General features: G+C 49.4%; 1 protein-coding gene across 1 annotated transcript; it reads left to right on the top strand.

Moving 5' to 3' along the window:
• Positions 1–9654: 9654 nt before the first annotated feature.
• LOC119969421 (troponin C, skeletal muscle-like) lies at positions 9655–26502 on the top strand. The gene is made up of 6 exons (XM_038803044.1): positions 9655–9773; positions 14284–14341; positions 16407–16550; positions 16663–16777; positions 25821–25957; positions 26052–26502. Exons 2-6 carry the CDS (start codon positions 14287–14289, stop codon positions 26081–26083), a joined length of 483 nt encoding a protein of 160 aa, XP_038658972.1. The 5' UTR covers positions 9655–9773; positions 14284–14286; the 3' UTR covers positions 26084–26502.
• Positions 26503–72089: the final 45587 nt, after the last annotated feature.

A 72089-nucleotide genomic window follows, 5' to 3' on the forward strand; every position in this document is an offset into this window, starting at 1 on the left:
AGTTTATTCCTTTGCTTAAAATTATTGTAGCTGTTAACTGTAAAGCTATTTCTCTGTTGTTAATGCAATTAATTCTGTTTTTAAATTAAAGTTTGCTTTAATATAAAAATACATTTAGAAGAGTGCTATCATTCTGTGGTGCAGTAACCTTTCCTCACAGTTTTACAAATTGCAAATAGTTGGGTTACAATGTGTTTGGAGCATTTTGAAGGAAAAATTGTGAGGTAGGAGCATGTAGCAATAACTTATTGTAAATGAGGAAAGTAATTTAAATAATGAGGGGAAAATGAACCAGGCTTAAAGTTTAAAAAGGGACCCCACAACAGACACCATGATCAATTTAGATAGGTGGTAGCAGTTGGTAAATTTGCAAAAATCCGGGCTATTCACAGTAATTTCATTGAAGCCTACTTGTGACAATAAGTGATTATTTTATTATAAGTTTGCTATGGAAAACTAATGCCCCATGGTATTCCTAATCAGAGACTAACCTACAAGTCAGCCCTGTGGTTATGTTGCAGTAAAGCAGTAATCACTTTTTTAGATATAATTGATAGCATAGGAACATTGGACTTAGAAGCAGGAGTAGTCCAGTTGGTCCTTCAAACATGTTCCACAATTCAATGAGATAATAAAATCATGGCTGATCTTAACTCCACTTTGCAGTCTGTCCCCAGAACCCCTGATTCCTTTGCCAAAAAAATTGTCTAATTCTGCCTTGAATAAATTAAATGACCCAGACTATGCTGCTCTCCAGGGGGGAGAATTACACCGACTAATTGCCCTCTGACAGAAAAACCTTCTCCTCACCTTAGTCTTAAAAGGTCTCCCCCACAGATGGAAACATCCTGGTATGCAACCTGCCAGGTCCCTTCTGGATCTTAAATGTTTCAGTAAGATCACCTCTCATTCTCCCAAATTTCAATGGGTATAAGCCCAACTCATTCAGCCTTTCTTCATGAGATAAGTGCTTCATTCCAGGGATCCACTTGAAAGTGCAGTTTAATGTCTTATCCAAAAAACAACACCTCTGAAATTGCAGCATTCCTTCAGTGCTGTACTGAAGTGCCAGTCCTGATTTTCGTGTTGGAGTTGGAGTTAAATCTACAACCCATTCTGTCTTCCAGTCATACCTTGGGTGATCTGCTTCAACACCATTTTCCTGCACTATTCCCGTATGTTTTTAATATGTAGAAATCTATCAATTATTTAGTCTTGAATATACTCCAGGACACGCTCTTCACAGGTCTATGGGACAGAGAATTCCAAAGATTCACCAGCCTCTGAGTGAAAAGAATTCCTGCTTTTTTCAGCCCTAAATGACTGGAACCTGATCATGTGATGGTGTCCCCTTATTCTAGACTCTCCAACATCCTTCTTGCATCTACCCTGTTGAACCCTGTAAGAATTGTGCATGTTTGAATGCGATCACCTCGCATTCTTCTAAACCCCAGAGGATAAAGGCCCAGTCTATTTCATCTTTCCTCATAGGATAAGCCCTCCACCCTAGGAATTTGTTTGGTGAATCTTCATTGCACTCCCTCTGTGACAAGTATATCTTTCCTTGGGTCAAGAAACCAAAACTGTGCATAATACTCCAAGTTCGGTCTTGCCAAGGCTTTGCATAATTACGGAAATACATTTTTACTCCGATGCTCAAATCCTCTTGTAATAAAGCTTACCGTGCCATTTGCCTTCTTAATTGCTTGCCGGACCTGCGTGATAGTTAATCGGTTATTTTGTAATGTTCCAGGTTAAATTAACAACACCTCTGACTCTGCAGCAACCTGAATATATATAAGGGGTAAGTAAGTACAGTTGTTCAAAGCCAAAATGTCTCTTTTCCTTCAAACTGTCCGGTAAGATATTGAAAGATGTTTTCGCTTGGGCTAACAATTGCTGGCCGGTGATGATTAATACGGTGACATGTTACTAATATTAATATTTGCACAATAAAGCAGCAGAAGCAGTCGGGTAAAACGAGGAATGAGGCTTTTCTCTAAAGTCAGAGAGGAACATTTTACATTGTACATAGAGAGTGGACTTTGTTTTTTGTCTAACTTCCTGCTTTATCTTTTATGTTCACGTTTTGGGTATACACTAATAGTGAAAAGCAATTATGTATACATCACCCGCTGTCGGAGAGGTTAATGAACTCGCGTGTAGTATTTTCTTAACGCGGATATTAAAACCGATAGTTTGTTGGGACGATGTGACCATTTCTTGTCTCTTGCACAGAGCTTGAGTAGGCTCAAGGTGATGGCGCTGACACCAACATGAGAGAAATAGGAGCCTCTCCTCTCGGGAGATGGATCGGATTTCATCCAGGGGCCAATTAGTGGAGAGACTGTTCATCTTAGTTGTAAAGTGTTCACTCTTGTAGCCCAGGCCGGCAGACATGAGTTCATGGAAGTGTTTGGAGGAAATACTGTTGAAGAATTAGCAGTGATGATGAAGTAATGGAAGGACATTTTGAGAAAGGGTGTTAGATCTTTTAACCACAGCCGTTTAAAAGAACTCTGCCTTCCCCCAGTTCAGTGAGGAGTCGGCGAGCAAACACTTTACATTCTCATCAGGTTTGGGGACCAATAAAATCTTCAAGCTATTAGACAGGACTTTGTGTCTAAATCTTCAAATATTACTACATGTTGAAAAACAGGCCTAGGTAACTAATAGTGACCACCCCCCCCCCCCCCCCCCCCCCCCCCCGAACCATACACCCACCCGCCTACACACAAGAGCTCCATTTCAGAGAAGTGAGATGAAATGTCTTTCACACCAAGGCAGCATTGGACTGAATGTGGCATCGAGGAGCCTTACTGAAGTAAATGGGAATCAGGGGGAAAAAACTCTCCACTGGCTGGTTGTTGGAGCATTTCAGCTGAATGACGTTGTCCTGATAAACTGCAGCAGTGTCCGAGGCCCAGTCATCTTCAGCTGCTTTATCAGTGACCTTGCCACTAACAGAAGGTCAGACGTTCACGGATAGGGACACACTAATAGGTACCAATCACAATTATTGTTGGTGCTCCTATGGAATAAGACCAGAATAACGTTCAAGCTTGAGCCAGAGATGACAAGTAACATTTGCATCACATAAATCTGAGGCAAGGACCATCTTAACAAAAGTGTATTTAACCACCATTCTTGACATTAAATGGCATTGCCTTTACTGAATTCCCCACCATCAACATTCTGGGGGTTACCATTGACCAGAAACGTAACAAGCACATCCATATAAATGCTATTGCTACAAAAGCGGATCAGAGGCTGGGAATTCTGTGGAAGTAACTCAACCTCTAGCTCTCCAGAGACTTTCCACCACTTAGAACGGTTGGAATGGTGACGGTATGTTCTCTGCTTGCCAGGATTTCTAACAGCATTCAAGAAGCTTGGCACCATCCAAGACAAAGCAGTCTATTTAATTAGAAGCCCATCCCTCGCCATAAACATTCACTCCCTCCATCATTGGTACACAGTGGCAGCAGTGGGTACCACCCACAACATACACTGCAGCGGCCCCCTGAGACTCCTCCGGCAGCACCTTCCAAATCCGCAACCTCTACCACCTAGCTGGACAACGCCAGCCCTTAGGAATGCAGCCTTGTTCCCCTCCAAGTTACACACTGGCCTAACATCTCAATATTTTGTTGTTCCTTGTTTAAAATACTGGAACGTCCTCGCTAACTACTGTGGGGTGGAGAGGGGGGTATCTAAACCACCTGGACAGCAGCAATTCAAGAAAGTAGCTCACCACCACCTTCTCACAGGCAATTAGAGATGGATAACAAAAGATGACCTTGCCATCAATGTTTACACCCCATGAACGATTAAAATATGCAGACTGACCAGTGGGCTATGTTTTATACTAAGTGGCAAGCACATTTTCTTGCCTTTGGATGCGCGCAGAAAATCCAATGCATTTATCTGACTCCTCCCACACATACAGTGAGTGTGGCTGTGGAAAGCAGCCATCGATCTCCTGCTGTGTTTGTGCCCAAGCTGTCATCAGCCATCAGGCTGTCAGCGGGGCAGATTCCCTTTCACTCACCGCCTGTCCTGTCAAACATTCCGCACTTATCTCTTTTGAAAAGTATCCCTAAAATTCATGCCAGCTGCTTGTAACAAGAACCTCAGCTTTAAAATGTGGTTCCCCACAACTTGTTCATACATGAAAGTAATAAATCAATGAATACACAGGTGGCATTCAGTTTTATATTAAAATAAAGACAATTTTTCCTGTCTCAAGATAAAAGCCTTTTTGTTTTCTGATGTGTCTTTCCTGTGCTAAGTGGAGAGTTATGTCAGTTTTCTCCGCCAGCACTATTTGATATGCTTTCCAAAAATGCCTGAGTTGACAATGACAGGGAGAGGGAGAGAGCAAGACTTGAGTGTGAATAACTTGATTATGGTCGAACCAGGACGAATTTGTAGTTCCACCTGGAACAAATAAATGCGGGTACACATACCATAGACAAATACAGTTATACCCTTAACAGGCAAATAGAGGTACACACAAAAATACAGGTACACCTGCAATAGTCAAACACAGGTATATCTATCACAAACAAATACCTGCTGCAGAGAAATACAGGCACATGCATCATTGACATATACAGGTACATCAGTTGTAGACAAATACAGGTACACCCCTCACAGGTATATACAAGTCTACACTTAACAGGCAAATATAGGTGTACCCATCTAAGACAAATACAAATATATGTGCAATAGATAAACACAAGTGCACCCGTCAAAGAAAAAAAACAAGTGCACCCAGTAAATACAAATACCGATACACATACAATGCATATACCTTTCACAGAGAGACCACAGGTGATCTCTTCTTGTGGCCTCGGAAATGTTAAACAAAGAATGTGAAAAATGACAATTATCTGGCATGTCTTCTGATGTTTCAATCAATAAACCTTTCAAAAAAGCATGGTTAAACCTTGTATATGTGTTTGAAACTACTTGAACTGCTGGTGGATATGAAATACAGGACTAAAATCTTAACTCCACTTCCTCCATATGGTTAATGCCTATTGAATTCAAATAGTTAAAGCAGAGAATGAGTGAAGAGTGTGGTGTCCTGTGCAACACACAATGGAACAAACAAAATCCCACAAACTGCAACATTAAATCTACATCAAAATGAAAGCAAAATGTCATATTGTTTAATCAGTTCTTTCAATGGTGTAATTCAATCCACCCATGTTTTGATATTTTTATGCATTCGTCCATAATTATATCTTTACTGAAATTCAGTTTTTAACGTGCTTGTAAACAAAAAGTGATGTAATATGAGGAGATCCAACAAGACTTTGTTCCGCTCGGAAAAGATAGTCTCTAACGTATTAGCACAAGTAACATTTTTACAGTTTATATGAAGGATGTGACAACCCCTTCCTGCTACCCAGGCCGTCCAATTTACCCACCCCAATCCCCATCCATTTGGATAATTCAGTTCTGATCTATTAATCATCTAATTTCTATCCTTCTAGAGTTTGCTTCAGTGTTAGCTGTGTTTCGGTTGGTAGCACGTTCACAAAGAACAAAGATAAATTCAATAGGTTGTGGGTTCAACTTTCCCTCCTGAGAGCAAAATTCACACTGACCCTGTCCAGCGCAATATCCGGGCAGGGCCGCCCCATCTTTCGGATGAAATGCCCCGTCTTCTCTCTCTAGTGGATGTAAAATAGCCCATTGCTTTATTGTATCCTGGCTAATATTCATATCTTAATCAACATCACAAAAGCAGAACAGATTATCTGTTCATTATTGCATTGCTGATTGAGGGAGTTAACTGCATGTATGTTTCCTACATTACAGCAGTATCTATGCTTCAAAGGTACTTTATTGGCTGTAAAGCAATTTAGGAAATCAGGGGTCAAGAAAGGTACTATATAAATGCGTTTATTCTTCTTCTTTAATCTGTGTGAGAGGTAATCGGAGAAGTATACCAAATGATTATTTCACCTCAACCCTTCACGATATCTTTCTAGTTCCAAGAATGCCAATTGTGTAAGAGCAAGACCTGAAACATTAACTCAGTTTATTTCTCCACGGATACTGCCAGACCTGCTGAGCGTTTCCAACATTTTCTGGGGTATCCCTCTCACCCTACCTCCCAACCCCCACCCCCCCCCCCCACCACCACCACCACCACCCCACAGACTGCCGCACAGCTGAATATGTGTGAATGGGCAAATACGAATTGTCTGTTAAAGTTTAAACCCGCACAACTTCCCCAGAAAAAATGTTGCTTCTTCTCAAAATTATAAAAAATGGTTTTCGGGGTAAAAGATTTGAACGGGTGGTATGGTGGCACATTGGTTAGCACCTCACTGCCTCAGGAACCCGGGTTCAATTCCGACCTTGGGTGACTGTGTGGAGTCTGCGTGGGTTTCCTCCCACAGTCCAAAAATGTGCCGATTAGGTGGATTGACCATGCTAAATTGCTCCTTGATGTCTAACGATGCGCAGTTTAGGTGGGGTTATGGGAATAGGGTGGGGTGGGCCTAGGTAGGGTGCTCTTTCAGAGGGTCAGACTCGATGGGCCGAATGGCCTCCTTCTGCACTTTCGGATTCTATGGAAGCATTATCCTGGCCTTTCCTTTTCAAACGCTCCATTCTTGGATTTCAATCCCGATTTCCAGGATTTAATTCCTGATTTCCGGTTTTTGGCATATTTTATTTTTCTCTGGCTCCGACCTAATCTCCAGTGCGGAATGGTTGCTGATATAAGGCAGCCTGACACTTGAGACAACGGTGGAAAAGAAAAGTTCAATTCTGAGTCTGTGTCCTTGTCTTGGTACATGACCAAGAACACACTGAGTCATTTTATGACGGGTAGAGAGATTTGTGTTCGCATCACTGTTTGTAGCTATTATCACAAAACATTTTTGGTTAAATGACGTTAGATAGTTAATGAATAAACTGGATCCGTAGCAGACAGTCACATACCTGAGGCGTCTAGGAATTTGACCGGAATTGGACACTTTATATAGCTTGTTTCGGTCGGAGACCTCCCTCTGAAGGTTGTAAAAAGCGGACACGTGTCCAAGTCGCATTCTCACTATTGGCTTTACTACAAGCAAGGTCATGGATGCTACAATCTCACTGGATATTCGGCTAATTAAAGAAAGAGGGCATGTTAAAAGCTGAACACCAAAAAAAAGAGACTAGCTATCTAGTAGGAGTTGTGGAGGAGAAGCGTTTCAATTTACCCCGAGTTTCTGTGCCGCCCTAATAAGCCAGGACAATGGTAAGCATGCACATTAAATTCATCTTTCCAATGTGTTCTTTCATTCATTTCAGCACCATGCTGATCTCATCCAGCTTGTATGAAATCGCTCCTGTAGTGTATGCAATAATAATCGAGTGGGATTGTTCTGTTAAATCGGTGAAAACTGCTTGACTCTGCGCATAATTCGAAATGTCCAAATAATACTTTAAAAAATATCGTGCTGCAAGTTCAGCCGCTACTTTACAATAAAAGATAACCAAGAAGAAGGAAATTGTGTTAAATACATTATCAGACAATTAAACCATGCAAGCAAATGAAAAGGGAGATAGCGGCGCACTGCGCCCTCGGCGCTTAACCACAACACCAATAAATCCATGTTACCTGCAGCGAGGCTGGACAGAACCATCATATGGCGCACAACAGAAAGTCGACAGCCAATTTCAACCAAGCAGTCTGGATTTTGTTGGGCAAAAAAGCAACAATGCTTTGAAATTGCAGATAGGCAGGATGTTTGCAAAGGTGCATTTCATTTTTTTAAAACAAAACAAGAAAATTAAACTTCAAAGATTCAACCGATGGGTCTCGAAAGGGACATTTATTGAAATTAATGCTTTTGCCCACAGAGCTACAGGTGAAAGCGCTAGGTGGTACCAGATTAAACACAAATCTCCAGATTCAGAGAGGCAGAAAATCCCAGCGGCTACTTTCAACACCCTAAACAAAACAATGCAGACAAACAATAAACAAACACAGGTTTGAAATAGTCACAGGTTGCTTCCCGCTTTCTTTTTTTCTGTAAATTTTCCTGTGATTCGAGTACGGTTCTTCAAGAGCTCGCACCGACCCGCTGTATGTACAAGAGCGAACGAAACAGATAAAAGGTGGAAGATTCGCTTTATAAATAGAGTGAAATGAAGGACTCCTTCACTTACGAGGCACATTCCTCTGGCTAAAGTTTCTGGATTATGCAAGTGGCACATCGGGGAGCTTCGACTTTTCCGCCTTCTCGACCTTTAATGGGCTGGCTGATTTCGACATGTTGGTAGGAAAAAAAAGCTCGTGGAAGAAACGAGGCTCCTCGCGGACATTTTTTTTTAAAATCTATGTATTTGAAGGATACATGTGCAGTGCCACCTGGAGTCACTTCACCCAGCACTCTCGAACTGAACTGAAATAACGTCGAATAGCTTGTCACTGAGTGTAGATTACAATGTGCGTGTAAAACTCTTACCAAAATTATTGACCATTGCTTTTATTTGATTGAGAGCGACAGAGAGAAAATGAATGCGCATTGAAATGATAATGTACACCGCTGATTGCAAAAAATAGAAGTTAGAATCTGGGCTGATTATGTTTAATGGAGACTGATCTAGTCAAACATTTATTTCACTCAGAGCGATGGAGTATCAAGTGAAACTACAAGTACAGCCAACCTTCCTCAACTTGCTGATTACTTCAACCCTTAGGCTCTCTCCCGACTAATTTAAACCTCTGAAGGAGGAGTCTCCTTGCGAGTCCGATTGCCCTATTTTGGAATCTTCAATCTTCCAGTTAAAAATATCTCATCTTCTCTTCCATCACAAGATCCCTCTGATATGCCAAACACTTGCCTGGCGGCTGCCGCCCAGTGATGTCTGACTGGAGCCATTCAGAGTTCAGCCTATTCGCCTCAATACTGTATTATCATAACAATTGTAATTGTAAATAATTACCCTTTCATTTTCACTTCCATTCAAACTAAAGGCGGACATTCGTTCAGATACATACATGCAATAGAGGTTATTTAAGATGATCAGTTGAAGTACACTGCCAATTTAAATTACTTCAGGACAGCTAAATCTGCACCACCCGCAACAGTTGGTTATGTTCAAATAGGCTTAGTGTAAAAACCGGGCGGCATGGACAAGTTGGGCTGAAGGGCCTGTTTTCATGCTGTAAACCTCTATGACTATCTAAGACATGAAAAAAAACTTGATCAGTGGGGGACAATCGACCAATGAAACCTCTTTGTGTTGTTGAGGCGACCCGCTGAGGTAATTTTAACCCAACTCGCCGGTGGGCGGAAAACTCGTGCGATCGAGTGGGACGCGGGCTTTTACATCCCGCCCAAGATTACTCTCCATTGATATCAATGGCGTGCAATTGGGCATTGTGGAAAATCGGCGTTACGCTCGAACTGGTCAGTTTGTCAAGGAGCAGGATAGGTTAACTTTGCCCCGGAATCGATACCCCCCCCCCCCCCCCCCCCCCCCACACACACACACACACCCCCCCACCCCGTATTTGAGATTGTGTGATCCGGATGTTCTCCGTTTCACCCTCTGCTTCCTGGCGAGTGTGGGGTTCTCTTTTATTTTGCCCACTCAGCAAAGTATTTTTTTTCTCCTCTTCGTCCCGTGATCTGATTTGCTGCTGGAGAAAGCCGACGTCGGCTGGATTGCTGAGGTAAATTTGCAGACCAAGTGACATTCATACTGTCGCCACTGCCGAAGTCAGGAGTGGAGGTTGTCAAAACAAAACCGAGGTAAGGAAATATTGTGCACGCTTCTTTCAACTAAATTTACACGGGAGCCAACCTCAGGTGGATAGGAATAAAACAGCAGCAGCATAAAAGCAAAATACTGCGGATGCTGGAAATCTGAAATAAAAGCAGAACATGCTGGATAAACGCAGCAGGTCTGGCAGCATCTGTGGAGAGAGAAACAAGAGTTCACGTTTCGGATCTAAACGACCCTTCAGCAGATAGCATGGCATCGCTTTATAACAATTGATGACATTTGCGCTTACATTTCTGCCTTTGCTTGCAACCCGCTTCCCCACACAGAGAACATTATTCTCTTTCAGGCAAATTGCATCTCCCTCGCGTGTTTTGCTTACTTAAAACCGTAGTAATCCGATTAGTGCAAAGCTTTGCAAGGTCCTACTAGGATTTATGTCGTGGATCCTCGGTGGTGAATGTGCTCATTGTGTGGCGTAAAGTGAGCGGGGAAGTATATGGGTGCCTGACTGCTGAGATGGGTTGGGGTTCATTGCCCGTTTGAGCCATCCCACGCTCTCAATTCTTTTTAAACAGAAACATTTAAATCTATTTCAATTAGAGGACCAACTTGAACTTAACGTTCAAGGAAGCCGATGTGTGGCAGAATGATCTTGCTCTGTTCATTAGAATGGGAGATTGGAGATTAGGATAACATTCGTTAGCAATGTGAAGATACCATTTTATATTCAAACAGCGGATGTTCCGACGCATCCAGGTGTAGTTTATTCATCTCTCTGTCACTAATCTATTTGTTTTCCCATTATATATTTCACTTCTTTACCAACGAATCTGTTGCTAACATTTTCGAAGTTTCCCAGAGTGCGATCGATAGATTTTCTCAGTTAAAGGTGTCAAAGGAGATCGGGCTAAAACAAGTAAATTGAGTTGAGATGCAGAGTAACCCTCATCTCTAATTCAATGTAGGAGCAGGGGCTTATTGGCGTCCTCCTGTCCCCATATCCCAATTCTACAACTCTGAATCTGCCTTATCGCTATTACTGAACGGACAGTGGATGCACTTGCAGTTCTCGGTTGTGTTAAACCCTGGTTGGCGTTTCCCCTTTAGAGTGGTAGAGTTGTTTTTTTTTTGTCTATGAGGATCTCACATTGCGCATGAACTGGAGGTTTAGTGGCTTCATCGGTCAGACATTACTGCTATAGGGGCCAGTGTCGCTGCCAATGTTGGAAGAGAGAATTTCCGAGACTGAAGGGGAAGCAGCGTTTTGGGGAGCCTGATACGTTTCAACAACCACCCAAACAGCCAGGTTTGGGGAGGCAGCAGTATTGTCACTGGATTAGTAATCCAGAGACCCGGGGCAATGCTCTGGGGACACAGGTTAGAATACCACTATAACAGATAAAAATCTGGAACTAAAAGTGTAAAGATGCCCATGAAACCATTATCGATTGTCGCAAAAACCCATCTAGTTCACTAATGCCATTTAGGGAAGGAAATCCTTGCCTGGTCTGGCCTACTTGGGACTCCACAGCAATGTGTTGACTCTTAAATGCCCCCTCAAGGACAATAAATGCTGGCCCAGCCAACCACACACGTCGGATGAAAGGATTTAAAAAGGTTAGAAAGGGGGTAGTGAGGGATCAAGTACCCTAAATAATAACTAATAAATGATAACTAAGCTGAGTTGCGGCCTGAATGGGGAGTTTGCTACTTGCACGGATGAACATTATGAGGGGGATGGGCACTGTTTTCTAGAAGCTCAACTGGACCAGCCTGATCAATCCCTGCAACGAGTGACCGACCTCAAGTCTCCACACAGGCTCTCCGCCGCTTAAAAGGCACAAATCGGGAGCGTGATGGAATATTCTGCTATTGCTTGGATGGCAGCATCCGTAAACTTGGTTTATCTCTTTGATCGGGCATCTGACCTGAAATTCAGCAAGAGTCGGAACACCTCGGTCCATGCTTGGAATAAAGCCAGACAATAATGGAATGAGTAACAGCTGAATGTATCTTGAGAGTGCCTAAAGGAGAGAAGAGTGGCAGAGGGGGATCTTTAAAAGGTTACAAGACGTAACGCAATGCCCTGTGCTAAATTTAGGAGCAACATTTTAAGATTGTGCAGCTGGAACAACCATTTATAGGAATAGAGGTCTCTTTGGCTAAAGTTATATAGCACATGGCCGGGCTGGGGTGGAACGGCTGAGAGTGGAGTTGTGGTCTGATGCACCGGCATTATTATTGCTACTGAGCTCTTATAACATTCGCTTAGCAACTTGAAATCTGGTTCTAGGCCCCAGATTGAATGCGAGTCATGTTGCCATTATGGTGCAGCCACGCACACCTCGCCCTGTATATGTCACGCCACTGAAGTTAGGAACCTGTTTGAATTTACGGAGAAAGGAGTGAATTTGTTTTTGAAGTAAAACAGCTGTGAAGACAAACTGTAAAATATCTCAGGAACACAAGACCCAATGGAGCGCTGTGCAGACAGGTGTAAATCTCAATACAAGAGGGGTTTCACTCTCCCTGATTCACAGCAGTTACATATAACTGCCTGACCCGACCCGAGTTATAATTTCGCTTTCATATCACTGCACATAACCACCTTGATGGAAATTCTCTTTGCATAACCATATCCTTCTACAGAATCATCTCTACTTGTTCTTTAAACACTGTATTCCTGGCTGTACCTGATTTGTGTGAGATGTTCTGTCAGTCAGGTTTTGTGACGTGTTGCATATCTATGTGCGAATTTAAATGCAGAAGTTACCTTCTGGGGACGGGTAATGAGCATTGGTATAGCCCCATTCGTACTTTTAATGTATTAATTTCGTGAAGTACGCCTCAGTATAATATAAAAATAATTACAATATAGAAATCATTGCAGTACATAAATCATTACATTACAGAAATCATTACAATACAGAAATCATTGCAATGCAGAAATAATTGCGATATAGAAATCATCACAACACAGAAATCTTGCAAGACAGAAATTGCAATACAGAAATCATCGCAACACAGAAATCTTGCAATACAGAAATCATTACAATACAGAAATCTTTATAATGCATAAATCTTCGTAATATAGAAATCGTCACAACACAGAAATCTTGCAGTACAGAAATCATTACAAGAAAAAAATCGTTACAATACAGAAATAATTACAATGCAGAAAGAATCTTCCGGCACGGGGGAAAGTGGCTTCCTTCTGTTTCAGTAATTGTATGTTTCTATGCTTCTATTTTGCTAATCGTATAACTGCTGGCAAAAAAAACTAACTTTAAAAAACTAACTTTAAAAAGCGTCCCAAGGCCCAACGATGGCTGCTGTCCAGTTGGCTTGTGTTGAGCTCCCTCAGCGGAGACAGAATTCCCTTATTAGACATTCCAAATATCACTCCAAAGGCAATAATCAACCGAATAGGCTGTATCTTCGAGCGTAATGGTTAAAGTTATAAGTAAATGAAAAGTAAACGAAGAGAACGCCACATTGGCTTGACAATAGGAGAGTAAGGGGTGGTACCCCTGTATAGTCTGCAAACACCCAATGGTATCTGGGAACATTGCCTCAGTGATACGGAAAGTTGGACAATTATCGGAGTGAGCCGGGCGTCTCTGTTGGCCTGAGCAATCCAATGATTCCAGGGTTCAAAATGACCCAAAACACAGAGGACCGGGCAGACAGAAAGGAATTAGGGATATTGTTGAAATGCTCTCCTAAAGACCTTCCTATGGTGAATTCTCCCAGAACGATGCAGTGAAATAACCGCTCAGAGAATGGTGGAGACGGACTGACAATGCACTGGGCACATTCTGAAGCAGAAATTGCTGTTTCTGTAAAAATGAAATCCATATGGAGTTAAGATACGTTTTGATCGAGTGAAAGGGTGATACACGCGGGAGGGTCTGAATGGTCTATTCCTGATCTTTTGGGAAATCTATTATATATATAAAAGCGTGGAACTAATCAGCAGGCCTCTTCCGCAACTTCAAGACACGGGTGAATATTTCGGGTCTCGATCAGAAGATGAACTTAATCCGTTTACTGGTGTGGGGCTGCTTGTGCGATGTAAAATGGTCATGAGAGCTAATGATACAGGGGTGATTTAAAATAGATACGTGGCTCTCCTGCCCTAACATTGCATTGTTAGATCTGACTGTGCAGCTGGCAATTTGATACCGGCAGCGCAACAAAGCCAACATTGAAGTGTTATCAGAGTCGCCTCGATCAAAGATGCAATTGAGAGGACACCGTCCATGTATACATGGGCAGACCCATCCCCGCTGATGATTTGTATATTCCGCTGATCCCTGCAACCTTTCTGAAAACAGTGAGATGCCTTCAGTCAGCAAGTAAAGATTGAACTGGGGCGCGGGTCTTGATTTCTGTTGGGGAGCATATCCCACTGTTTAACCTTGCTCGATAACTCACTCTTTATTTCCAGCAGAGGAAAGTCTGAATCATATTGCTTCTTCACCTCAACTTACCTCCCTTTTGACCACTTACTCAACCAGTTCTCTTCTGTTTCAGCCAATGACAGAACAACAAGCAGACGCGAGGTCTTACCTCAGCGAGGAAATGATCGCTGGTGAGTGCAAGATTCTAGTTGATGCCGTAGTGTAGCACTCCAGGGTAAAGGGAAGCAGTTTATTATCATGTTGGCGTGGGACAGCACTGAGGCACAGTGGTTAGTACTGCTGCCTCACAGCGCCAGGGACCCGGGTTCGATTCTGGCCGTGGGTGAATGCCTGTGCGGAGTTTGCACGTTCTCCCTGTGACTGCCTGGCTTTCCTCCGGGTTTCCTCCAAAGACGGGCAAGTTAAGTGGATTGGCCATGATCAATGCAGGGATAACGGAAAGGGTGGGGGAGTGGACCGAGGTAGGGTGCTCTTTCAGAGGGTCGTGCAGACTCGCTGGGCTGAATGGCCTCCTCCCGCACTTTCAGGATTCTATTGGTATATTTCAGGACATCAGCTTTGTTGGAATTAATGCACAACTCTGGTGCCCTCATTGCTTCTGGCTGTCAGCAGTGGCTGAGTGGTAGAACTTTCTCCTTCCACTCAGAAGGTTGTTGCCTGAAGTCCCACTCCAGGAACCTGAGCAAATAACCCAGGCTGACAAAATGGCACTGTTTAAAGAAGAGAAGAGGTAGACTCCTCAGTGTCCTTATTGATTTCATAGTATCCCTGTAGTGCAGAAGGAGGCCATTCAGCCTATCAAGTCTGTACCAACCCTCTGACAGAGCACCAACACTGTCAACATCTCTAAATGAGATTATTGGATTGTTATCTCATTATTATTTGTAGGGCCCTGCTTTGATCAAACTGACAGCTACACCTTAAAGAAGTATTGATTTGGCTGTAAAGCACTTTGGGATTCACTGAGGCCATGGGAGGCACTGTATCAATGCAAGTATTTCTATGTGAATAGGCCTTCCCATTTATTTTACATGCAAATTTAAAAGGTAGTGCTTATATTTGGTATTTGCATATTAGCCAAAAAAAACTGTGCAATGTGTACAATCAGGAAGGAAACACAAATCCCACGTCATTGTTGGCTGTCCTTCAGTTTGAGGATGATGTTGACTCAGGGTCCTAGGTTTCTTCCATGTGTCTTCATGTGACTGAACAAGCTGATACTCAACCCAACGATCTTTGAGCATATGAGGCATGATATCCCACGGGGGAATGGGATCCAGCGTGTTGTGTGTGTAATGCAGACTATGTACATTTGTTTTCTGATGTTATTTCTTCAACTAGCCCCTGGGTAGCAGCCAAGACAAGAACTGTGGATGAAGCAGCCAAGCAGAGGGTTAAAAATTGGTTACAGGAATGAAGAATCAATCATTTTCAAAATGGGACATTGAGGAGATTATCTCTTTGGGTCAGCTTAGTGGTTTGGTGTTTGGTGCTTATAACTGTGTTGGGTCTCAGGTTAGGGGTGAATTGGGGTTGGGGGGCACTTGAGTGGAAAACATAGGAATAAATGAACAAAAGAGAATGGTTGACTTACATAAGTAGGACATTAATTATTTGAAATTGTACAATGCTGGTTAATTAGAAAACATTTCAGGATAATGTACAAATTAGCAATCTTGGCAACTCAAACACTTCTTTTGTAATCAGTACAGAACAGTACACAACACTACACTGTGATTGATATCTTGGTTTCCCATCGTGTATTCAAATCTCAGATGGCAACAGTCCTCAGTAACAATGGTGTAAAACATAAACTAACTCCAACATTGACCTTTTGGGGTGGCTGGCCTGTTTCTCAGCTGTAAATACCATGTACTCTGTAACGGAAGACCAGCACTACCTTCAATTAAACTACATATTAATGGCTAGGCAAAGATGTGCATACATTGACTGATCCAATGCTTACACTTCTCTGAGACAGAGTAAATCCTTTTTAAAAATAAATTTTAAGTACCAAATACATTTTATTTTCCAATTAAGGGGCAATTTAGCATGGTCAATCCGCCTATACTGCATATCTTTGGGTTGTGGGGGTGAGACCCAGGCAGACATGGGGAGAATGTGCAAACTCCATACGAATAGTGACTCAGTGCCGGGATCGAACCCGGGTCCTTGACGGAAATAGAATAAATCTAATAATAAGATAACACTAATTACTTGCATTTCTTTTCATAGAGTTTAAGGCTGCGTTTGACATGTTTGATGCTGATGGCGGTGGTGACATCAGCACCAGGGAGTTGGGCCAAGTGATGAAAATCCTGGGTCAGAATCCCACCAGAGAAGAGTTGGATGCCATCATTGAGGAAGTGGATGAAGATGGTAAGAATGTATTTGTCAAAAACATTTAGCAATTTGGCCTTTCACGAACTTCTCTCAAATATTCATGGTTGACAATGGCCAGATTTCATACTTCACTGTCCTCTTGCCTTAGGAAGCGGAACCATTGACTTTGAAGAGTTCTTGGTGATGATGGTGAGACAGATGAAAGAGGAGGCGAAAGGAAAGTCTGAAGAAGAGTTGGCAGAATTCTTCCGCGTATTTGATCAGTGAGTTGGATCTTATACTGCATTGACAGAACGATAGCCATTCAGAAACTCCATTGAGGGAGCAGTTTCTACAATGAAGATGATAGAATGAAAGAATAGTTTTCTTTTCAGAAAATATTTTATTGAGGCATTTATTATTTTTACACTTTTAAACATCAAATTTCAATAAAAACAAAACCACAATAATATACCCAACAAACCCCCAGACACAAACGCCAGTCAACATGGCTTACACAAACAGTGCCACCATCCCCAACCACCTCCCATGCCTCCCCATCCCCCCTCCCCCCACCCGCTCCCTGCTGACAGCTTAATTTTTCTCAAAGAAATTGATGAATGGCTGCCACCTCTGAGCAAACCTTTGCAACAAACTCCTCAAGGCAAATTTAATTTTTTTGAGTCTGAGAAAGTCCGCCATGTCGCTAACCCACACCCCCGACTTCGGGGGCTCCGAGTTCCTCCACCCTAGTAAGATCCGTCTCCATGCTACCAGGGTGGTAAAGGCCAGGACATTGGCTTGTCACGCCCCCTGGGCTCACGGGTCTTCCGACACACCGAAGATCGCCACCTCTGGACCCGGCACCGATGAAAGGATACAATTAAAGACCAGTAAAGTAAATGGAGCACTGTATCTACTTGAAGCTAAAATTATTTAACTAACCCATTACAGCAATGAAGTAAATCTATTATGAAATGCAACTTTGAATATTATTAATTAATTTGGTAGAGACAATGCTTGAGACATATTCTTGGCTCTTGACATGAATTTTAAATGTGCCATTCTGCTCAATTTTCCTGTGTGCATTTTCAAATAATCTAGAGAAGAAATAACAGAAGCTTTGCCATAAATAGGACGTCACTTATTACTTGGAAGGTGAAGGTCTTGTTGGGTAGAAGAACAATCTCGGAGTACAGGGTAGTTATTCAGAGTGACACAAGGTGTGAAGCGGTGTACCATAAGGGTCAGTGCTTGAAATACTGCTGTTCACAATTTAATACTTCATTAGAAAAAGGTGGTGTAGCATCAGAGGACTGATTAAATGCTAATGTAATTCATATATTTAAGAAAGGATGTTCTGGTCCTGTCTCAAACTAGGCTTCTAGGTTTCATTCTTTGACACCATGTTGGAGATACTCCATGTAAGTTTAGATCCATGATGGCTGGTGGCCATATTCGGGGTGTAGGATTCACTGGTGATACAGTCTAGAATGAAGGCAGATATCTTTCCTTTGCCTCGTTGACAGTCTGGAGGCAGATTTTGCTTGGGTGGAGGTCTCCCACCCCGCCTAGTGCCTCCACTTGGCTGGGTGACTTTATATAATTTCTGCATTTGGAAGGGAAGCACGGTGGCGCCGAGGTCCCAGGTTTGATCCGAGCTCTGGGTCACTGTCCGTATGGAGTTTGCACATTCTCACCGTGTTTGTGTGGGTTTTGCCCCCACACCCAAAGATGTGTAGGCTCGGTGGATTGGCCACGCTAAATTGCCCCTTATTTGGAAAAATTGAACTGGGTACTCTAAAAAAAAAAATGTAATTTAAAAAAATTTCTGCATTTGGAGAAGGTCAAGTTCACCATCAGGGGGTCAGTGAAGAGGTTCTAAGATGACAACCATTTATTTCCTTTTTTAAAGAGTTATGCACTGTCAGTTGTTAGGGGGTTTAGGTCAGTTTTGTTTGTAAGCTAGTTAGGTGCTGTGTGTTGTTTTCCCTTTTTGATTGTGATGGCAGCAGGGTAGCATGGTGGTTAGCATAAATGCTTCACAGCTCCAGGGTCCCAGGTTCGATTCCCGGCTGGGTCACTGTCTGTGTGGAGTCTGCACGTCCTCCCCCTATTTGCGTGGGTTTCCTCCGGGTGCTCCGGTTTCCTCCCACAGTCCAAAGATGTGCGGGTTAGGTGGATTGGCCATGCTAAATTGCCCGTAGTGTCCTAATAAAAGTAAGGTTAAGGGGGGGTTGTTGGGTGGATACGTGGGTTTGAGTAGGGTGATCATGGCTCGGCACAACATTGAGGGCCGAAGGGCCTGTACTGTTCTATGTTCTATGTTTTGCTTTTTTTTCTCTTTGATGGTTTTGGGTTGCATTAATTATTATGAAAAATTACTTAATAAAGATATTTTTTAGCAAAGGAGGCAGAACATGACCAATCAGCTTAATATCACTGGTGGAAAAATAATGGAATCCTTCTCAAAGGAGAGAATAGATAATAATAATTGCTTATTGTCACAAGTAGGCTTCAATTAAGTTACTGTGAAAAGCCCCTAGTCGCCACATTCCAGTGCCTGTTCGGGGGTGCTGGTATGGAAACTGAACCCGCGCTGCTGCCTTACATGATGAGGAGATGCCGGCGTTGGACTGGGGTGAGCACAGTAAGAAGTCTTACAACACCAGGTTAAAGTCCAACAGGTTTGTTTCAAACACGAGCTTTCGGAGCACTGCTCCATCCTCAGGTGAATGGAGAGGTATATCACTCCATTCACCTGAGGAAGGAGCAGTGCTCCGAAAGCTTGTGTTTGAAACAAACCTGTTGGACTTTAACCTGGTGTTGTAAGACTTCTTACTCTGTATTACACGGCAGCGATTTAGCCCAGTGTGCTAAAACAGCCCCTACTGGTGAACATACAAAAGGAGATGAACATACAAAAGGAAAAATTAAATAATTTGTATGCATTTCAAAATGAAAAATAATGCTTGACCAACTTACCGAATCTTAGAGAAGAGAGGGCGCGATTCTCCGGACTCACGACGGTTCGGAGAATAGCGGGCGTCGGAAATTTTTACGGCGACGCTGTTCCGACGCCCTCCCGCTATTCTCCAAACCCCGCAAATTGTCGGAGTCGCGTTTCCCGACAGACGCCTCCTTCCCGCCCCTGACACGACCAGAATCGCCACTGAGAGCCCCCCCGCTATTCACCGGCCCGGATGGGCCGAAGTCCCGACGTCATGGCGCCCTGTTTGGACGTCGTGAAACACACCTGCTTTTTAAATTCGTCAACCAGTCGGCCTGGCTGACGACTGCTTGGAGGAGGTCAGGGCACCACTCTGCGCACCACTCAGCGCACCGTTCAGCGCACCGCTCGAGTCTGGCCACAACGGGGAAGGCATCCCTGGGAACGGGAGGGGGTCCAGAACGGGGGCAGTGGGGGGGAGACGGGGGGGGCAGTGGGGGAGACGGGGGGGGCAGTGGGGGCGACGGGGGAGGGAGTGGGGGCGACGGGGGAGGCAGTGGGGGAGACGGAGGGGGCAGTGGGGGGGAGACGGGGGAGGCAGTGGGGGCGACGGGGGAGGCAGTGGGGGAGACGGAGGGGGCAGTGGGGGGAGACAGAGGGGGCAGTGGGGGGCGACGGAGGGGGCAGTGGGGGGCGACGGAGGGGGGGGGGTTAGGTAGAGAGTGAGCCGTCCAAGCCCGTAACAAAATGTCTGCCACCATGCCATGGTGTGCAGGTGACGAGGACACGGCCGCTGGTTCCCCTGTGGCTTCCGGACACAGGCCACTGACGCACCCGTGAGGAGGCCATAGTTTACTGGCCGTTGGATGCAGAAAGTGACCAGGGGTTAGGCTGACCGCGTGTCAGCAGCGCGACCAGGCCACCCGGACACACTGGTATCCCATTGCTGGCGGCTGCCGAGGTGTCGACTAACGTCCGTCTAACATGTCCCGTTTCTCTGCCTCCTACCACCCTTCTGTAGGTTAGCACGATGCATGGGAACAGAACGGCTATGTTCTGCGCAGTGGTTGGGGCCGCTCTACTGGATTTGGAGATGCAGCAGCATCCACACCCACAACCCGCAGTGGCTGCAGGGCCAGCTGCAGCAGCAGAGGGAAGGGCCGAGGAGTTGCCAGTCGTCGAGCAGCATGGGGGGGGGGGGGGGGGAGGAGGAGGAGGAGGAGGAGGAGGAGGAAGAGGAAGAGGAGAGAGTGAGGGTGCAGCCACGGCGTCAGAGGCGACGACCAAAGCCGAGGGTGTACTGTGTCCGGGTCTCTTTCCTAACAATGCCGGACATCATCTGCAGGAGGAGACTCCGGCTGAGTAGGCAGACGGTGATACATATCTGCGAACTACTGTCGCACCTCGCCCCACGTGGAACGGGGGGAGGACACGCGATCCCGGTAGCCATCAAGGTGACGGTCGCTCTGAACTTCTATGCTACCGGCTCCTTCCAGTCTCCGAGAGGGGACGTCTCTGGGATCTCCCAGTCATCGGTGCACAGGTGCATCCGGGATGTGACCGACGCCCTCTATGCCATCGCCGATCGCTACATCACCTTTCCCGAGGACCGAGCAAGTCAAGACTCACGAGCCCGTGGATTTGCCAGTGTGGCCGGGATACCGAGGGTTCAGGGGTCAATCGACTGTGTTCACGTCCCCATGCGCCCGCCTGCTGTGGGCAGGGACGTGTTCACAAACAGAAGGGGGACATACTCCATTAATGTCCAGGTGGTATGCGACCCCCACATGAGGTTCATGAACGTCTGTGCAAGGTTCCCAGGGAGTGTGCATGACTCCTACATACTAGCGCAGTCGTTCATCCCTGCGATGTTTGAGGGACGTCCCCCCCGGCTGAGGGGCTGGTTGCTAGGTGACAGGGGTTATCCGCTGAGGTCTTGGCTGATGACGCCTATACGGAGGCCTCAGACCAATGCGGAAACACGATACAACGAGGCCCATGCAGCAACCAGGGGTGTGGTGGAGCGCTGCCTTGGCCTCCTGAAGATGAGATTCAGGTGCCTGGACCGCTCCGGAGGGGCCCTGCAGTACCAGGCCGACAGGGTCGCTCGCATTGTAGTGGTCTGCTGTGCGCTGCACAACATCACGATGCAGAGGGGAGATGACCTGTTGTAGGAGGCGGAGGGAGAAGCTAGTGGCAGTGGTGCCAGCACAGAGGAGGAGGAGGAGGAGGAGGAGGAGGAGGAGGACGCTGGCGGAGTGGCGGGCGCAGCACGCAGACACGACCCAGGTGCTGGTGATGTCCAGGAGGCGGCACGACGGACCCGGCAAGGACGGCGGGCACGCGACGCCCTGGTGGCAGCACAGTTCACGCATCGCATGTGACGTCCCCGATGAACACCAAACCACCACCTGCATCGCTAGTCATGCAGAGGGTCACCACACAACTGCCACCACCACAACCCCCCCCCCCCCCCCCCCTCAGTGTACACTGCTCCACTTCGACATGACGCTTATCACTGGGTACAGACGGAATGGCACAACATTGATGGCTGTGTCAGCGGGTGTGATCAGTGCCATGTGGAATGATGACAGCCCGCTCTGCGCAGAGCTGTGAGCTCAGAATCGTTAGAGAGAGTCTGACCCATGGCAATAGCTGAACCATCCACCCTGGTGGCCGCTGAGTTCGTCACTGACACTCCATCACGTGCCCGCGTGGGCTAGCTGTGGGAGGGGGGTAGGGGCAGGGACTGCACACCCGGCACCGAGGTTTCACCACCCGTCACCCCCAGCGACACTCGGTCACCATCACGATTCCTGTGGCTGTGGAACAATCACACGGTATTACAAGTAAGGTGGAACAGTGCGTTTAATATTAACAATTATTTACAGGTGCCCTAGCCCCTACAACTAAACTGTGCCCTTCACCCGTGCCAACTTACTCAGTGTCTATCTTAGTTGCCTTACGGGCCCTACCACTACGTCTAAGTGAATGCCCAGATGATACAGCAGGAGTGGAGGAGGATTGCTGCGAATCGCCCCCCTCGACTCGTTTCTCCTTGGCCAAGCGTTTCCTGGGGCGACCCGGCCTTGATGGGCCAGGCTGCTCTGCGGGCGTCTCGGGTGACATTGTGCCACCCTGCTCTGCCTGCTGCCCACCCGATGCACCAGGGATGGGACGGGGGGAGGCCGAGAATTCCGGGACGTCCCGTGATGGAGTTAATGGGACGGGCCCCGAAACCTCCTCCTCCCTCGGGGAGCCCGGTGGCCCCCGGGCCTCACTTTGGGACAGAGGTGCGAGCGGGGAGGTTCCCCGTCGCACCACCGACACCTGGCGCTGCCAGTCCTGGAGGCCTGCAACGGTATCCACCAGGATCCGAAGGTTTGCAGAGACGGAGTCCAGGGAGTTAGACATTCCCGCCAGGGACTGTGCGATCTCAACCTGTGTGTGCACGACGCCATCCAGCACATGTGTCAGGCGGTTGATGGTCTCCGCGACTGACAGCTGGGACTGTGCCAGCGACTGCTGGGACTGTGCTATCGACTGCTGGGACTGTGCCATGGCGTGCTGCGACTGGCCAATGACCTGCTGAGACTCGGCCATGGCCCGCAGGGCGCCGGCAATGTCGTTTTGGCTCTGGCACATTGCTGCCTGTGAGAGGGCAACCCTGTCCAGGGCCGAGGATGACGCGTGCACATTAACCCCAACGTCTTGCATAACCTGACCCATTGCCTCCACCGCGGATGCCACCCGTGCGGTGTCGGCCTGGGTCTCTGCCATGAGCGGCACCACTCCCTGCTCTTGGACGCGGTTCGACTCCTCTAACAGCGTCTGCAGAGTCTGGAAGGAAGCCCTCATCCCGTCATTGTTTCCCTGGGTTTCCTGAGGCATCGGCTGTGCGGGTGGGTTGATAAACTCCAGGAAATCCGAAAACGTCTGGGAGCCAGCTGCATCCTGGGCCTGGTCTGGCCTCCGCGAGTCCGGGCCCTCTGTTGCTCCGACCTCCACCTGCTGTACCTGCTCATCTGTGATGTGCCAACCAGACTGTGCCCCAGGAGACTCATCACTAAATAGGCCCGCCGGGGTGTGTATCTCTGGGATGATGGATGTGGTGGGAGAAAGCAGTGCCGCAAGCCCGACGCTCTCAATGCTTAGGTCCTCGTCCATGGTGTGGGGCTGCTCAGCGACAGGAGGGTTGTCCCTGGCCATTTCTGGTGGTGGTGGTGGACTTCGAACCCTCTGTGCGTCCTGGTCCGCAGATTGGGTTGGGGCGGATAGGGCTGCCCGCTGATCGGGCACCCTCTGTTGTGAGGCCCCGGGTGAGGTGGCGGCAGATTCCTGTCTCCGTCTGCAGCCAGACGGCCCTGGTCGTTCGGCATCACGTCCTAGGGAAGAGAATGAGACGGGTTATTTCGATTTGCTCGGCAGGCCGCTGGACGGTCCCAGTGGGCAGGGTGTGTGAAGGGACAGAGGATGGGGGAGGTGTCCCAGTGGGCAGGGTGTGTGAAGGGACAGAGGATGGGGGAGGTGTCCCAGTGGGCAGGGTGTGTGAAGGGACAGAGGATGGGGGAGGGGGGTTGTTTGTCAGGGAGGGTTGTCTCACTTGCTGCAGTTCCGCCAACCTCGCATTGCGCGATATCGCGGCTGGCAGACCCCCCAACAAGGTCCAGTGCCCTCTGTTCAAAGGTGCTGAGGGGGTGCATGTTGGGCGAACCCCCTCCAGTCTTGTGCCGCTCACGGTGGTTATGACCGGCCTTGGCCTGTTGGGGGAGGGAACATAGGTAGATCATTACAAAACGGTAGGTATCAGCAGTCTGTTCAGATACTGGCACAGTTTGGGGGGGGGCAAGTTGTCATCAGATGATTGCATCTCTCCTCGGGGCCAGAGCGCTGGGTCTGTGACAACTTTGTGAACCACCCTCAAATAACTCTGCACCAATCCCTCCCCCCCCCCCCCCCCCCCCCGGGCAGTTAAGGGGGAGGGATGGTTGTGACTAGGGGGCACCCTCATGGCACTTACCCTGGCAGACCTGGTGAGGTCGTGTAGCTTCTTTCGACATTGCTCTGCTGAGCGAGGGGTCTGCCCCACAGCACTGACGGCAGCAGCCACGTCACGCCAGGCCTGGCGTACCGTGCTGGCAGGTTGGCGATGCCCTCTCCGCGGGCGGATGATGCCCCTCCTCTGCTCCACGGCATCGAGCAGCGCCTCGACGTCTGCATCTATAAAGCGAGGAGCAGCTCGCCTAGGCTCTGACATCCTGCCCGACAGATTCCGTGGTCGCCCGCGCCTTTTTACGGCGTCGGGCGGCGTCACATGGGCGGGTTCGTGTCGTCGTCGCGTTCCGTCGTCATCACGCACGTAATTGACGCGGCCGCGCTACTAGCCCATTTCCAGGAAGTGAATCTGTCGGGAAATGAAGCCTTCGCGACCGTCGTAAAACGGTCCCGATTTTTACGACGGTTTGCCGACTTTCCGCGGGTGCGGAGAATTTCGCCCAGAGTCTTTGAACAGATGACTTTGGACAAATGGGTGCCAAAGTTCTGCACTGGGACTTACTTGCACCATGTATGGATCTTTGCAGACCAATTGGTAGAGATTGATCATTTTTTTAAAATTTAGAATACCCAATTGTTTATTTTTTCAATTAAGAGGCAATTTAGCATGGCCAATCTACCTAACCTGCACATCTTTGGGTTGTGGGGGTGAAACCCACGCAGTAATGGGGAGAATGAGCAAACTCCACACGGACAGTGACCCAGGGCCGGGATTGGAACCCGGGTCCTCAGCGCCGCAGCCCCAGTGCTATCCACTGCGCCACATGCCGCCCTGAGATTGATTGTTATGTGGGGTGGCACAACGCCAAGGACCCGGGTTTGATCCCGGCCCCAGGTCACTGTCTGTGTGGAGTTTGCACATTCTCCCCATGACTGCATGAGTCTCACCCCCACAACCCAAAGATGTGAAGGTTAGGTAGATTGGCCGTGCTAAATTGCCTCTTAATTGAAAAATAAACAATTGGGTACTCTAACTTTAAAAGAAAAGAAAAAATTCAATTTTTTTTAAAAAGGAAAAAGAGATTGGTTAGGTTGTATCATGTAAACTACGAGATTGGCGGAAAGTAAAACAATATAGACCTAGATCCTTTCGCGTTTCTTATGAATAATAAAAATAACTTATTGTCACAAGAAGGCTTCAATGAAGTTACTGTGAAAAGCCCCTCGTCGCCACATTCTGGAGCCTGTTCGGGGAGGCCGGTACGGAATTGAACCCGTGCTGCTGCCTTGTTCTGCATTACAAGCCCACTGTGCTAAACCAGCCTCTATGTTCCTCGGGCAGTTAACATTATGGAGATTCATACTTTGCATGTTGATTCTAGGAATGCTGATGGTTTTATCGATCGTGATGAGCTGAAAGAAATCATCGTGCTTGGTGGGGAGAATGTTACAGATGAGGAAATTGATGAACTCATGAAGGAGGGGGACAAGAACAATGACGGAAAACTTGACTTTGATGGTATGCAAACAAATAATGTGAATAAAGTTCAAGTTTTTCTGTTCGTCATGTCAAATGAGTAATTTTTCAATCAAATCTCCTCTTTCCTTTACAGAATGGTTGAAGATGATGGAAAATGTCCAGTAAAGACCAACATTCCTCAGCAACGCATTACTGTCTCATTTCTTAAGGAATCTTTGAATTGTCAACTTCCACCCCTCCTAAACAAAAGCAATTGCTCCTTTTGACATATGGCTCGGCCCTACTTCCAAGATCACCAAACATAAAAAAGTTCACAATTTAATGAGTCGTGTATTGTTGCCTTTCTGTAGCTAACTGACCAGACATCTGAAATGTATACGATGGCTGCAAAGAATGCAAAACCTCTGAGACAGGACTGGTGCTACACATAAAATGTGCTAGCCTTGCTGCTACAGTTCACTCATAAAGGGGAAGGAACAACCTCCTATGTATGAAACTCTGAATGATTTTGCTACCAGCATAGAACACAGTGCCGTATATTCAAAACCCTTTCCTAATAAAGTTAATATCATCTTTTTCAGCCAGTGGCTGTTGAATTTCATTTGGTGAATGACATGCTTAGTTGTCTGAATTTTTATTCTCCATTTTCAGAGGGAGACGAAGTTCAATTGCATCCTTCCAGTGAATTTTCATCTTGGTTAAAAAAAAAACTTAATTGGCGCAGCACACCTTCCATGACCACAGTATGCCCCAAATAACTTACAACCAGTGAAGTGCTTTCAAGGTGTAGTTAGTGTTGTTTGCAGGAAATATAGAATCCAATCTGCATGTAGCAAACTCCCACATATAGCAATGTGATAATGACTGGACAATCTGCTTCTGTGATGGTGAGTGAGGAATAAACATTGGCTCAGACACCAGAGCCAACTCACCTTCTCTTCAAAATAGTGCCATGGGATCCACGTTTAACATCTCACTCAAAATACAACCAGCGGAATTCTTCATCGGCAGGATCATCGGTCTGCCGACAGCACACCCATGCCTGCGGGTTTTCCAACAGAGTAGGGTGGTCACAATGGGAAACCCCATTGATCAGCTGCAGGAATCCCGCTGCCAGCGGAGGCGCGCCGCACCGGGCAACACGGCTGCTAGACCGTAGAATCCCACCCAACACCTCTGACAGTGCAATACTCTTTCAGATCTATATAGTGTTAGCCTTGATTGTTAGGTGCGCATCCTGGAGAGGGACCTGACCCCACAGCATTTAGATTCACAGATGAGAGTGCTTGCAGCCAAGCCACAGGACAAGTTGGTATTATTTGTGAAAATTCACTCAAATGTTTATTATAAATAAACTATTGTTTAGTTCTTTTTAATTAAAAGCTGTAGGCTAAAATATGAAATCATCAAATGAGAATTATAAATAAAAATATATCCCCATAGTTATCTGATGGTTCCAGGGCTAAATTGGGCTCCAACTCAGCAGAAACATAACCCCCAAACTCCATGATGTCTGGGTTAACTAATGAGCATAAGAACATAACAAGTAAGAGGTGTTGACCATATACTATCGCATCTAGAACTTGGTCAGCCATTCAACATGATAATGATCCATTTTCTGCCTCAACTCAACTTTCTCCCATATCCTTAGATTCCCTCCGGGATCAAAAATCTATTGCAGCACAAACTATATTCAATGATGGAACATTCAGAACCATCTGATATAGACAATTCCAGAGATGCACAACCCTCTGAGTGAAAATATTTCCCTTTATCTCATTCGTAAATGATTTGCTCCTTAACCTGAGACTGTGCCCCCATGCTTCAGATTCCCAAGCCATGCAAAATAACCTTTGTGTCAACTATGTCGAGTCCCTCCACAATCTTGTACATTTCAATAAGATAGGCCCAATTGACTCAGCTTCTCATAATAGGACATCCCTCTCATCCCAGGAACCAATATAATGAACCTTTTCTTTACCAATTCCAATACAAGTATATTCTTCCTTAAATGTAGAGATCAAAACTGTACTCCATGTGTGGTTTCACCAAAGCCAATTGTAGCAAGATTTCTTTGTTCTCGTCCTCCAGACCCCTTGTAATAAAAATCAATATGCCATTTGCCTGCCTATTTGCTTGCTGTATCTGCATGCTTGTCTTCTGTGTTCCTTGTAAGAGTACAACCAAATCTTTATGACATTTGGAAGTTCAAGAATTTTTAAAATATTCTGCTTTTCTACTCTTATGTCCAAAATGAATGAGCTTACATTTCTCCATATTATGCTTCATCTGCCATTACATTGTCCATTCACTTAACCTGACAATATCTCTTTGCAGCCTCTTTGTGCCTTCCTCAGCACTTTTATTCTCACCTTGCTTTGTGTCATCAGACAAAATTCGGATATGTTATCATTGGTCTCTTTGTCTAAGTCATTTGCCCTGTAAAAGCAATTAGGAGTTGTTTTTATATTCCTGGCTAGTTCACTCTCATATTCTGTTCTTTCCCCCCTCTGTATCAACTTTTTGGTGGTTTCCAGAACAATCCCAAAGTTCGGGCTTATCGTGATTCTTTACAACATTATAAACATCTTCATTTAATCTAATCGTAATTTAACTTACCTAGTAAATCAGGGATAGGTGTTTCTCACTGAGATTTGTTTTTGAATGGGATGTATTTTTGTTAAACATGTTGAATTGTTTCTTTAAATGTTTTCCACTTTTTATTTGCCACAATACCTTTTAGCCTATTTCTCGATCAACATTAGCCAGCTCACATCTCATTCCAATGTAAATGTTTTTGTTTAAGTTTAATATTCTTGCTTGAGACTGAAATGTGTCATTCCGAAACTTAACATGATGTTCAGGAGGACATGATCACATTTTCCCAGAGGATCTTCTCCCATGAGATTACTAACTAAATTGCCTTATTGCACAATAGTAGATCTAAAGTGGCTTGATCCCAAATTGGTTCCACAACAAATTCTTCCAGAAAATTGCCATGAAGGCATGTTTCAAACTCGTACTCCAAACTACCTGTACCAATTTCATTTGTCCAGTTTAAGTGAAGAACAAAGTCTCCCACTGTTATTATATTGCCTTTATTACAAACTCCATTTTCTCGCTTAATGCTTTGTCCAATAATATTTGTGCTGTTGGGTGGCCTATGAGCTATTTGTACTAATGTTTTTTGACTCTTATTATTCCTAATCTCCACTCACACTGATCTGAGTTCCTGATCTTCTCAACCCAGGTCTCACTGTCCTTATATAATCCATTATTATCAGGGCTACTCTTTCTTTTTAATTTTTGTTTCTCTTTTTGAAATGTTGTGTACCCTACCATATATATTTCCAACCTTGGTCTCCTTGTAAACATTTCTCTGTATTGGTGATTCGATCAAAGCCATTTATCTCTGTTTGTGCTAGGTGATCATCGATCATGAATGCTTCACGCTATCAGATAAAGAACCTTCAATTTAATTGTTTTACTACTATTCTTTGCATGGATCTAATCTGCTGATGCACGATTACAATTTAAATTTCTTTCCTTGCTTCTCCCATTCTGCCTGTCTTTACCCAATTGCTGCACTGCTGTATTAACTTAACTTTTTTATTTAGATTTCTAAATCTCCTGTTATCTACTCCTTCTACCCACCTCTCACTTTTTCTATTAAAGCCCTAACCACTGCCCTTGTTAATCAATTCATCAAGAAACTGTGTTATGAACCACACTGATATTAAATCCGAGGGTATCCCAAAACTCAAAAGGGTAAATTGGGACACCGGTTCGTAATGGTGTATTTCTTTTGGTAAAATGTAAGGAACGGTGTACAAGCCAGTGAAGAACAGTCCTGTTGTTGTTAATAAAGAATATTTATGAACTTAAAAGAAAGACAAAAACACACAAGACAAGAACGACTATTGTACACTATGACAATCAAGTATACTAAGGCTACACACACATATTTGTAAATTAAACCATCCCTTGATCCCCAGCTATCTACATTTACCTAAACTCTGAGACACAACATTTCCCAAGCAACATCCAATGTTAAGTAACTCTATGAGCTAAATCCAGCAAATATTTTTTTAAATTGAGAGTACCCAATTCATTTTTCTTCTTAAGGGGCAATTTAGCATGGCCTATCCACCCACCCTGCACATCTTTGGGTTATAGGGGTGAGTCCCACGCAGACATGGGGAGAATATGCAAACTCCACAAGGACAGTGACCCGGGAGCGGGATCGAACCCGGGTCCTTGGTGCCGCGAGGCAGCAGTGCTAACAACTGCGCCACTGTTTTGCCTTCTAGCAAATAATTATCACAACCAGGTTAAGGTGGCCACGTCTGGGAAAGTCATCAGGTTCAGCGGAGGCAGAAAATGGCTGCTTTCTATCAGGAGTCTGAATGTGCAACCCGCAGTTCTGTTGTTAGCTGTCTCTCCCACTTTTCTCAGTTAGTGTTCTACAGCTAGACAATTTATTTCCCTTTGATGTTATTCACCTTACGGAGTTGGCTTTTGGCATGTATATGTCAGTTTTATTATCGCACCACTTTGATGTTACCACCTCTATCGTCCCATTGTTTTTTTTAGTCCCATCTGTAAAATACTTGTTTTCGACGAATAGGTGAATTTGCATCTGATCATTACTTCAGCCGACTGCCTCTAATCAATTCCCTGTTTACATTTTCATTAATCTTAATTTCCCCCCTTCTTAACTGATCCCAGCCCTAGATCAAGGGAACCCATCTGCATGGAACAGCTCCCACTTTTCCCAGTATTAGTGCCAGTGCCCGATGAATCAAACTCCCTATTTTCCCACACCTTTTTTTTGGAAAATCTTTTTATTGGCTTTTCTCATATTTATAAACAGTTGTTCCTTATATACATTACATTTTTCTTGTCAGCGCTAATTTCCTTTATTTTACAGAGAAAGTTGTTTTGTCCTTCATTTGACTAACTGTATGTACATTTTGCTGACCTCTGGATCAGTCTATGATATCCCCCCCCCCCCTCCTCCTCCTCCCTCCCCATTGGTTTCAGCACCCTTCCTCTTCTCTTGTGGTTTCCCCGACCATCAGTGCGCCCCTGTCCCGCCTCCAGCTTTTGAAGGTGGTATCTAGCATGGCTGGAGGGAATCTGTGATTGCCACAGATGGGGGCCATAAGGGACATTTTGGTTATCCCGAAGTGCTGTCTCAACTGGGTCCACGTTCTCAGCGTGGCGGCTACCACGTTGTGTACCTTTTTGAGGAGGATGGGAGTGCTGCTGTGGCCAGGGCTGCAGGGTTGTTCCTTTATAGGATGCCTCCTCCATTTGTACCCAATCTGTGTTGGGTTCTTGTACCCATCCCCTCACTTTTTCTGTCGTTGCTGCCCAGTGGTAGTATTGTAGGTTCGGTAGAGCCAGGCCCCCTCTGACTTTCCCTCTTTGCAGTGTCGGATTGGGAATTCTCGGGTTCTTGCCCCCCCCCCCAACACACACACACACACAAACAACATGATTAGCCTGTCTATGTTTTGGAAAAAGGCCTTGGGGATGAAGATCGGGATGGTTTGAAACAGGAAGAGAAACCTTGTCTGTACGTTCATCTTTATCGTCTGCACTCTTCCCGCCAGAGAGAATGGGAGTGAGCCCCACCGTTTCTTACTTCCTCCACAAGCCTGGTCAGGTTCCACTTGTGGATCTGTGTCCAGTCTCTGGCTATTTGGATCCCCAGGTAATGGAATCTGTTCTGGCCGTTTTTGTCCTCTCCCTTTTGGGTTAACTGGGAATGTCTCGCTTTTGCCCAGGTTAAGTTTGTAGCCCGAGAAGGTTCCAAACTCTTTCAGTATTTGTAGTATTGCCTTCAGTCCCTCCTGTAGCTTCAAGATATAGAGGAGCAGGTCATCTGCATAGAGTGAGACTCTGTGCTCTCTGTCTCCTCTCCGGATTCCCTTCCAGCTTTTTGCATCCTGCAGGGTTATCGCCAGGGGTTCGATCACTAACGCGAACAAGAGTGGGGACAGGGGGCAGCCCTGTCATGTTCCTCTCTGTAGCTGGAAGTATTCAGAGCTGGTGGTGTTAGTTCGGACACTCGCTTTGGGAGCGTTGTACAGGGGCCTCACCCAGGCAGTGAATCCCGCTCCTCGCCCAAACCGTTCCAGTACCTCAAGGAGGTAGTTCTAATCTACTTTGTTGAACGCCTTTTCTGCGTCCAGGGAGACGATCACCTCTGGTGTTCTCTCCCGGGGGGGTCATTATCACATTCAGCAGCTGCCTGATGTTTGCTGTGAGCTGCCTACCCTTGACAAAGCCCGTTTGGTCCTCTGCGACCACCTCTGGTACGCAGCCCTCCAGCCTTTTGGCCAGGACCTTTGCGAATATTTTCACATCCATGTTCAGCACTGAAATGGGTCTGTATGATACACATTCCGTCAGGTCTTTATCTTTTTTGGGTATTAGTGAGATTGTGGCATGCGCTGGCGTTGGGGGCAGGGTGCCCACTGCCAGTGAGTCCATGAACATGTCCCTTAGGTGTGGGGCCAGGGCTGGTGTGAAGTTTTTGTAGAAGTCCACCGGGAACCCGTTGGGTCGCGGTGTCTTCCCCGCCTGCATGGAGCTGATGCTCTCCATGATTTCTCTCAGGTCTATTGATGCTTCCAGCTCCCCCGTCTGTCTTCCCCCACCACTGGTAGCTCCAGTCTATATAGAAACTGTTTCATTCCTGCATCCTCATCAGGAGGCTCGGAGGTGGACAGTCTTTGGTAGAAGGTCGCGAATGCCCGATTGACCTCCTTTGGGTCTGTTATCAGTCTGCCTTTGCTATCCTTAACCTGCGCTATTTCCCTCGTGGCTGCCTGCTTTCTCAGCTGGTGAGCCAATAGGTGGCCAGCTTTGACTCCGTGTTCGTAGAAGGTCCCCCGTCTCTGGCGGAGTTCGTACACTGCTTTCCTAGTGGATAGCAGGTTAAAGTCCATTTGCAGCTTTTTCCTCTCCACCAGCAGCTCTTTGGTCTGGGCCTTAGAGTACTTTCTATCGACTTCCAGAATGGAGTCTGATGCTCGATCAATGACTCCAGAAACGAGATTGAACGACAATTGATGGCTTTATTGTATGAGATGTTTCCCCCAGCAGCGCAGGTACAGAATGCAGCTGCTGGGGAGACACAGGCTCTTATACTCTGCCTTACTGGGCGGAACCAGCAGGCAGGCTTCCCCAATGATATAGCAGTCTCAGGTACCTCCCACACCAATGGTCTTACAACATTGTCTAGGGTACCGTAATACTCCTAATACCGACTACCACATTCACCCCCTGTTAAAAAAAAGAGTCCGGCGGGGTGGTGGTCTCGCGTTATACAGTGGTAGAGGTAAGGTTACGGTGGTACCCGGTATACATTAGCACAGTGTTTTGCCTCGTTACAGTATTTATTTACAGTCAGAATGAAGCAATTAGTCGATCGGGGGCCCTGGTCGTCCACTGCGATCGTCGTAGCTTCGGCGGTGATGCAGGCACCAGCTCGGGCATCTGTGGCTCCGGGAGCATGGCCTCGGCTTCTTTGGTAGCTTCATCACCCCTGGATGGGACCAGTGGGAGGACCGATCCACCTGGGAAGGGGGCGGCTGTGGGGTGCGCTGGTGGGAGGGAATGGGGTGGTGGTGGTGGGGGTGTGGGTGGGGATCTAGCGAGCGCCAGGTCCCAAAGGTAGACCGTATCCTGTCGGCCGTCGGGGTACACCACGTAGGCGTATTGAGGGTTAGCGTGAAGGAGGTGGACTCTCTCGACTTGTGCGCCCGCACGTGTTTGCGGAGCAGGATGGATCCAGGAGCTGCCAGCCAGGTTGGGAGCGAGATCCTGGAGGAGGACTTCTTAGGGAAGACAAGGAGACGTTCATGAGGTGTTTGGTTGGTTGTGGTACACAGCAGTGATCGGATGGAGTGGAGAGCATCAGGAAGGACCACCTGCCAGTGGGAGAATAGGAGATTTCGGGACCGTATGCCCTTGCTGAGCAGGAATTGACGCAGTTTGTCGCTCATAAAGGAGGACCCCCTATCGCTGTGTATGTATGCGGGGAAATCGAACAATGTAAAGGGCTTTTATGACGGTGGCTGCGGTCATGTCGGGGCAGGGGATGGCGAATAGGAACCTGGAGTACTCGTCAATCACGTTCAGGAAGTACGTGTTGCGGTCGGTGGAGGGGAGGGGCCCTTTGAAGTCCATACTGAGGCGTTCAAAGGGACGGGAAGCCTTTATCAGTTGTGCTTGCTCTGGCCTGTAGAAGTGTGGCTTGCAGTCCGCGCAGATTTGGCAGTTCCTGGTGGCGGTCCTGACCTCCTCGATGGAGTAGGGCAGGTTGTGGGTCTTGATGAAATGGAAGAATCAAGTGACCCTCGGGTGGCAGAGGTCCTCGTGGAGGGCCCGGAGTCGGTCCACTTGTGCGTTGACACATGTGCCGCGGGACAGGGCATCAGGAGGCTCGTTTAGCTTCCAGGGACGATACAAGATCTCATAGTTGTAGGTGGCGAGCTTGATCCTCCACCGTAAGATCTTATCGTTCTTTATTTTGCCCCGCTGTGCATTATCGAACATGAAAGCAACCAACCGTTGGTCAGTGAGGAGAGTGAATCTCCTGCCGGCCAGGTAATGCCTCCAATGCCGCACAGCTTCTACTATGGCCTGGGCCTCCTTTTCAACTGAGGAATGGCGGATTTCTGAAGCGTGGAGGGTGCATGAGAAGAAGGCCACGGATCTGCCCATTTGGTTGAGGGTGGCTGCCAGAGCTACGTTGGACGCGTCGCTCGTGTAGCCATCTAAGATGGACACCAGTAACACAAAATGGAAGACTGCAAAGAATACAGGGAAAAACGGACATAGTAAAGAGCAAACAGCTTGCAGAAGCAGTCAGCATTGAGACACTTGCAAAAACCGGTTTCCCGACAGCTGCAGAGTTCAGGCAGCGCTGTAAATGGGAAAACAGTTTACATACTAATGAGGTGATACCGGGACAATCCCGGGCACAATAGATACACTCAAGTATCAATCGATACTTTCAATAGCGAAGCAGACACGATGGAGCCAGCGAAACCAGGACAATGAGTCCTAAGAACCGCCCCAGCCATCAAGGAACAGCCCTAGGATAAGGGGGTTCAAATCATATCGATTGGGAAAAGGCCCAATCGATCCCTAGCAGGTGAGGAAACCCGCCCCAAGGGACACGGACCTCCTGGGACCTATAAAAGAAGGTCCCGCACATGGTTCGGTCTCCTGTCTCCGGCCTCCGACTCCAGCCTCCAGAATCCTGTCTTTTACACCAGCCGTCGAGCAGCAGCCATCGGTAAGTAAATGCCAAACGACGATCGCTACCTTGACCCAGTCATTACTTATACCCGTGCCGACCAGTAGTAACAAGAAGTTGCAGACCAGAACGGAATGAAGGCCTTGTTCCCTGATCTTGCCTGTTCCTTCTTAGATAAGTATTAGTCGTTTAATGGTAGAAGTAAGTTAGTCTTTAGCGTGTGCATGAGTATTTATTATAATTGTTATAATAAACTTTAACTGTTTGGACTTACTAATTGGTGTATAGCTTTATTGCTTTGAACTTGACCTTGATATTTGTGACGGTGTCTCTTACGGCACCTGGCGACTCCAGAGCATAGAAACGAGAACCAGAGCCAAGCGAGTGTTAAGCACACGTCCTCTGTTGGAGGAGTGCTAAACACACTAACTCAGAACGAGCAACACTCGACTTGGAAGGGAAGGGACTCAGCGATTGGGTGCATCGTGGCCTTTGATGTGGCTGAAGGCCTGGCGGGCCTCTGCCGACAGGGGTAAAACCATGGACTGGATTAGTGGGCGGGCCTTGTCTGCATTGTTGGGGACCCACTGGGCATAATATGAAAAAAATCCCAGGCAGCGTTTCAGGGCCTTGGAACTGTGTGGAAGGGGAAATTCCATGAGGGGGCGCATGCGTTCGGGATCTGGGCCTATAACTCCATCATGCACTACATAGCCGAGGATGGCTAGACGGTCAGTGCTGAACACGCATTTGTCCTTGTTGTAGGTTAGATTAAGGATTTTTGCGGTATGGAGGAATTTTCGGAGGTTGATGTCGTGGTCCTGCTGGTCGTGGTCGCAGATGGTGATGTTATCGAGATACGGAAACGTGGCCTGCAAGCCGTACCGGTCAACCATTCGGTCCATCTCCCATTGGAAGACCGAGACTCCATTTGTGACACCGAAGGGAACCCTTAGGAAGTGGTGGAGCCGCCCATCTGCTTCGAATGCAGTGTATTTGTGGTCGCTGGGGCAGATGGGGAGCTGATGGTAGGCGGATTTGAAATGAAAAATGAAAATCGCTTATTGTCACGAGTAGGCTTCAAATGAAGTTACTGTGAAAAGCCCCTAGTCGCCACATTCCGACGCCTGTTCGGGGAGGCTGTTATGGGAATCGAACCGTGCTGCTGGCCTGCTTGGTCTGCTTTCAAAGCCAGCGATTTAGGCCAGTGTGGATTTCAGATCCACCGTGAAAAAGACCTTGCATTGTGCAATCTGATTGACCAAATCAGATATGTGGGGGAGATGGTACGCGTCGAGCTGCGTATACCTGTTGATGGTCTGACTATAATCGATGACCATCCTATGCTTCTCCCCGGTCTTTACAACCACTACTTGAGCTCTCCAGGGGCTGTTGCTAGCCTCGATAATACCTTCCTTCAGTAACTGCTGGACTTCCGACCTAATGAAGACTCGGTCCTGGGCACTGTACCGTCTGCTCCTGGTGGCGACGGGTTTGCAACCCAGGGTGAGGGTCGCAAAAAAGGAAGGCGGCTCGACCTTGAGGGTCGCGAGGCTGCAGATAGTGAGGGGGGTATAGGGCCGCAGAATTTAAAAGTTAAACTTTGGAGGTTACATTGGAAATCTAACCCTAGGAGCGTGGCAGCGCAGAGGTTAGGGAGGATGTGGAGGAGGAAATTTTTTAATTCCCTTCTGTGGACTGTGAGGTTTGCTAGGCAGAACCCTTTGAGTGAGACCCGGAGGCCAGGGAGATTCTTTGGTTAACTGGGTGGAAGGGAAGAGAACAGGGCCTTACCATGAGAAGCTCTCTGTGCTCCCGGAGTCGATCAGGCAGGATGATTTTTGCCCATTGATGAGCACAGTCATCGTCGCGGTCGAGAGCGTTCGGGGCCGAGACTAGTCCAGGGTCACTGAGGCAAGTCGTGGCAAAAGCTGGAAGTTTTCTTCGGGCGATGTGTGGTCAACCGAATCAGGGTCCTGAGACTCCAGCCAAGATGGCGGTGCCCACTGGTCGCAAATGGCTGGGGGTGTGCAAGATGACGGCGCCCATCCGTCGCACGTGGTCCATGGGGAGCAAGATGGCGGCACCCGGGGCCCGTACGTGGCTCTGGGAAAGGAAGATGGCGGCGCCTGCTGGCCGCACGTGGCTCGTGGAGAAGGTTGGGGTGGTGGTCCCGGTTCATCCCCGGAGACCGTGGCAACCGCCCGGGCCTGGCATACCTCCATGAAATGGCCCTTTTTGCCGCACCCTTTGCAGGTGGAGGAGCGGGCCGGGCAGAGCCGCTGGGGGTGCTGGGCTTGCCCGCAAAAATAGCAGCGGGGCCCCCCGGAGTGTAGCTACCTGAGTTGGCCACTTCCCAAGTTAAAATGGAGAAACAAAGGAACGCAGGGAAAATTGGACAATCCCAGAGAAACAAGCAGTTTGCAGACTTTTCCTGTGTATTCTGCCTGCAAAGAAAGCAGACAGCACTGAAACCAGCAGGCATGCATATTAATGAGCGATTCCCGGGCACAATAGTAACAATCAAAGGTGATCGAAGTAAAGCTAGACTCCTCGGTGCCAGCAGGAGTCCAAGACAAAAGAAGCAAACGGGCACCCAAGGACCGCCCAGCGATCGCGAAACAGCCCCAGTATTGGGGAATTCAAACCAATCAGAACATAGAACATAGAATTTACAGTGCAGAAGGAGGCCATTCGGCCCATCAAGTCTGCACCGGCTCTTGGAAAGAGCATCCTACCCAAGGTCAACACCTCCACCCTATCCCGATAACCCAGTAACCCCACCCAACACTAAGGGCAATTTTGGACACTAAGGGCAACTTAGCATGGCCAATCCACCTAACCTGCACATCTTTGGACTGTGGGAGGAAACCGGAGTACCCGGAGGAAACCCACGCACACACGGGGAGGACGTGCAGACTCTGCACAGACAGTGACCCAAACCAGAATCGAACCTGGGACCCTGGAGCTGTGAAGCGATTGTGCTATCCACAATGCTACCATGCTGCCCACCATGCTGCCAATCGATTGGTATGGGATCCAGTCGATTGGAAGTAAGCTTGGGGTCCGCCCAAAAGGGCGCGAAGCCCCTGAGGACTATAAGATAGAGCCCCCAAGGTCAATTTGCTCTCTTAGCCGGCCCTCCCAGCAGAACATCTTAGCAGCTCTCGAAGAACTTGACCGTAAGAAGGAGAGGCCTGGCCAACTGCTGCACCATCAAGTAAGTGTCCAGTCAACGCACGCTACGAGATAGATGCTCCTGGCCCCTTAGTCCGTACCAGCTGGAAGCCTGCAGACTCAGGATCGAGCAAGAGGCCATTGTTCCCTGACCCAGTGGGTTCCCTTATCCAGATAAGGACTGGCCTGTTAGTGGTAGGAATAGCCTAGTCTTTTAGTATTGTATGCATGAGTAGCGATTAACTGTGTATTAATAAAGGTGTTTTGATTTGAACCTTACTAATTGGTGTATTGAGTCATTGATCTGAACTTGAACCTCCTGGTGGTATCATAAGGATACCTGGCGACTCTAGAGCTAAGTAATAAAACAGAGCCAATTGAGTGTAAAGCGTACTCACCAGAACTAGCAACAGGGGTTGCCTGGTAGTCGTGCAGCACAAGCTTGTGGGGGAAATGGGGGAAGCATCGGAGTCGGCCGTGGGGGGGATTCACGCTGCCCAAGGGGCTGCCGCACGGTCTGGGACGTTCGTGCGGGCATTTCGGGAGGCCACATCCATGGAGCTAGCAAGGGCAGGTGCCTCCTTGAGTCCTAGTGTCTCTTTTCCTGGCAGCCGCTGGCAGATCTGGGAGGACAGCATACCTGCAACGAATGCACCCGGATCAAAAGTTCTGTGTGGTCACTGGCTGAAACTTGTGGGCAGTCACGGTTCCTACCTAACACCAGGAGCACACAATAGTGATTCCCCGGGGATTTGCCGCCTCGTCGCTAGCAGATGTCGGGCGTAGACCTGATTCACTGGGCGAATATGGTGTCCTTTCAACAGGGCCATCGTGGCCTCGAAATTGTCCGCATCCTCGATGAGGGTGTAGATCTCTGGGCTTATCCTCGAGTGAAGAACTTGCATATTCTGGTCCTCCGTGGGTGTAGCTGGGGCCGTCGTGAGGTACCCGGTGAAGGTCGCCAGCCAGTGTTTGAAAGTTGATGCTGTTTTTGCCGCGTGGGGGCTGAGTTGCAGACACTCCGGCTTGATTCGGAGCTCCATTCTTTAAAATCTAGTACAATAAATTGATGCTTGATCAATGACCCCAGAAACGAGATTGGTCGACAATTGAAGGCTTTATTGTACTAGATGTTTCCCCCAGCAGTGCAGGTACAGAATGCAGTTGCTGGGGAGACACAGGCTCTTATACTCTGCCTTACTGGGCAGAACCAGCAGGCAGGCTTCACCAATGATATAGCAATCTCAGGTACCTCCCACACCAATGGTCTTACAGCATTGTCCAGGGTACCGTAATAGCCCTAATACCGACTACCACAGAGTCCACTAGCTGTTGCCTGGCCACCCTCTCTTCCCTATCTCTACTTGCCTTGTAGTCTATGATCTCTCCTCTGATCATGGCCTTCAGTGCCTCCCAGAGCGTGGAGGGTGAGACCTGCCCGTTTCGGTTGTTACTAACGTAATCGCCTATGGCATGCGATATTTTTTGGCAGAAAGCCTTGTCGGCCAGGAGGTCTGTGTCCAGCCTCCATGTGGGGCACTGGGCCCGGCTTGTGTGCAACCTCACATAATGTGGAGCATGGTCAGAGGTAACGATCGCGGAGTAGTCCGTTCCTATGATCCCTGGAAGCACCTATTTCCCCACTGCAAAGAAGTCGATACGGGTGTATACCTTGTGCACCTGCGAAAAGAACGAGAACTTCTTTTCTCCAGGGTGGAGGAACTTCCATGGGTCCACCACCCCCATCTGTTCCATGAAGGACCCTAGCTCCCTAGCCTTGCCAGACGTTTTCCCCGTTCTGGGGTTTGATTTGTCGGTCAGTGGGTCCAGCACGCAGTTAAAGTTGCCCCCCCCCCCCCCATAATCAGTCGGTGTGTGTCATGGTCGGGGATTTCAGCCATGGTCTTCTTTATGAATTCTGAGTCGTCTCAGTTGGGAGCGTACACATTTACCAGTACGAGAGGTGCCCCTTCCAGGACACCGCTGACCATGACGTACCGTCCCACTGTGTCCGTAACTGTCTTGGTTCCCGTAAACCGCTTCCTTTTGCTAATTAATATTGCTAGCCACCTAGCCCTTGTCCCGGAGCATGAATGGTGCGTCTGTCGCACCCAGCCCTCCCTTACCAGCAGTCGGTCCTTCTCCCTCAGGTGCGTCTCTTGTAGGTGGATTATGTCTGCTTTTTGGCTTCTGAGGTGGACGAATACTCTGGGCCTTTTCAGTGGGTCATTGAGTCCCCTTACGTTCCAGGTAACAATCCCGGTGGGGGGTTCCTGACCCCCCACCCCCCTGGTCCTGTGGGATCACCCATATTTACCTGGTGGATGCACCCTTGCACTCCAGGGTTTCCCTTTGATAGGGGGCCGTCCAAAATGGGCAGGGTCACCGCTCTCACCATGGGGTCACGCCCCATTGCTCAGGGGTTTCACTTTGCCCAGGGGGCACCCAATGTGGCCACCAGTTGTGTGTACACCACAAGGGTGCGCCCCTGCGCTCCGGGGTCTCCCTCTGCCCTGATGCCCTCTCGAGTGATTGTTTGCGGCACCCTCTTGCTTCCTCAACCTGCTCCTCCCCCAGTTTGTTCGCTCTAACAAACTCATCAGCTGCCGCTGGGGTGTTAAAATACAGCTCTTTCCCCTCAAATGTTACCCAGAGTTTGGCCGGGAATAACATCCCAAATTTAACCTTGCTTTTGTGCAGTGCTGATTTTGCCTTGTTGAATTTTTTTGGCCAGGTCTGCCCCAATATCCTGATACACCCTTATGGTCTTCCCTTCCCACGTGCTCTGTTTCGTTTGCCGGGCCCACTTTAGGATTCTCTCCCGGTCTTTGAACCGGTGCAAAGCTCTGGGCTGGTCCCCGGCTTTGGGCTTGGGTCGGAGCGACCTGTACGCCCTGTCTATTTCCGGTGGGTTTGGGAATACCTCCTTTCCCAGTAGCTTGGCCATCATTTGGGTGATGTAGCCTGTTGGGTCTCTGCCCTCTATCCCCTCTGGCAGACCCACTATTTTAATGTTCTGCCGTCTGGACCTATTTTCCTGGTCCTCCACTTTCCTTCTTATGCTTCCCTGGGCCATTACTAAGCTATTGACCTTGGCTTCTAGGGTTATCACCTTGTCACTCTGGTCCGAGGCGGCCCTCTCCAACTCCAGAAGCGTTTTTTTCTGCGCCTTCACTTCCCTTTCCAGGCCTTTGATGGTCTGCTGCATTTTGTGCGTTGTCTCCTTCATCATTATTTGGAGCTCCGACCAGAGCGCCTCCTTTATGCTGGTCGCTGCGTCCTGCTCACGCTCCGCTGCTTGGTCCGCCATCGTTTTCCCTTTCAGGCTCGCCTGTACCTCGGCTCGTCTTGTGGGTCCGTCTGCCTGCGCGTCCGCCGCTCATGCGCCTTACCCTTGCTGCTGCTGCTTGCGTCTCGCTGTCCCTTTGCCTTGGTGTTTTTCTTTCCTCCAGCCATCTGTCTGTCTTTCTTTCCCCACTGCTGTTCCTTCCCCTGGGGTTGCTCTCACTTCCCCTGCTCCTCTGCTCTCGCTGGGTCTGCCTCGGGCTTCGGGTTTCCCTTTATTTTGTCGGGGAGGAGGGGGGGGGGGAGAGGTTGTGGTGGGTTACCTTCCTCCCTTCCTTTCTCTCTTTCCTTGTCTCTTTGTTTATTTATTTATTTACTTTTATTTTTCCCCCCTTCTTTCCCACTGGGTCAGGAGGGTTTGGGAGAGATGTTTCCTGGTGCGGACTGGAGACCCTCTTTGTCTCGCCACTCACCATGTAGTCGCTGCCAGTTTGTAGGGGGGGGGGGGGGGGGGTGGCTCGGTTGAGCAGGCTCGCAGGTTTGTGCTCTTAGGCGCTAGTTCTGTTCGCGGACGCGACACTCCTCGGCCGCTTCTGAGCCTCCGGCTCCAGTTCCTCCCGCACCTTTTGTTTTATATTCTCCAGCTCCTCTCCCACGGTCCTCAGTTTGCCGTCAGTCTGGCCCCATGCGGCGTTCTTTTTCTTCCGTTCGTACCTTCGGGGGTGCGCTGCGTGGGTTCTTTCTAAAAAACCAAGAATAAAAATACCCCCGGGACTAAACAAACAAAACAAGACAAAAAACCCTGAAAGTTTAGTCCTTTAGCGAGAGCTGCCCCATGCACGTCTTCCCCCTACAGAGCTCTAACGGAAGTGATCTCCCACACCTCTCTTTGAGCCATGTATTTAATTCTATAATCTGCTTTGTTTATCCTTTGTGGCAAACGTGATCAAATTCATCACATGGGGTGTTTGGCAGGGTTCCAGTGGGTACGTAGATGACTGTGAAGACCGATACAGGTCCAGAGGCTTTCACTGCAAATAGGACAGAATACCGCAAACAATTGAGATTCGGATGAGTTGCTGGCTCAGGATGTCCTCTCCTTGTTCTCGTTTTATCTCTGATATGCGCTTGCTCTCAAAAAAGACCGCAGAAGGAGGCTGTGAGTTTTGTTTGGTTGTGCCTGGTGCAGCTTTCATAGGTGAGCTTCCCCCAGGATTCTAAGGCAGTCCCCTGCCCCCTCCACCAGACAGGTTCCTGGGATCACAGTATTGTCATATGTGGACAGATTGGGTAAATTGAGCCTGCATTCACTGGCGAATGAGAGGGGATCTAACTAACGTATGGATTTCTGAGAGGGTTGGACAGACTGAATGTAGGGATGACGTTTCCCCTGTCTTGGAAGGTTGGGGTCTAGAACAATGGGTCACAGTGTCAGGATGAAGTAAGTATAGGCCATTTAGGACTGAGATAAGGAGGCATTTTTTTTTACTTGGAGAGCAGTGAACCTGTGGAATTCTCTACCACAGGAATCTGTGGAAGCCAAGTTACCGAATATATTTGAGACGGAAATAGATAAATTTCTGGACACCAAAGGCATCTACGGAGTTGGCAAGAGTATGGTGTTAACATAGATATTCTGCCATGATCATATTGAATAGCATAGTCTCAAGGGGCTGAATGGTAATGGCACATTCGTGCTCCTATTTCTTATGTTTCTATGTCACTGTTTGTCACTCATTCGAGACAAAAGAAAAGCAGTCATTAGCTATTAGAAGTAAACTAACAAGAATAAAAAACAGCACCTCCTGGAGTCGTCAGTGGAGGAGCTGAAGGCTAAAAGGGAGGAGGAACTTGGGGAGCAGATAGAGGACGGGACTTGGGCGGATGCCTTGGAGAGAGTCAACTCTTCCTCCTCATGTGCGAGGCTTAGTCTCATCCAATTTAAGGTGCTGCACCGGGCCCACATGTCCGGGACTAGGATGAGTAGGTTCTTTGGGGGTGAGGACAGGTGCACCAGATGTTCGGGGAGTCCAGCGAACCACGTCCAAATGTTCTGGGCATGCCCAGCACTGGGAGAATTCTGGAATGGGGTGGCGGGGACGGTGTCGAGGGTGGTTGGATCCAGGGTCAAACCAGGGTGGGGACTCGCGATTTTTGGAGTTGCGGTAGAGCCGGGAGTGCAGGAGGCGAAAGAGGCCGGTGTCCTGGCCTTTGCGCCCCTAGTAGCCTGACGAAGGATTCTGCTACAGTGGAAGGATGCAAGGCCCCCAAGCGTGGAGACCTGGATCAGTGACATGGCGGGATTTATAAAATTGGAAAGGGTCAAATTTGCCCTGAGAGGATCAATACAAGGGTTCTATAAACGATGGCAGCCTTTTCTGGACTTCCTGGCTCAAAGATAGGTAACTTGGTCAATAGCAGCAGCAACCCGGGGGGGGGGGGGGGGGGGGGGGGTGTTCCTTATTGTAGTGTCTATTCTGTAACTTTATATTGTGTTAATTTGCATTGTTGTTAAAATGCTGTGTTGTTCATGGAGGTGGGGCGAATGTTCATGATTGTTAATATTATTGTTATTTTTGGTATTTTACTATGGTGCGTTATTGTTGTATAAATTCAAAATTTTTCAATAAAAATTATTTAAAAAAAAAAAACAGCACCTCCTGGCCACACCCTATCCTCATCCCGCACTAAATTCCTAACTTTAGCACTGGGTTTACAAAGCACTCTGTTCCCCGACCACTCTGTGCTTCACTCTATTTGGTAGCAAACACTCCCTACTTATATAGCGAGCTTATGACTCAAACCCCAGTTACCTATCTGATCCAATAGTTAACACATATTTAATTACTTTTAATCTATGTATCTATGTCACTGCACAAAAGGACAACTCTTAGTAATTAAGTTAATGTAAGTTCTAATTCCACTACAACCTTCTGACTAGTCTAAAGAAGGGGGTGGAAAAGAGAACATGATTCAGGTTGCAACTTTAACTGATGCAAACTGTGTGGCACAATTCTGTTTCATCTCCCACTACCTTATCTCTCTTGAGCTTGTTCAATAAAATAAATTGGTGAAATAAAAAAAAAACAACTACACATTGTTTTGTTTGCCACCATTATAAATCAAACCATTTGTCTTAGATGTGCACGTCTGTATGAATGTGGACACAGAACTATGTGTTGGCTGTCTGGCTGCCTAGTGAGATTTACAGCTAGTTTGAATAAACCATATCTAAGTTTCAGTTGTGATGATTACAAAACTTTATAATAAACAGTCTAAATTTCACTTCCATTTGAAGAGAGCAGAGCAGATGTGGTGCATCACTGCCACCCACTGGTGCTGTAACGTAAGACATATGAAGATCCCATGATATAAATTGTGGCAATGATATGTTTCCAGCATCATTTAACATTATCCATTCAAATGCATAAATAAACTCACTTTCAGCAATTCTTAGATTTTTCCCTTCTGACAACTCGCTTGGATTGATGGTAGCGCAGTGGCTAAACATTTAACTTGCATTCAATTTCTATCAGTATTCCCCAGTATTTTCTCCGGCTTTATTTTGTTTTTTTCAAATTCTGCAGGCCCTACTCTGGCCTTTGTAAATTTGGCTTCTTTTAATTTTATGGTCTCCAACCTAGCCCTGGAAATACTGCTGGCTTATCTATCATTCCCCCCAGTGTAATTTTAGGGGTTTTTTCAGTCCTCTGCAGCTGAGCAGCTTTTTAAAAAATGTTTATATTGGTTTTGCATTTAACTTGTGAAAACAGCGCTGAATAAAGTTTGAAATAATAAAAAAGAAAAAGGAACAAAATATCCAAGTATGAAACAAAACAAAAATGGGGAAACAAAGTGACCCAGTGTAAATACACAGGAAACCTATACAGGTTAAGTATCCCTTATCCTGAAAACCGAAAAATTCCTAAATCCGCACTTTGTTTCAAGTACGCGCATAAGCACAGTTCCCAATGCACGTTGCAAATGCGCAGTTCCCAATGTTGCACACATACAGTTCCCAATGCGCGTTGCAAATGCGCAGTTCCCAATGTTGTACACATACAGTTCCCAATGCGCACCGCACATGCGCAGTTCCCAATGTTGCACACATACAGTTCCCAATGTACGTTGCAAATGCGCAGTTCCCAATGTTCCACACATTTAGATTTGGATTTTGTCTATTGTCACATGTACTGAGGTACAGTGAAAAGTATTTTTCTGCAAGTAGCTCAACGGATCATTCAGAACATGAGAATAAAATAAAATAAAAGAAAATACATAATAGGGCAACACAATGTAACTATATAACACCGTTATCGGGTGAAGCATACAGGGGTGTAGTGTTAATGAGGTCAGTCCATAAGAGGGTCGTTTAGGAGTCTGGTAACAGCAGGGAAGAAGTTGTTTTTGAGTCAGTTCGTGCATGTGATGCACTATCAATTATGACAAGACGAGAGTAGAATGTAATCAAGGCTTTATTACACAGAGATGTGTGGCCTCCTACAGCAGTTGACGAAATGGCTGCTGTACGGAGAACACACATATTTATACTCTGTCTACTGGGTGGGGCCAGCAGGCAGGGATCTACCTCCGTACCTGTACTACAGGGAACTTACCGTAAAACCAATATATTCAGTATAATACATCAGTGGTGACTACCACATTCACCCCCTGTTAAAAATGAGTCCAGCGGGGGTGGTGGAGAACTATATACAGACAAGTTGCTTTTTAAAATCACAGAGAATATTACAAATTTAGGCGGTCCAGTGCCTTGATCTGTCGTCGAGAGCGCCGCAGTGCTGGTGTCGACTCAGGCGTCGGCTTGGTCTTCGGTGACTCCAGGAGCGTGTCGAAATCCTCTTCATTCCCGGGGAGGGAGCAAGGGGAGGACGGATTGCCCTGGAGCGGGGGCTGCAGTGGGGTCCGCCGGGTGAAGGGAGGGTGTCGCCGGGGCAGGGGGGCGGTGTGTGGGAAACCAGCTGGTGCCAGATCCCTGAGGGAGACAGTGTCTTGGCGGCAACTGGGGTACGCTACGTAAGCGTACTGCGGGTTGGCATGGAGTAGCTGTACCCGCTCAATCAATGGGTCCGCCTTGTGGAGTCGCACATGTCTACGTAGGAGAATGGGTCCTAGAGCTGCCAGCCACATTGGGAACAAAACCCCGGAGGTGGAATTCCTGGGGAAGGCAAAGAGACATTCATGGGGGTTTCATTAGTCGCGGTGCACTGGAGCGACCGAATGGAGTGAAGGGCGTCGGGCAGGACATCCTGCCAGCGGGAGGCCGGGAGCTTTCTGGACCGTAGGGCCAGGTCTTCCAGGACGTCCAGGCCGTCCCATTCTCCCGCTGGTCGTCCTGCTCGAGGCAATGCCCCTGTTGAGCAGGTACTGGCACAGCTCATCGCTCATAAATGAGGATCCCCGGTCGCTGTGGACGTAGGCGGGGAAACCGAACAGAGCAAAGATGGTGTTGAGGGCTTTGATGATGGTGGCAGACGTCATATCAGGGCATGGGACAGCAAAGGGGAATCGGGAATACAGTAGTCCCCCGTTATACTGCGGGTGTTGGGGTCCAAGACAGCCACCCGTGTTGCATCGAGCCGTGGAAGCCTACGAAATTTTTGAAAGACTGAGAATCATCCACAAAATGTGTCCTCCCCCTGAGATGATCATTGGGCAGGCTTACCCACTGGTGCCCGGTTTGCCGATTTATCCGGGTACCTTCGCATCCATCTCGCAGGTTGGGAGTCTCCGGTATGGGGGAGTGATGCCGACTCTTGCCGGGAAAGTGTTGTCGCTGGTGCTGATCACTAGGACTGTGTCTCCTTTGGCGGGAGTCCTGAACTACAGCACAGGAAGGTGACGCTCCGCATCCAGCGAGGTAGGGTGCTTAACAATCCTGTCTTTCTTATTCTTAGGCGTTTTTCATCACAACTGCATGGTTTCCGACTTAGACAATGTTGATTGCTTTTTCTGCGCTTTCAAGTCTCAGGCTGGGATGGCTTGGAATTCAGCCTTTTTGGACCAAAACCTCCCAAGTTCCCTTACAGACTAAAGTGTGGGTTGAGCCCACGGAAAAAGTTGGGGTCCATAAGCACCCCCGCCGTATATCGCGAACCGCGGTATTACGGAGCGCGGTATAACGGGGGACTACTGTATTCGTCGACCACACTGAGGAAGTACGTGTTTCGGTCGGTGGAGGGGAGGGGCCCTTTGTAGTCCACGCTGAGGCGTTCAAAGGGGCGGGAGGCCTTCACCAGGCACGCAGGTCTGGCTGGTAGAAGTGCGGTTTACACTCTGCGCAGACCTGGCAAACTCTGGTGATAGCCCTGACTTCCTCGATGGAGTAGGGCAGATTGCAGGCCTTAATGAAGTGATAAAAACGGGTGACTCCTGGGTGACAGAGACTGTCGTGCAGGGTCCGGAGTCGGTCCACTTGTGCGTTGGCACATGAACCTCGGGATAGGGCATCGGGAGGCGCGTTGAGCTTACCGGGGCAGTACAAAATCTCGTAGTTGTAGGTGGAGAGCTCAATCCTCCACCTCAAGATTTTATCATTTTTGATCTTGCCCCGCTGTGTGTTATTGAACATGCTGCACAGCTTCAACGATGTCTTGGGCCTCCTTTTCGACAAGGAGTGCCGAATTTCGGAGGCATGGAGGGTGCGTGAAAAGAATGCCACGGGCCTGCCTGCCTGCCTGGTTGAGGGTGGCAGCCAGAGCGACGCCTGATGCATTACTCTCAACTTGGAAGGGGAGCGTCTTATCGACCGCGTGCATCGCGGCCTTGGCGATGTCAGTGGGAAAACGATGGATTGAATGAGTGGGCGGGCCTTGTCCGCATAGTTTGGGATCCACTGGGCGTAATACGAAAAGAACCCCAGGCATCGTTTGAGGGCCTTGGGGCAGTGGGGGAGGGGGAGTTCCATGAGGGGGCACATGCACTCATGGTCAGGCTCCAGAACTCCGTTCTGGGCCACATAGCCGAGGATGGCTAATCGGTTCGTGCTGAACACCCACTTCTCCTTGTTCTAAGTGAGGTTGAGGAGAGAGGCAGTGTTGTGAAATTTGGAAAGGTTAGCGTCGTGGTCCTGCTGGTCGTGGCCGCAGATGGTGACGTTGTCCAGGTACAGGAAAGTGGCCCGCAGCCCGTACCGGTCAACCATTCGGTCCATCTCCCGTTGGAAGACCGAGACCCCGTTGATGGCGCCGAAGGGAACCCTAAGAAAGTGGTAAAGGCGGCCGTCTGCTTCGAACACATTGTATGGGCGGTCCGCCTTATGGATGGGGAGCTGGTGGTAGGCAGATTTCAGGTCCACTGTCGAGAAGACCCCGTATTGTGCAATCTGATTGACCATATCAGATATGCGTGGGAAGGGGTACGCGTCGAGCTGTGTGTACTGGTTGATGGTCTGACTGTAGTCAACGACCATCCTGTTTTTCTCCCCGGTTTTCACCACTACCACTTGGGCTCTCCAGGGGCTGTTGCTGGCCTCGATGATACCTTCCCGCAGCAGCCGCTGGACCTCAGACCTGATGAAGGTCCTGTCCTGGGCGGTGTACCGTCTGCTCCTGGTGGCGACGGGTTTTCAATCCGGGGTAAGGTTTGCAAAAAGGGAAGGCGGGTCGACCTTAAGGGTCGCACGGCCGCAAACGGTAAGGGGTGGTAAGGGCCCGCCAAATTTCAGGGTTAGGCTCTGGAGGTTGCACTGGAAGTCCAGGCCGAGTAGCAAGGCAGCGCAGAGGTTGGGGGGAACGTAGAGTCGGAAGCCACTGAACTCTATGCACTGGACGGTGAGGGTGGTAATGCGGTACCCCCGCATCGCCATGGAGTGGGATCCGGAGGCCAGGGAGAATCTCTGGTTAGCGGGGTGTACCGCGAGGGAGCAGCGCCTTACTGTATCAGGGTGGATGAAGCTCTCAGTGCTCCCGGAGTCCAGAAGACAGGAGATCTCCTGCCCGTCGAACTTCACCTTTGTCGAAGCGGTCGCGAAGTTGTGCAGTCGAGACTGGTCAATCGTGACCGAGGCGAGACGTGGCTGGTCGTCGGCAGTTGCAGGTGATGAGCGGCTTGATGAGGTGCCTGACGGGCAGGGGTCCTGAGGCGGGTAAGATGGCGGCGCCCACGGGCCGCACGTGTCTTGGAGCAGGCAAGATGGCGGCGCAAACAGGCCTCACGTGTTGTGAGTAGAGCAAGATGGCGGCGCCCACTGGCCGCACGTCGGGGGCGCCGGGACAATAGCGGAGATTGAACAGAGCATGCTCTGCGCCGGGCAGCGCTGCTGGGGGTGTTTTGGCTGTCCGCAGAAGTAGCATTTGGGTCCCCCGGGGTTGGTTGGCTGCAGCGCGGGGCAGGCGTCGGGTTGGCTGGGGGAAGTCACTGATGGGGTCCATGATGGGGTGGCCGTTGGCAGGGCCCACGATGCACAGGGGAGTGGGCTGCGTGGTCACGGTCATAGGCCTGAACGTTGCGTGAGGCGACCATAAGCGAAAGCACTAGTTTTTCGGTCGCCGCGAGGTCAAGCGTGGCCCCTTCTAAGAGCCTCTGGCGAATGTAGTCAGATCTATGCCCATAACGAACGCGTCTCTCATCAGCAGGTTTGAATGTTCAGTGGCCGAAATGGCCTGGCATTCACAGTCTCTCACTAGGGCGAGCAGGGCATGCCAGAAATTTTCCACAGACTCACCGGGAAGTTGGCGCCGCATGGATAGGGGATGCCTGGAGTAGATTTTGTTGGTCCGCTGAGCGTAATTTTTCTTCAGTAGCGCCATGGCTTCTGCGTAGGTCGGCGCGTCCTGGACGATGGGAAAAACATTGGAGCTCAGCCACGTGCACAGAATCTGGAGCTTCTGTGCTTCTGGGATTGGGTCTGGTGCAGACCCGATGTAAGCTTCAAAACAGGCTAGCCAATGTTCAAAGTCTTTCTTGGCGTTGTCTGCTTGAGGATGCAGCTGCAGGCGATCTGGTTTGATGTGGAGGTCCATCTCTGAAAAATCTCTGTGTAATAAATCGATGCACTATCAATTACGACGAGACAAGAGTAGAATGTAATCGAGGCTCCGTACCAGCCTCCCCGAACAGGCGCTGGAATGTGGTGACTAGGGGCTTTTCACAATAACTTCATTTGAAGCCTACTTGTGACAATAAGCGATTTTCATTTCATTTCATTTCATTTCACAGAGGTGTGTGGCCTCCTACAGCAGCTGATGAAATGGCTGCTGTATGGAGAGCACACATAATTATACTCCGCCTACTGGGCACAGCCAGCAGGCACTACCCACCTACCTGTAGTACAGGGGCTTTACCGTAAAACCCATATATATACAGTATAATAAACAAGTGGTGACTACCACATTGTGTTCTCAGACTTTTGTATTTCCTGCCCGATGGGAGAAGTTGGAATAGTGAGTAAGCCGGTTTCCCCAGGCAGCGGGAGGTGAAGTTGGAGTCAATGGATGGGAGGCAGGTTCACGTGATTAATTGGGCTGTAGTCATGAATCTCTGAAGTTTCTTGCGAACTTGAGCCAAGCAGTTGCCATAGCAAGCTGTGATGCAGTCAGATAGGATGCTTTCTACGTTACATCTGTAAAAGTTGGTAGGAGCTTATGTGGACATGCCGAATTTCCTTAGTTTCCTGAGGAAGTGTAGGCGCTGTTGTGCTTTCTTGATGGTAGCGTCGATGTGGGTGGACCAGGACAAATCTTTGGAGATATGTACCCCGAGGAATTTGAAACTGCTAACCATCTCCACCTTGGCCCCGTTGATGCTGACAGGGGTGCATACAGTACTTTGCTTCCTAAAGTCAATGACCAGCTCTTTATTTTTGCTGGCATGGAGGGATAGATTGTTGTCGTTGCACCACTCCACTAGGTTTCTATCTCCCTCCTGTATTCTGACTCATCGTTATTCGTGATCCGTCCCACTATGGTCACATCGTCAGGAAACTTGTAGATGTAGTTGGAACCAAATTTTGTCACGCAGTCGTGTGTGTACGGGGAGTACAGTAGGGGGGCTAAGTATGCAGCCTTGCGGGACCCTGGTATTGAGGATTATTGTGGAGGAGGTGTTGCTGTTTATTTTTACTGATTGTGGTCTGTGGGTCAGAAAGTCGAGGATCCAGTTGCAGAGTGAGGAGCCAAGGTTTTGGAGCTTTGATATGAGCTTGGCTGGGATTATGGTGTTGAAGGCAGAGCTGTAGTCAATAAATAAGATTCTGATGTAGGAGTCCTTGTTGTCAAGATGCTCTCGGGATGCCGTCTGCTGTGGACCGGTTGTGGCGGTATGCGAATTGCAGTGGATCAAGGCATTCTAGGAGTATGGAGGTGATGCGCTTTGTGACCAACCGCTCGAAGCACTTCATTACGACTGAAGTCAGAGCCACCGGACGGTTGTCATTGAGGCACGTTGCCGCGTTCTTCTTTGGCACCAGTATGATAGTGGCCTTCTTGAGGCAGATGGGGACCTCGGAGCAGAGTAGAGACAGGTTAAAGATGTCCGCGAACACATCTGCCAGCTGGTCAATGCAGGCTCTGAATGCACGACCAGAGATCCCGTCCGGACCCGTCGCCTTCCGAGGGTACACTTTCAGGAAGGATGATCTGGCTTCGGAAGCTGTGATGGTGTGTATGGGTGTGTTATGGGCTGCTGGGGCACTCGACAATGGATTGTTGGTTTCCTGCTCGAACCAAGCATAGAATGCATTGAGTTCTTCGGGGAGGGGTGTGCTGCTGCCGGAGATACTGCTCGGCTTTGCTTTGTAGCCATTATGTTGTTTAGGCCTTGCCAAAACCGCTGAGAGTCTGTAACACTACTCTGTGACTCTAGCTTGGTCTGATATTCTCTCTTGGCATCTCAGATGGCTTTGCGGATGTCATACCTGGATTTCTTGTATAGGTCAGGCCGCCTGACTTGAACACCTGAGACCTGTCCTTCAGTGCGGAGTCAATCTTGCGATTGAGCTCTGGTTTCCGGTTGGGGAATGTAAGTACTGCATTCTTTGGCACGCAGACGTCCACACATTTGCTGATGAAGTCTATGACGGTGATGGCATACTCATTTAGGTTGGTCGCTGAGTTCTTAAATATGGACCAGTCCACTGTCTCTAAGCAGCCATTTAGGAGCTCTTCTGTCTCCTCGGACCAGCACTGCACGACCTACTTAGCTGGATTCCCTCGCTTGAGTTTCTGCTTGTATGCCGGGAGAAGAAGCACCGTCTTATGGTCTGATTTCCCAAAGTGCGGTCGGGGGATGGAATGGTAGACGTCCTTGATTTTTGAGTAGCAGTGGTCAAGAGTATTGACGCCACTGGTGGGACAGGAGATGCGCTGATGGAATTTTGGCAGTACACTCTTGAGATTGGCCTTGTTGAAGTCTCTGGCCACGATGAACAAGACCTCCCGGTATTCTGTTTCGTAGTTATTTATAACTGTGCACAGTTCGTCCAGCGTCTTCTTCACTTCTGCCTGGGGTGGGATGTAGACCACTGTGATAATGGCTGAAGTGAACTCATGTGGAAGATAGTATGGGCGGCATTTCAGGGTCAGGTATTCTGGGTCCAGGGAGCAGTAGGTCACCAGGGTCGCCACATTCAAGCACCAGGAGGAGTTAATGAGGAGGCAAACCCCTCCTCCACCCTTCACTTTGCCTGATGACGCCCAATGAATTGAGATGCCTTCAGGTTGTGTGGCATAGTCTGTTGAGGCTGGGGTGAGCTATGTCTCTGTGAAACAGAGAACGCAGCAGTCTCTTACTTCCCTCTGAGAGGTAAGTCTAGCGTTAAGTTCATCCAGCTTGTTTTCGATCGCTGGTATGTTTGCCAGGAGTATGCTGGGGAGAGGGGTCTTGAAACCGCGTTGCTTCAGTCTCACCTGCAGACCGGCCAGTTTCCCTCGCTTTCTCGGTTGGCGACTGCGGTTGGCTGGTCCCAGGATCCGATGTGAGAAGTCAGCCCTTGTGGAAGGTAGGTCGTTGCATCTGGCGGGGACCGGGGCCTGGCGGGGACCAGGGCACTGGTTACGTTCCCGGAGTTGCGTCTGGCAGGGTCCCAGGCGTTGGTTGAGGTAGTAGGGTTGCTGGGGGGACATGCGTACTTCACAATGTATGCTGCACATACGCAGTTCCCAGCGTTCCGTACATGTGCAGTTCCCAACACGCACCACACATGCCCAATTCCCAATGTGTGCCACACCTGTGCAGTATATTCCGAAATCTGAAAAATTCCAAAATCCAATACAGACTCAGCCCCGCTATCCCATCTCTTTATCCTTTGTCTGTTTTGTTCCCCGCTCCAACCCTCCCTTATTGGTTGCTGGTCACGAACCGGTTGGTAAATTGCTTCCACGTATTGTGGAAGCCCTCCTCCAATCCTCTGATGGTGAATTTAACTTTTCCAATTTGAGGAATTCCACTAAGTCGGACAACAAGATTTCCATTTGAGAAGGAGTCTCCGGTGGGCATCAGGGAGGCAAAGGCTCGGGCGTCTGTCCCTCTCCCTGTAAAGTGTTCTGACTGTTCTGATACCCTGAAGGCTGCCACTAGTGGGTACGGCTCCACCCTCACCCCACAATCTTGGACATGGCCTCGAAAAAGGTGGTCCAGTACCCGACAAGTCTGGGGCATGAACAAAACATGTGGCCGTGGTTGGCCGGGCCTCCATGCAACCGTTCACATTTGTCCTCCACCTTGAAAAAGAACCCGCTCATGAGTGCTCGGCCATGAGTGCGCCCTGTGTATTACCTTTAGCTGTATTAGGCTCAGCTCTGCGCAGGAGTAGGTGAAGTTCGCCCTATGCAGTGCTCGATCCAGAGTGCTCCCCCTATCTCCATGCCTAGTTCTTCCTCCCATTTTTCCCATCTCGTCCAGTGGTGACCATACCTCTTCCAGTAGTTATTCGTACGTCAGCACAGTTATCATTCCAAAATTCACCCAGTGAAGTCTGTCCAGTAGGCAGTATCCTGATAGCTGGGCGAATGTTGCTGTCTCCTTGTGGAGGAAGTTCATTACTTGCACATATCACAACTGGTTCCCTTTCGGGAGCTGTAGCTTGTAGCTTCCCCCAGTATCGCTATCCCGCTGTCTATGTATAGGTCCTCTACCATCAGTGTCCCCTCGTCCTGTCTCCACCATTTAAAGCAGGTGCCTAATGTCGCCAGGTGAATTTATGGTTCTTACAGATGGGGGCCATGGTGGAAATTGCTACCAGTACATAGTGGTGCCTGAGTTGGTTCCATGCTTTAAGCGTGGCCACTACAACTGGGCTTTCAGAGTGCTTGGCCTGGGAGGAATGGGAGTGGGCAGTGCCCAGAGGACATCACAATACAGGAGCCTTCCTCCACTTTTACCCATTCCGCTCCCAGCTCCTTGGCCCACCCTCGTACTTCTCTGTGGTGGGTGCCCAGTGGTAGAGTGGAAGTTCGTAAGGGCCAGCCCCCCGTGGGCCAGGCCAGCCCCCACTCCCCCGGTTCTCCTTCTTTGTAGGATTCTCTTGCAGATCCTTGGATTCTTTCTCCTCACCCCCCTCACACAAATGCATGATTAATTTGTCTAACTTAGCGAAGAAAGCTTTGGGGATAAAGATCTGGAGGGATCTGATTAGGAAAAGGAACCTGGGCAGCTCGTTCATCTTGATCAGCGGCACACTCGCCATCAAGGAGAGCGGGAGTGAGTGCCACCTCTGAAGGTTCCTCTTTACCTCCTTCATCAGGCTTGAAGGTTCCACTTGTGGATCCATGTCCAGTCGTGGGCTATTTGGATCCTCAAGTATTGGAATTTGGCTTTGGCCAGCCCCCCGCGCGGTTTCATGGGGAATATTTAACAATTGTTAAGGTTGAGTTTGTAACCTTAGAAGGCTCCGAACTCCCTTCGGATAGTCATTTTCAAATTGAGGGTCGCAACCCGCAGGTGGGTTGCGGGCAGGTGTCGGGGCCATCGGTTGCAGCAATCCCAAATGCAGGAAGAAGTGCCCAAAGGACGCAACCGGCTTTTAAAAGTGCCAGCCATGACCAGCACTCAGAATGTCGGCCGCCCCATGCATGCATGCCCCCACAGCAGTGCAGAGCCCAGTAAGGCAGACTGCCTCCTCCTGACACTGACCCAGGAGCAAATTCTTTTAAAACATCGATGGAGTTTTCTCTCCAGAAGTGGCAGTGGAATGCAGGTCACATGCACTGTACATTGACGCCTTGTGCTCTGGGCGCGAGAGAGACTTCTCCTTTTTGTAGCTGCCAGCAGTGCTGGTGTGAGCTCCAGGTCCTCTGGTGAATAGCCCATTGAAACAAAGCTGTTATCAGGAACAAGAGCAGCACTGTGGTGCAGTGGTTAGCATTTCTGCCTCATGGCACTGAGGACCTGGGTTCAATTTTGGCCCCGGGTCACTGTCTGTATGGTGTTTTGCATGTTCTCCCCATATCTGTGTGGGTTTCACCCCCACAATCCAAAAAGATGTGCAGAGTAGGTGGATTGGTCACACTAAATTGCCCCTTAATTGGAAAAAGAAGAATTGGGTCCTCTAAATTTATTTTTTAATAAAGCAATCAGGAACAATGCAGTATATAAATGATTTCTTGAGGTATGGGTTTATTAATTGTACCACTGCAAATCAGGATGCAAAGCTCATGGGCTGGATTCTCCAGTTGCTGATGCCAAAATCGCGTTCGACGAACGGTCGGAGAATCCAATTTTATGACAGAATCAGGGGCAGCGCTGCTTTCGCGATGCTCCGCCCCCTCTAAAGTGGGGTACACCAGGAGTATGCCACGTCACGTATCGACGGCCTCAGGATGTTGGCTGATGCCCGCCCCCCGATGCTCCGCCCCTGACCACCCGAGTTCCCGACGGCGTGGGTCCCTCATGGTCTTACTCATCGGGAACTCAATGTGGCGGCTGCGGACTCAGTCCAGTGCCGCCACAGTAGGGGGAGGGCCGATCTGTGAGTGGGGGGGAAATTATTCGGGGCTGGAGGCCCTGTGGGGGGGGGGGGGGGGGGGGGGGGGGGTTGTGGTCCGGCGAATGGGGGGCACTATTTTGCGGACCAGATCCGCAGACTGCGTCCACCATGTAGCACAGCGTGGTCACTGCAGGCCGCCGCCGTGCGTATGCGCATCCACGGACGCGGCAATTCTCCAGGATGTATCGACAGCTACAGCTGAGTGCTCTACACTGCCGGCATGCTAGCCCCTAGCAAAACTGGGAATCAGATGACCATTTTGCAACAGTTTTTCTGGCGTAAAACCCTTCCGTTCCCACGCCGGTGTAGGGACATAGCCCCAGAATCAGAGAATTCAGCCCCATCTGTGTTGAATGCAGGAACGTACTGGCAAATGAAAGTTTAAAACCCTAAACTTCAAAGGCTTTTGAAGACTAAGCATGGCAAGTTCGAGGACAAACCGCTTGAATTTTTTCAACGGGTGCAGTGAGAACTTAGATCATCAGCTGCAGTCCTTAGCAGAAATCTAACATTGAATGACAAAGCAAGTGAGATTGTGAGGATTAAGCAGGCTCACCTGTCGCATTAAAGGTAAGCAATAACGGTGGGTGGGAAATTCAGATGGATGGGTCGCGAAGTTCGAGCAGCGTGTGTCGCGAAGATAGCTGCTGTGGGTTGTGAAGATTGGCCAGTTGGTAAAAATGGGTTCTGGGCAATAAAGTTTGAAATGCGCTGCCTTTGGGGATCCATTACTCCTCCCATGCTGGTCAGGCGGTTTGAGACATGGAGAAGCAGGTCATCCGCATAGAGTGAGACTCTGTACTCTCTGTCTCCCATCAGGATGCCTCACTACCCGTTCGTTGATCTGAGAGTGATGGCCAGCAGCTCATTTACCAGAGCAAATAGCAGTGCGGATAAGGGGCAGCCTTGCCTCATACCTCTGTGCACCGAAAGTATTCAGAGCTGATGCCGTTTGTCCGTATGCTCGTCATGGGAGCACTGTTCAGTAGATGAGGTAAGCTCTGACCCAACTCAAACCGTTCTAGTACTTCCATGAGTTCCTTCCATTCGAATCTGTTGAACGCCTTCTCTTCGTCCAGGGAGATGATCGCTTCGTGTCACCTCCCCTTTGATCATGTTCAGCAGATCTCTGATGTTCGCCGTTAGTTGCCTGCTCTTGTCAAAGCCCATCTGATCTATCGCAACTTCTTATTGCACACAGCTTTCCAGTCGCCTTGCCAGGGCCTTCGCTAAGACTTTAGCATCAGTGTTTTGGAGTGAGATGGGTCTGTATGACCTGCACTCTGCGGGTTTTTGTCTTTTTTAGGGATCAGCGATATCGAGGCCTGTGCCAGCATGGGTGGTAGGATACCACTCAATAGCAAGTCATTGAACATCTCCCACAGGTGCAGAGCGAGTGCCGTCACAAACGTTTTATAGAAATCCACCGGAAGCCATCCAGACACGTTGCCTTCCCTGACTGCATGGAGTTAATGCTCTTCATGACTTCCCCTAGTTCGAGTGGTGCTTCCAGTCCCTGTTTTCTTTCCTCCCCCACGACTGGTATGTCCAATCTGTTGAGAAACTGTCTCGTCTTTGAGTCCCTCTCCGGGGGCTCAGAGGTGTACAACCCCGATCGCATGTCGTGAAGGCCTTGTTGATCTTATCTGGGCTGTGGCTAGTCTGCCATTCCTATCTTTCTCCTGTGCTATTTCCCTCATGGCTGCCTGCTTTTTCAACTGGAGAGCGAGTAGGTAACTGGCCTTGTCCCCATGTTAATTGAAGGTCCCTCGTGACTGTCGGAGTTGATGCACTGCTTTTCCACTGGAGAGATCAAACTCCGTTTGTAATTTTTTACTCTCCCCCTCGTAGTTCCATGGTTGTAGCCATGGTGTATCGCCGATCCACCTCTAATATGGAGCCGATTAGCCCTTGCCTAGCCGCTCTCTCCTTCCTGTCCCTGTGTACCCTGTACGCAATTATTTCCCCCCCCTTATCACCACCTTTAGTGCCTCCCAGGGTGAGACCTCCCCATTTTGGTTGCAGTATACATATCTGTCGATGGCTTGTGACATTCTCTCGCAATATGCCTTATCAGCGATGAGGGCTGTGTCCAGCCTCCGTGAGGAGCGCTGGGTTCGACCCGTCTCCAATCTCACATCCACCTCATGCAGAGCGTGGTCAGAGGTTACTATTGTGGAGTATCCTGCTCCCACTACCCCTGGTAGCACAGCTTTACCTACTACAAAGAATGGGAGTATACCTTCTGGACTAGGGAGAAGAAGGAGAACTTTCTCCCTCGAGTGTAATAATCACTTATTGTCACAAGTAGGCTTCAATGAAGTTACTGTGAAAAGCCCCTAGTCGCCGCATTCCGGAGCCTGTTCGGGGAGGCCGGTACAGGAACGATACGGTACGGGTGTGTGACCCTACATGGGTTCACTCACCCCCTCCCCGCCCCCCACCCCCATCTGCTCTATAAAGTCTTGCAGTTCCCTTGTTATCGCCGATTACTTCCCCGATCTAGGCTTGATTGGTCCGTCCATGGCTCCTGTACGCAATTGAAGTCTTTCCCAAGATGAGTCCTGGGTGCCAAGGTCGGGAATTTCTGCCATGGTCTTTTTGATAAAGTCTGTGTCGTCCCAATTACACATTCACAAACACCTTCCACGACACCGCTGACTATAACATACCCCCCCCCCCCCCCCCCCCCACCCCCCCTAGGTCTGTCACTGCATACATCACTGTGAAGGTCATCCTCCTATTCAATAATACTGCCATCCCCCATAGCCCTCATCCCATAGCAGCTTGGTAGGTATGTCCTGTCCAGCTCTTTCTTACCCTCAGTCGGTCCTTATCCCTCAGGTATGTCTCCTGGAGGAAGACTATGTCGGCCCTCAGGCTTTTCTGATGGGCGAAGACTATGGATCTATTCACTAGGCTGTTGAGTCCCCTGATACTCCAGGTGACTATCCTGATGAGGGTTTTAGCACCCCCTGTGGGATCAGCCACGTGGACGTGCCCCTGCATGCCAGGATTTCCCTTTCTTTGGGAGCCATCCAAGATGGCCACCATTGTCTTCTTTGTTCCAGCCGTCCCCATGTGCGACCTGTTGTAACCAGCAACCAGCATTCTACCCGACGGCCCCCCCCCCCCCCCCCCACACCTGTTCCCTGATCAGCCCCGGTGTCCCTGCCCTTGCTGTCTCCCTTTCCCATGCCCATGTGAGCTTCCCTCCACCAGCTCTACCCCCTTTGCCCTTCTCCGCCCTCCTTGTTGTTTGCCCCTCCCCTTCTGCCAGGGCCTGCCTGCCTTTTGAGAGCTGCATTGCAGCCCCTCCCCTCTTCGCTTACTTCTAGGTGCTCGCATGTTCGCCAGTCTGGTGGCTCCCCTGTCCCCCTCCCCGGGAATATTTCCTCCTATCCTTCACCTTTATTTGTTCCCCCCCTTCCTTTCTTGCTTCAGTGTCTCTCTGTCTTACCCCCTTCCCCTCAGACTTGCAGCCATTCATTCCCCAGAGAGCCAAGGACAAACAGAATAACTTAAGAAAGAGCATTATCAGTGGACCATGTGTGTCCATTATAACTGTCTTCCCAGCCCATTATTCCAAATGAATTTGTCTGCTTCTCCCGCATGTTTAAATAATACTTCTTGTTGTTGAGTCACCCAAGAGTCTTGCTGAGTACAGCATCCCGAACTGCACTTTGTTCTTAAATAGTGCCACCCTATCCCCATTGAACTCGGGCCAGCGCTTGGCCAGGTCGGCCCCAATGTCCTGGTATATGCGGATCATATGCCCTTCCGTTTGCAGGACCGCTTCCTCCTCGCCCAGTTCAAAATTTGCTTTGTATTCTGAAATCTGTGGAGCTTTGCAAGGATCGCCAGCAGTGGTTCTCATGTTTTAGGCCTTTGTCAGAATGACCTGTGTGTGCTGTTCACCTCTGGAGCTTGGGAAAACTTTCTCCCCTGACCAGCTTCCCGAGCATCTGTGCTATGTACTCCGTTGGGTTTCTGCCCTCCTTGGCCTCAGGTAGCCTGACAATCCTGAGGGTCTGGCGGCAGGACCTATTTTCCTGATCCTCTACCTTCCCCTGGACTGCCACCAACCTTGCCACTTCTGTCTCAAGCGATGCGATCTGTTCATTCTGGTCAGTGTCCGCTTCTTCCTGTTCCAACACCGTCGCTTCCTGCATCTCCAACCACTGCTCTGACCTCTGCAGTGCCTCTTTTAAAAAAAATTTAGAGTACCCAATTAATTTTTTCCAATTCAGGGGCAGTTTAGAGTGGCCAATCCACCTACCCTGCACATCTTTGGGTTGTGGGGCGAAACACACGCAAACACGGGTAGAATGTGCAAACACCACACGGACAATGACCCAGAGCCGGGATCGAACCTGGGACCTCGGTGTCATGAGGCTACAGTGCTAACCACTGCGCCACCGTGCTGCCCACCTCAGCAAAGCCTCTTTAAAGGGGGCCAGAGTGATTACTATGGCCACCTTAACGGTTACCATGAGGTCCTCCTTAATGGAGTAGGTTTTAGGAGCTCTTGTGCTAAGAGCTCCATCCACTGCCCCGTCAGTTGATGGACCGGTGTTTGTGTTGGCTTAATGGCTGATTTCCAGGTTTGAATGACCTAAGTTGAAGTTTCTAGAGGAGAGCCACCTTTTGCGCGCCTGTTCAGTACATCGCCCCCAACGGAGGTCAGCTGAGCAGCATTTTGCTTGTTCCCCCAGTCTCCATGGACTGTTCAAGACTGTTTGGACACAAGACTGCACTTTCAGCTTTGTCATTGCCCAGTAATAGATCTGCCTCTTGCATGGGTAAGCTCAGTATTACCCTGGCCATTACTACTTTGGTGATTGACTTAATCTGCAGGTACATATATTTAAAAAAAATTAAAATTAATTTAAAGTACCCAATTCATTTTTTCTTCCAATTAAGCAGCAATTTAGAGTGGCCAATCCACCTACCTTGCACATCTTTGAGTTGTAGGGTGAGATCCACGCAGACAGGGGGGAGAATGTGCAAATTCCACATGGACAATGACCTGGGCTGGGATCGAACCCAGGTCCTCAGCGCCTAAAGGCAGTAGTGCTAACCACTGCACCACCATGCCGCCTCTTCTGCAGTTACATTTTAACAAGGGAACATTCAAGCACTTGCCTGTAAGTACTTTCATAAACACTGTGATATTTGTTCTGCCTTGAGGAAGCATCTTTGCAACCTTTGCTGCGAGTAGGGTTTGAAAATAGCAAGTGTCCCTGAGAATAGTTATTTCTTTTCTCAGGTCCTGGGATACAAGAGGAGTAATTTCCCTGTGTAAAAGAAACTCTGGTTTGGCGGCACGGTGGCACAATGGTTAGCACTGCTGCCTTATGGCACCGATGACCCAGGTTCAATCCTGGCCCCGGGTCACTGTCCACGGGGAGTTTGCACATTCTCCCCGTGTTTGCGTGGATTTCACCCCCACAACCCAAAGATGTGCAGAGTAGGTGGATTGGCCACGCTAAATTTCCCCTTAATTGGAAAAAAATAATTGGATGCTTTAAATTTATTGAAAACAATTTAAAAACTCTGATTGGTGTCCTTGTTGCGGGAGCTTAACATAGAACATAGAACATAGAACGATACAGCGCAGTACAGGCCCTTCGGCCCTCGATGTTGCACCGACATGGAAAAAAACTAAAGGCCATCTAACCTACACTATGCCCTTATCATCCATATGCTTATCCAATAAACTTTTAAATGCCCTCAATGTTGGCGAGTTCACTACTGTTGCAGGTAGGGCATTCCACGGCCTCACCACTCTTTGCGTAAAAAACCCACCTCTGACCTCAGTCCTATATCTATTACCCCTCAATTTAAGGCTACGTCCCCTCGTGCTAGCCACCTCCATCCGTGGGAGAAGGCTCTCGCTGTCCACTCTATCTAACCCACTGATCATTTTGTATGCCTCTATTAAGTCACCTCTTAACTTTCTTCTCTCTAACGAAAACAACCTCAAGTCCATCAGCCTTTCCTCATAAGATTTTCCCTCCATACCAGGCAACATCCTGGTAAATCTCCTCTGCACCTGTTCCAAAGCTTCCACGTCCTTCCTATAATGAGGCGACCAGAACTGTACGCAATACTCCAAATGCGGCCGTACTAGAGTTTTGTACAACTGCAACATGACCTCATGGCTCCAGAACTCAATCCCTCTACCAATAAAGGCCAACACACCATAGGCCTTCTTCACAACCCTATCAACCTGGGTGGCAACATTCAGGGATCTATGTACATGGATACCGAGATCCCTCTGCTCATCCACACTACCAAGAATTTTACCATTAGCCAAATATTCCGCATTACTGTTATTCTTTCCAAAGTGAATCACCTCACACTTCTCCACATTAAACTCCACTTGCCACCTCTCAGCCCAGCTCTGCAGCTTATCTATGTCCCTCTGTAACCTGCAACATCCTTCCGCACTGTCTACAACTCCACCGACTTTAGTGTCGTCTGCAAATTTACTCACCCATCCTTCTGCGCCCTCCTCTAGGTCATTTATAAAAATGACAAACAGCAACGGCCCCAGAACAGATTCTTGTGGTACGCCACTTGTAACTGAACTCCATTCTGAACATTTCCCATCAACTACCACTCTCTGTCTTCTTTCAATTAGCCAATTTCTGATCCACATCTCTAAATCACCCTCAATTCCCAGCCTCCGTATTTTCTGCAATAGCCGACCGTGGGGAACCTTATCAAACGCTTTACTGAAATCCATATACACCACATCAACTGCTCTACCCTCGTCTACCTGTTCAGTCACCTTCTCAAAGAACTCGATAAGGTTTGTGAGGCATGACCTACCCTTCACAAAACCATGCTGACTATCCCTAATCATATTATTCCTATCTAGATGATTATAAATCGTATCTTTTATAATCCTCTCCAAGACTTTACCCACCACAGACGTTAGGCTCACCGGCCTATAGTTACCGGGGTTATCTCTACTCCCCTTCTTGAACAAAGGGACCACATTTACTATCCTCCAGTCCTCTGGCACTATTCCTGTAGCCAATGATGACCTAAAAATCAAAGCCAAAGGCTCAGCAATCTCTTCCCTGGCTTCCCAGAGAATCCTAGGATAAATCCCATCAGGCCCCGGGGACTTATCTATTTCACCTTGTCCAGAATTGCCAACACTTCTTCCCTACGCACCTCAATGCCATCTATTCTAATAGCCTGGGTCTCAGCATTCTCCTCCACAACATTATCTTTTTCCTGAGTGAATACTGACGAAAAGTATTCATTTAGTATCTCGCTTATCTCCTCAGCCTCCACACACAACTTCCCACCACTGTCCTTGACTGGCCCTACTCTTACCCTAGTCATTCTTTTATTCCTGACATACCTATAGAAAGCTTTTGGGTTTTCCTTGATCCTACCTGCCAAAGACTTTTCATGTCCCCTCCTTGCTCGTCTTAGCTCTCTCTTTAGATCCTTCCTCGCTTCCTTGTAACTATCAAGCGCCCCAACTGAAACTTCACGCCTCATCTTCACATAGGCCTCCTTCTTCCTCTTAACAAGAGATTCCACTTCTTTGGTAAACCACGGTTCCCTCGCTCGACCCCTTCCTCCCTGCCTGACTGGTACGTACTTATCAAGAACATGCAATAGCTGTTCCTTGAACAAGCTCCACATATCCAGTGTGCCCAACCCTTGCAGCCTACTTCTCCAACCTACACATCCTAAGTCATGTCTAATGGTATCATAGTTGCCCTTCTCCCAGCTATAACTCTTGCCCTGCGGGGTATACTTATCCCTTTCCATCACTAACGTAAAGGTCACCGAATTGTGGTCACTGTTTCCAAAGTGCTCACCTACCTCCAGATCTAACACCTGGCCTGGTTCATTACCCAAAACCAAATCCAATGTGGCCTCGCCTCTTGTTGACCTGTCAACATATTGTGTCAGGAAACCCTCCTGCACACATTGTACAAAGAACGACCCATCTAATGTACTCGAACTATATCTTTTCCAGTCAATATTTGGAAAGTTAAAGTCTCCCATAACAACTACCCTGTTACTTTCGCTCTTTTCCAGAATCATCTTCGCCATCCTTTCCTCTACATCCCTAGAACTATTAGGTGGCCTATAGAAAACTCCCAACAGGGTGACCTCTCCTTTCCTGTTTCTAACCTCAGCCCATACTACCTCGGAAGAAGAGTCCCCATCTAGCATCCTTTCCGCCACCGTAATACTGTCCTTGACTAGCAGCGCCACACCTCCCCCTCTTTTGCCCCCTTTTCTGAGCTTACTAAAACACCTAAACCCCAGAACCTGCAACAACCATTCCTGTCCCTGCTCTATCCATGTCTCTGAAATGGCCACAACATCGAAGTCCCAGGTACCAACCCCTACCTTATTTCGTATACTCCTGGCATTGAAGTAGACACACTTCAAACCACCTACCTGAACACTGGCACCCTCCTGCGAAGTCAAATCTGTGCTCCTGACCTCTATATTCTCAATCTCCCGTACCCCAAAACTACAATCCAGGTTCCCATGCCCCTGCTGAATTAGTTTAAACCCCCGCAAAGAGCACTAGCAAATCTCCCCCCCAGGATATTGGTGCCCCTCAGGTTCAGATGTAGACCGTCCTGTCTATAGAGGTCCCACCTTCCCCAGAAAGAGCCCCAGTTATCCAGAATATCTACAGTGTTCCTCACTCCCCAACTGACCAGATGACACTTAAGAGTTCCAGTTCAAGAACTTTATTTCAGCTGTAGCAAGGGAGCTAAGTATCCACTAGGTGGCCTGCCAGCTCCCCGATCACAGAAAATACAGAGTGATTATACCTTTGTGTATTATCTCAAATAATTAACATACACCAATCAAAATAATACATTTGTTTAGAAATTATCTATGTCCATTCACTACTTATAATTAGGATTACATGCTAGTATAATAATCAATCATAATCAAAGCACATACATAGTATTAAAATATTGTCAAGCACTTATCTGTCTCTACTTATCTATTCACTGCTAGACATGCACAAGTAAAGTGTACGCCTGCGCTGTGGTGCCTCTACTCCTGTGTCATTGTCCAGTGTTCTGTGAGACCCATGTTGTTATTAAAATCCTTGAATGTTTGTTTGTTGCTGTAGGAACTGGTCTCTGCCTGTGGGACTCCACCAGCTACAATGAGCAGCAGCCCAGTGTTAGTTTTTTAAACTTATATGATCGGTTTTAGGTTTCCTTTAAACATATATGATTGTTAACTCTTAAACTCTTTCAGTTCCCTTTCAGTCCTCCCCGGTTACAGTTACAAAATGAAAACACACTGGGTGATCTGATGCCAGTTTACCGTCTAGGTTCTTACTTTTCAAATTGGGAGGATAATCAGGTTTTCCTTCCCGATTCGCCTTTTCTCCAGATCTTGGGAGGGATTCTCCGTTTCTGAGACTGGATTCTCTGATTTTGAGACTTAGTGCTGATGCCGGCATGGCAACAGTGGGCGGGGGCATGATTCACGCGGCACCACTCCGACGCCGGTCCGCCGATTCTCCGGTGACCGGAGAATCAACGCCATTGGCGTAGGCGCGCCGCCATTCAGGAGCTGCTCCACACGGCGATTCCTCTCACTCGTTGAGCAAAGTGGCTGCTGAGATAGGCCGAGTACCGCCGGCACTATTCACATGTGGTCCTACCCGGCAGGACCTCAGCGTTCATCCTGCGGGGCGCAGCCTGGTGGGGGAGAGGGGGGTCCAACCCGGGGGGGGGGGGGGGGGGGGGGGGGGGGGGGGGGGGGCGGGGGAGGGGGGGGCTCCATCGTGGCCTGGCCCACGATCGGGGCCTACCGATCGGCATGCTGGCTTCTCCTGGTGGGGGTCTACTTTACTCCGCGCTAGGCCCCTTTAGCTCTCTGCCATGTTGCATCGGGGCTGGCGCGGAGAAGGCAACTAGCACGCATGCGTGAGTTCATGCCAGTCAACCCGTGCATGCACAAATCCATGCAGGCCGCAGTGCGCATGCGCCGACCCGCAGCACCCTTTTGGTGCCAGTATCGGCAGCTGGAGCTGCGTGAGTCACCATTGCCATGTGGAACACAATCAATTCCATGCAAAACGGTGCTGGATTCGCCGGGTTCGTGATTGCCGCACATGAGGCTCACATGCCGCAACCGCACTTAAACGATCCAGCCCCCCACACATACCGTCCCAGCCAACAAGACGGCTGGAAGGAAAGCAGCACCACAGTTCAGGGACGTGAGCTGGACACCCTCATGGACGCCATGGAGAAGAGAAGGCCGCCTGGCACCGCCGTTCGCCGTGCAGGTGGCAGAGGTGGTCAGCGCCATGGGTAACATAGCTCGGTCTGGCATGCAGCGCAGGAAGAAACTCCACGACCACCTCAGGGCGGCCAGGATGAGTTGGCTGCTCCGAGCCCTTGGCACTAACCCTCCTACCTACCCCCACACACAAACACGTAACCCGGCCTCCCCCCGCCCCACCCCCCCCAAAACCAGGGACAGCCGAACCCACCCTGCCCCACATGGCAGCCGTGTGACCTAGCCACCGAGGTCACCATCTACCCAACCCCTGGGCAGCATGCGTCGGAATGTCTAACGGTTGTGCTGATTATCCCCCCCCCCCCTCCAGGAAAAGGCCGTGCACAACCACCGGGAGTGGGAGAAGGCCGAAGGGCGGCCACCAGAACTGCAGCCCCTCACCATGCCTTAGCAGAGGGCACTGGACGTGGTCGGCGGCCCGGAGGAGAGGTCATCGAGGCGGAGGTCGGCGGCAGGCGAGCAAGTGAGACCCTGCTTAGTTGCGGATCCCCATGACACATGTGTGCCTCCCCCCACACCCACCAGCCCCCTCACCCCCACCCCCCTCAACCCGCACCCCCTCACCCCCCTCAACCCTCACCCGCCCTTGTCCTGTGCGGAGGGGGGGGTGTCACCCCAGCTGCTTGGCCTGTTCCCCCCACCCCTTCCTTCCCCCTGCCCTGGCAGAGCCCCCCCCCCCCCCCCCCCCCCCCAGCCAGCACGGCCGATGTCCGGGCCGGCAGCCCGCAGTCACTCCACATGTGACTCCTCCCTCTCTCGCTCAGCAGCCACGACGCCAGGTTCATGACTTTTGAGGGCACACGTGAACCATGCCTTTGGGAACTGAGCTCAACCCCAACCCCCCCCCCCCACCCCCCCAACCCCCCCCCCCCCCCCCCCCCCCCATCCCACCCCAGGTCCACTGTCTAATCATACATGTCGTCTTACAGGACCTGCCAGAGGTGAGACTCAGGAGACCCTGTAGCTTGGGTCGGAGGATGACAGTGATTTTCCATCTCAGCTGCCCATCTCCAACACCCTCCCCTAACCCAGAGACACTTTGGTGAAGAGGCTCCTGGAACATTATCTGGTGCTCACCACACAGTTGACCTGGTATAGCAGGTGGAGGTAGGAGCTCCCGAGGGGCCATTCGGTTGGAGGGCAGTCTGATCCCAGGGACAAGCTGCCACCCAGACAGGTCTCGAGCTTCTGGAACAAACAGTCCCATCCATAGTGGAGATGCAGTCGCAGAGCCAGGGACTGCATGAGGGGTTGTCGGCGAGCATCCAGCACCTGCAGGCGCAGTTGGAGGAGTCCAACCACGTGCAGCAGCGGGAGGTGGTGCATAGAATGCATGCTACCAGGTGATGGAACCATCAATTCACCAGACACGTGTTTCCGATATGAATCTAGGCTTTAATCGACTTACTTCAGATCCAGCCTGTTCCCCGTTGATGAACTCTTAGTGACTCAGGCTGACTCTGGACAAGGGTATTTATACAGCTGCACTAGGGGGAGGAGTCGTGGGTGGAGCCAAGGGTGGAGCCCAGTACAAGTTCCTGAGTACTCCCAGAGATACTCCCCCTAGAGGTAGGATAGCGCTACTGCGCTTACAAAGACAGTGTGAATTATCATATATACATATATATTACATTCACCACATTCACCCCCTGCAAAGAAATCGAGACCGGCGGGGGTGGTGGCCTACAACGTCAGTCTGTCCAGTGGTCGAATTGTCTGTTGTGATCTGCGGAGCACCGGGGTTGCAGCCTCTTGCGGTGGCTGGATGGGTGTTGTGTGCTGGGGTACGATGGCGGACTCCAGGGAGGGTTGTATCTGAGCTTCATACTCTCCTGGTTCGACCGGGGACTGGGGGCGCTGGGGGCTGGGCGGCGTGGGTGCGCGGAACTGGTGGAGCGAGCTCGCGGGCTCGGGAGTGCGAGGGGGTGGCAGCATGGGGTGTAGGGTGAGAGGTACTTCTGTGGGGGTAGAGGGGGCGCTGGATCCGACGGGTGCCAGATCCCGGAGGGATACTGTGTCCTGACGGCCGTCAGGGAACTCGACGAATGCGTACTGGGGGTTGGAATGGAGCAGGCGCACCTTTTCAACAAGGGGGTCGGTTTTGTGCGCCCTGACGTGTTTCCTCAGAAGTACAGGGCCCGGCGTCCTCAGCCATGCCAGAAGTGAGACCCCCGTGGTAGTGCCCCTGGAAAAAATGAAGAGCCTCTCGTGAGGGGTCTGGTTGGTCGCCGTGCACAAAAGGGACCTAATAGCGTGGAGCGCGTCTGGGAGGACTTCCTGCCACTGGGAGACTTGGAGCTTTCTAGACCGGAGGGTCAGTAGGACGGTCTTCTAGACCGTCGCGTTCTCCCTTTCCACCTGCCCGTTCCCCCTGGTGTTGTAGCTGGTAGTCCTGCTCGAGGCAATGCCCTTGTCGAGCAGGTGCTGATGCAGCTCGTCGCTCATGAAGGACGAACCCCGGTCGCTGTGTACGTAGCTGGGGAAACCAAACAGGGTGAAGATGCTATGCAGGGCCCTAATGACTGTGTGGGAGGTCATGTCGGGGCACGGGATAGCGAATGGTAAACAGGAGAACTCGTCTACGACGTTTAAAAAGAAAAACGTTCTTGTTAGTTGAGGGGAGTGGCCCTTTGAAATCAATCGCGAAGCGTTCAAAGGGCCTAGAAGCCTTGACCAGGTGGGCCCTGTCTGGTCTACAGAAGTGCGGTTTGCACTCCGCACAGATCGGGCAGTCCCTGGTGACCGCTTTTACCTCCTCGTTGGAGAAAGGCAGGTTTCGGGCCCTGATGTAGTGTGCGAGCCGGGTGACCCCCGGGTGGCAGAGGTCATTGTGGATGACTTTTAATCGGTCGATCTGCGCGCTGGCGCATGTCCCGCGGGATAGGGCATCCGGAGGCTCGTTGAGCTTCCCGGGTCGATATTTGATATCGTTATTGTAGGTGGAGAGTTCGATCCTCCACCTCAGAATTTTGTTGTTTTTTATTTTGCCCCTTTGCGAGTTGTCGAACATGAAGGCAACCAATCTTTGGTCGGTGATGAGGGTGAACCTCCTACCTGCGAGGTAGTGCCTCCAGTGACGGATAGCCTCCACAATGGCTTGTGCTTCTTTCTCGACTCAAGAGTGTCAGAGTTCTGAAGCGGAGAGGGTACGGGAGAAAAATGCAACTGGTCTCCCTGCCTGATTTAACGTGGCTGCAAGAGCTACCTCTAAGGCGTCGCTCTCTACCTGAAATGGAGTGGATTCATCCACCACCCACATGACCGCTTTGGCGATGTCCTCCTTGATGCCGTCGAAGGCCTGGCGTGCCTCGGCTGACAGGGGAAATCGTGTGCCCTTAAAGAGTGGGCGGGCTTTGTCCGCATATTGAGGGACCCACTGGGCGTAGTAGGAAAAGAAGCCCAAGCACCGTTTGAGGGCCTTGGGGCAATGGGGGAGGGGGAGTTCTAAGAGGGGGCGCATACGGTCCGGGTCGGGGCCCAGGACTCTGTTTTCCATGACATAGCCAAGGATGGCTAGTCTGGTTGTGCGGAAAACGCATTTCTCCTTGTTGTACGTGAGATTCCGTTTTTGTGCCGTCTGGAGAAAACGGTGTAGGTTGACGTCATGGTCCTGCTGGTCATAGCCGCAGATGGTGACATTGTCCAAGTACGGAAACATGGCCCGCAGCCCGTACTGGTCCACCATTCGGTCCATTGCTCGTTGGAACACCGAGACCCCATTAGTGACGCCAAAAGGGACTCGGAGGAAATGGAAGAGGCGGCCATCGGCTTCGAATGCCATGTAGTGGCGGTCCTCCGGGCAGATTGGGAGCTGGTGGTATGCAGACTTCAGATCCACCGTGGAAAAGAGCCGGGACTGGGCGATCTGGTTTACCATGTCTGCAATCCTGGGGAGGGGATATGCGTCGAGGAGTGTAAATCTATTTATGGTCTGACTGTAGTCAACCACCATACGGAATTTTTCCCCGGTCTTAACGACCACCACCTGAGCTCTCCAGGGACTATTGCTGGCCTCTATAACCCCCTCACTGAGAAGCCTTCGGACCTCTGCTCTGACAAATACCCTATCCTGCAGGCTGTATCGCCTGCTACGAGTGGCTACGGGTTTACAGTCCTTTGTCAGATTGGCGAAGAGAGGAGGGGGGGGGGGGGATTCGCAGCGTAGGGAGGCTGCAGATCGTGAGTGGGGGAAGGGGCCCTCCGAACGTTGGAAGTCTAGGCCTAATAAGAGTGGCGCGCAGAGTTCGGGCAAAACGTAGAGTTTGAATTTCGAGTAGCTAGCGCCTCGAATTGTGAGTGTCGCGGCGGTGGCCCCTGGACCTGGGCCGAATGGGAGCCTGAAGCGAGCGAGATAGTTTACTGCACGGGGAAAACGGGGAGCGAACAGCGTCTTACCAGGTCTGGATTTATGAAGCTCTCCGTGCTCCCGGAGTCGAAGAGGCATGGCGTTTTGTACCCGTTGATATGGACCTCTGCCATCGGGTTTCGTAGATTCTTTGGTCGTGATTGGTCCAGGGTGACCGCGCTGAGTTGCGGGTAGTCGGCGGCTCGATCAGCTGTGCTGGAGTGGCCCCGTGATGACTGCCCTCTGAGTTCATAGTCGAATTCGAATTCTTCCGCAGAGTTGTCCGAGCGCGGAGATGCCGATCGGGCCTGTGGATCGCACGTGGCGGGCAGCGAGGAAGATGGCGTCCAAGATGGCGGCCCCCATGAGTCGCACGTGGCCGGCCGCATGGTGGAGGTTTTCCAAGATGGCAGCCCCCATGGATCGCATGTGGCTGGAGGGGGCAGAGTCGGGGCATAGGCTGCAGCGTTTCGGGCCCCGCGGGCCTGCGAGTGAGGGGAGCGAGTACTTCGAGTTGCTGGGGAGTTGGAAGCTGGGGCCCTTTTAGCAAGGCACACTCTTGCGTAATGGCCTTTTCGCCCGCAGCTGCTGCAGGTCGCGTTGCGAGCCGGGCAGTGCTGCCGCGGGTGCTGGTTCAGGCCGCAGAAATGGCAGGCTGGAGCAGCGTAGTGGCTGGTTGGGGCAGCATAGTGGCTGGCTGGGGCAGCATGGTGGCTGGACGGCCGCGTAGCACAGGCCTGGGGGAGTCGCTGGTCGGGGGCCCATGATTGGGTCGCGGGGTCCGCAGGGAACGAGTTAAGGCTGCGGTGGAGACCTCCATTGT

The sequence above is a fragment of the Scyliorhinus canicula genome, chromosome 7 (genome assembly GCF_902713615.1).
Source record: "Scyliorhinus canicula chromosome 7, sScyCan1.1, whole genome shotgun sequence".
In the NCBI taxonomy this organism is placed as follows: Eukaryota; Metazoa; Chordata; class Chondrichthyes; order Carcharhiniformes; family Scyliorhinidae; genus Scyliorhinus; species Scyliorhinus canicula.

Excerpts from the sequence above, each read along its gene's own strand:
- LOC119969421 (XM_038803044.1), top strand. The coding sequence starts at position 14,287 with ATGACAGAACAACAAGCAGACGCGAGGTCTTACCTCAGCGAGGAAATG. Across the intron at positions 14,342-16,406 it reads CAGCGAGGAAATGATCGCTG|AGTTTAAGGCTGCGTTTGAC; the intron begins GTGAGTGCAAGA and ends TTCTTTTCATAG. Across the intron at positions 25,958-26,051 it reads CGGAAAACTTGACTTTGATG|AATGGTTGAAGATGATGGAA; the intron begins GTATGCAAACAA and ends TTTCCTTTACAG.